General features: G+C 42.2%; 2 protein-coding genes across 2 annotated transcripts; one reads left to right on the top strand and one right to left on the bottom strand.

Annotated features, from left to right (window-relative positions):
* Positions 1-17,301: 17,301 nt before the first annotated feature.
* Positions 17,302-40,029, bottom strand: PFKFB2 (6-phosphofructo-2-kinase/fructose-2,6-biphosphatase 2). The gene is made up of 16 exons (XM_065402510.1): positions 39,933-40,029; positions 36,391-36,516; positions 35,406-35,502; positions 33,277-33,343; positions 33,070-33,144; positions 32,423-32,479; positions 31,235-31,359; positions 30,623-30,830; positions 26,856-27,002; positions 25,622-25,726; positions 24,904-25,033; positions 23,193-23,255; positions 22,487-22,560; positions 19,629-19,823; positions 18,413-18,435; positions 17,302-17,359 (listed from the first exon to the last, which is right to left on the bottom strand). The coding sequence occupies exons 1-16, from the start codon at positions 40,027-40,029 to the stop codon at positions 17,302-17,304; spliced, it is 1,647 nt and encodes a 548-aa protein (XP_065258582.1).
* A 1,541-nt stretch (positions 40,030-41,570) lies between these two features.
* On the top strand, positions 41,571-43,730 carry YOD1 (YOD1 deubiquitinase). Its single transcript, XM_065402512.1, has 2 exons — positions 41,571-41,778; positions 43,024-43,730. Exons 1-2 carry the CDS (start codon positions 41,571-41,573, stop codon positions 43,728-43,730), a joined length of 915 nt encoding a protein of 304 aa, XP_065258584.1.
* Positions 43,731-54,056: the final 10,326 nt, after the last annotated feature.

Here is a 54,056-nt window from a genome sequence, read left to right as displayed (position 1 = left end):
AACTGCGACACCACAGTCTGTCACCCCTGGATGGGGCTAATGAAGCACTCAAACTCGATGAGTGAGAGCATGAACGCTACCTAAGTCTCATTGGCCTCTTATTGGTGATTAATGGAAAGGCTTATGTTAATTTCTACTCCCCTATTAAACAATTAAATTAGCTAGCTACATATAACCATTGTACAACACGTAGCTGATATTTGCAGTAACAAAATAAGGTAAAACATACCTGAAAGAAGGATTCAGAGTTAAGAATGATTGCAAATTGTTTTATAAGAATGTGACTTCCTGTGTCTGTTTGGAAGTTTTATTGTATCTCTTCAGACCCTTTTTGTTCTTTGCATAAAGCGATTTGACTCCTCGGTTAACAACTGAGCTTTCCGCATGATAAAAGGTAACAAATTCACCTCCCAAAGCACAAACCTGTCCCCAAAATACATGCCGACTGCTTATCAGTTTGTCAGGCTTTGTTATTGCCAGGACATTGGCACTTTCCAGCCAGGCAGCCAAATTAATGCCAGAGGGACATAAATTGATCTGCACTTTCCAGAGAATTTATATAGTCCTCGAAGTCCATTAGAATACTCTAACAGAAAAAAAATTGCTCTATTCATAAATCTCTATGGAACAAACCCTATTAGACATGGACAGGTAAAGCTCCCTCTGGAGTCAGCACAACTGCTGTGCAATATATTATACACATAGATATGTACAGGTGTGTGAAAAATACGTAGTGTCAATTGGAGTTTTGTACAAGTCAGTAGCGAGTGCCTGAGTCCCATTTGCAAAAGTGGCTTAGGCATTTATGGGCTTGAACCTGCTCCCCTGGAAGTCAATGTCAAAACTCCTATTGATTTTAATGATTCAGGATCAGACCCTAAGTGCCTAAGTCACTTTTGAAAATGAGCTTTAGTCCCTCGGGAGCCTTTGAAAAAAATCTTACCTCATGACTACAAGATGTGTCCCATGTAGACAACTGCAAGAGACTCCTGTTGAAGTTATTAGCTTCCAACTAGTACTTCTTTTTTAAAATCACCTAGTCACTTTCTTTGTCTCCCTCTCCCCGGTTCCCTTAAACCTAATACTTCTTGCTGTTATTCTGCTTTGCTAGCTCCCCCTCTTCTGCTAAGTCTGGCTTTGTTTACTAATATCTGTGCATATTTGCTAGAATCGATTATATTGAGGTTTAATAAATGGTTCTGGATTTCCTGCTTCCCCCCAGCCCATTTTCCCTGGGCTTCCCTCAGAGCAATGTTGCCTTAAGTAACTGGCTGCAATCACAGTCAACTTACCGGTAGGTTTGTCAGCAGGAGGCAGAGCGCGCTCAGGTCTATTTGGTTACTGAAGGATGAAATGGGATCTCTGACTTTTCCAGTCTAGCCTGTCCTGCACCCAGGGATCACCATGGTAAACAAGAAGCTAGCACAATATGCTTACACATACAGAAGTGCGGAGATATGGTGAAATTGAGATGAGGTTTCAATCTGGGGCAATGGGGGGAAGGTTGGTGCACCAGCTTATCTATAAATGATTAACTCCTCCTCTAAAATGACAAGGAAGTAAATTATTCAACCTGCAATCAAATGTTAGATAATTCATTTCACCGCAAGCAGATGTCGAAATTGTTTACTTACTGTGCTATTCTGCCAACTCTTTACTGAAAATGACATGAATAAAGAGTTCTCTGGAATTTGGTTGAACAGTTCATTGTTCCAAGAGCAAACAAAGACTGGTGGACTCGCCAGCTGGTATATAATTACTGTACTACAAAGGGCTATCTGTTTTGCATTTATGAAAGGGAAATTTACGAAAGTGGAAAACCCACAACAGTTTGTGTACATCATGAGTAGACTCCTCCTGACCTGACGGTATTTTATGATGGAGGTTTTTCCAATAGTTTCTCCAAGTGTCTCTGAACTCATTCAAAAACGATACAGGCTGGAATTTTCAAAGGAGCTCAAGGGAAATGGGCCCCCAAATCTCACTGAATTTCAGTTGAGCACCTCCCTCCCCTTAGCCCTTCTGAAAATACCAGCCACGCTGCCTATAATGCCAAATGCTGTACTTTGTCTCCTGAATCAACTGTGTGATGCTGTTGCAAAAAAAGGCAAACAACCTTTTGGGGTGTATTAACAGGAGTTTGCTATGTAAGACAGAGGAGGGAATTGTTCCATTCTACTCAGGGCTGGTGAGTACTGCTGGAACCTCAGCTGGATTACTGAGTCCCGTTTTGGGGACCACGCTCTAAGAAAGAAGTGAACAAATTGGAAAGACTCCAGAGGAGAGCAACAAAAATGAGAGGTTTAGAAAACATGAACTATGAGGGGAAGTTGAAAGAATGGGACATGCTTAGAGTAGAGAAGGACATGGCCAAGGGGAGGGGACATGAGATCAGTCTTCAAATATGTAAAAGGTTGCTGTAAAGAGGACGATCAATTGTCCACTGAGGATAGGACAAGAAGAAATCGACTTAGTTTACAGCCACAGAAAAATTAGGTTAGATATTAGGAAAAGCAATTATTGGAACAGATTACTAAGTGAGGTTGGGGAATCCCTGTCATGGGAGGTTTTTAAGAATTTATTAGGCACACCCCTGTCAGGGATGATTCAGGTATACTTAATCCTGCCTCAGCACGGGGAGATGGACTAAGTGGCCTCTTAAAGTGCCTTCTAGCCCTCACATTTCTATGATTCTCTGATTCTGGATCAAATCCCGGAGTCCCGACTTGGTTCTTAGTAGATCTGTAAGGTAAATGCTCACTGACGTTCATGGGTGTTTTGACTGAGTAATGTCTCCAGCATCTGGCGCTTCTGTGCCTGTTTCTTCCTCCTCAGACTGGTTTCATTTTGGGCATGGTTGAGTTTTTAAATGGGCAGCTCATTTTCTTACCCCTTCAATCCTGGCATCTTAAGACAACATAAGAATTATCAAAACTGAATAACCAATAGCCCTGGATCCTGTCTCCAGCAAGGAAGCAGTTTATCAGCCAATGCTAGGTTAACCAGAAGACATTAACTCATCCACTGTGCAATGTTACACCACAGGGGCTGAGGATTCACCTTCTTGGTTGTGCTCTTTGCTTCTGCTGGTCCGGAGAACCTGTTAAAATATGCATGTGCAATGGTCTAGTTATTACTTAGTCCTGTCTTGAGTGCAGAGGACTGGACTAGATGACCTATTGAGAAGTGTAGAATTGGAAGGGACCTATCATTTTATGCTGGTGTCTGCTTGTTCCTTTCTCTGCTACTCAGGAAAAGGGTTAGAACACCCAACTACCGTCAGCATTTACACTGCAGGGCTTGGACTGACCGCTAGGTCACCTGGTTCCACACTGGAACCATGTCACTGATGATGAAGAGTTATTACCAGAGGATGGCTGTTGGGGTAGCCTAGCTGAATTGAGTTGTGGGTGTCTTTCTAGTTCCCAGTGGACCGGGATCACCACTATACAAACAAAATTCGAACTGGTACTAACTGACTCCCCTTTTCCCTCAGTTTGTCAGTCTCAGCCAAGATGTTAAGGACAGAACAGGCCATGGAGACAGAACAACCCTCCTGCCCCTAGACGTGGTCCTTGCAAAGAAGGGTTGAAGCACCTTGGGGCAGTGTTGACGAAGTTTGCTCTGCAGCTGCCCACACTGGTCCTGTCTTATCTAGCGCCTTTCACTGGCACCAAATTCACATGAAAACTTAAAAAGGAGACAAACCAAACCAACAAGTGGGGCAAGTCATTTATTTAGGTCTCTTTTGCATACATCGGTTGGTTGCCTTGCCTTCTCTCCAACTGGAATTTTATCTTTTCCAAGCGGAGTTTCTCCATTTCCATCATAGATTTGGTTTCAATCCAGTTCGTCCCACATGACAGGGACTCTGCCATCTTACGCACATCCTCGCAGACAGCAGCATACAGGCTTTGACTTTTCTAAGAGACACACAATAGAAGACACATCACTAAGCTAGAGAGAACTCAGACTTGATTGTGTTTTTAAATTTGATCAAAGTGCCAAAAAGCCCCTAGCAGGGTTTTAACCCATGACCTCTGACTCTAAAAGCATGAGCCTCTATTGCCAAAGCTGAAGGACCAGATCTATTAATCCAGAGTATACCAAATCCACGAGCCTCTACATGACATCTACCAATGGGGGTGGGGCGTGGACAAAGAACCACATTGTATTGGTGTAGTACATACTCTCCTTGGCCTGGGAAGCGTCTCCAGAGCATCAGAGGTTTGCAGCAGTTCAAATTCCCATATGGGCCATCACATTACAAGTTGCAGCCTATGTGGGGAATTGAACTACTGTAAACCACTGACCCTTACAGTACACAACCACAGCAATGTACATCATCAACGCAATTATGCTGGAGCAAAAGTCCTAATATTCACACAATGCACCAGTGAAAAATAGGGCTTGTACAAGTGCAATTTACCAGGGAGGGTCATACTGGTGCAAGTTTCATCTCATACCAGTGCAGCACATCTCCACAGGAAGTTTCCATTGGTGTAGCTACCTTGATATAGATACTTGACTGCAAACAACCCTATTTGCACTGCATCATACAGTTGATTCAGGGCCTTAGGTCAGGCCAATAATGTGGAATTTTCAACCCAAAGTTAAAAACTTTTCGTTTGTTGTTTTTTCCCCCCCACTTGGGGCGAGGGAGGTTCAGCAGCAGTAGAATTTGCTGCTTATCTCCTCCGCTCTCTTATGTGCTTACTAAGCAGTTGATAACTCCAGCAGCACAGACATTGTTGCCTCTTACCACAGCTGTAGAAATAGTCTGTGTTATTTTCTCCGTTACTAACGCTTCACTTTCTTCATCTTTTTTGTCTGGTGACCAAAGCTGCACATGAGTTCCGAAGTTCTGGAACTCACAGCTGGAAGGACCATGTACAGTGTTGACAGAAATTAAACAATGTTTTACAAACATGAATTAAGTCGCGCAACACCCCTGTGGCAAATATTAATCTGGCCCTTTTGCAGAATGGGGGAACTGAAGCGCAGAGAAATGAAGTCACTTGCCCAAGGGCATCCAGTGAGTCTACAGCGGAACTGGGAATAGAAGATTTCAAATCCTGTGACTTAAAATCTACCCTTTATCTTCCACAAAACTATTCTTCCTCCCAGCCAACCTACAGACACAGATACAAAGGAAGCCCAAGTGTATACAGCGTTACAGGTACAACTCAGGTGCTGTGGTGGATTGGGTATCTGGACCGTGCCTCATGTGCAGCTTTGGTCACCTCCTCTCAAGAGACACTGAAAAAAGAGGACCGTGCAAGGGCTATACAACTGAACAATGGCCTACAGCCAAGGTTTCCCAAAGTGACTCTGAATGCCCAACTTGTGAAACTTTAAAAGGGGCCTGGTTTGGTTTGGCTTTTATTAAGAGGGAAGGTGCGCAATATTTGTGGAAAATTAGACTCCTCCAAGACATCTCCAGTTGGACCTCTAAAAACACTGGTCACTTTTTAAACTCTTGCCTAATGATTCTGCTTGGGTAATAAGTGTCACGGGATCAGGCCTAGCCCTTCAAAAGGCTAAACATACCTGGATGTGACTCTCAAAACAACAAAGAGGGAGGGAGGGAGGGATGGTGAGTTACCTTTACAGATGGGTGCAGGTGCATGCCACTCCTGGGAAGACGTACAATAAAGATTTTTTTCTCCAAAAAGATGGTAACCATTGGCACAAGTGTATGACTTGTTTTCCCTCATCAGCTCCCCAACTAGACGCAATGCTGTTGTCAACCTTAGAACTAACTCCACAACTTTCAGCTTAAAAAGAAAAACAAAACCCAGCACAACTGGAAAACAATCAGGAAGTTCTCATTCCCCTGTGCGGAGACAGAAGAGACGGTTGGCAAAAAAAAAAAAAAAAATCACCCCCTGCAAGAAGGAACATGCCCCTTTACTATGCAATATTAGCATAGGATCTGTGCTGTATAGAAGTAATTCTGCAGCGCCGATCAGGTTTCTTTTGCAAGTGGGAATAACTCTAGGCTTTGCAGAAGCAGCCACGCCAAAGGACAGGGTGCCAAGGACTTATTGCTAAGGTTACATTGGCTGCTCACTATAGCATCCATATCTAACACTAGCCCCTGCAGCACTATATGTAACCCAGTTACACTGCAGAGTGATTGGAGATCTCGCTCGTCTACTTAATTAGATTTCTCAACTCGTATACTCAAGCAGATGGAGCACAGATCTCTGAGCGCAGGGGCAACTAGCCACTTGAGGGTTCTTGTGCATATCAAAACGATGAGCTTAGCTCTGGTTATAGTGAGTTGCACTTTTTTTTTTTTTTTTTTAAGCCTGCCACTGTGGGAGCGGTTCTTTTGTAGTCAGTTAAGTGCTCTTGCAAGGTGGTGGGCTGGGTTAGGGCACAGGCAACAGCACTGCAGGCTTACCAGACCCTCACTCCTTAGGTGCTGCATCCTAACCTAAAAAGACCTACTCCTATAGGCAAGATAGGATCTCACTGGCCTCTTTGCTTAGCTACTTCCTGTACCAAAGCCAGCCAGAACTAATTATGGTGGTTACTATGGTATGGTCACCTGTCCACTGAGAACTAGCCAGACGCAACCAGATCATTTGACTCTGACCATCTATCACATGGTAACTACTCTAGAACCAGAGCTGGATTTCAACCAGCCACCTAAGAGGAAAAAGCTCCCTATCCCATTACAAAATCCCTGAGCCACATTTACACAATCAATTTTTTTTATATCTCAAAATAAGTTCTAGGTCCTGTTTGATTTGGAGATTGGGAAGGTTCAGACTGGGGCTCTTGTTTTTTTCTCACCCCTTTGTTCGTCATATCCACTGGGCAGGAACATTTAGCAAACAAGGCAAAAAACAAAATTTGTAATAGGGTTTGAAATGCCAAAAAAAGTTAGTAAGTTTGAGCTCCCTGAAGGCTTCTTTACAAAGCCCCTCACTGTCAGTCCCATCTTCTGCATTTCTGGTTTACTCAGCAAGTAAATTTAATGGACTTACTGAACAGAATAGGAAGCCAGGTGGCCAGATTGAGCAACATTAGCCATATCTTCATCTTTTAATTCCCTTCTTGTCCCAAAGGTTGGATTCCCAGCGTATCACACAGCAGAGGAAAAAGATCCTGTAAGATCTAGAAACAGGAGACAAAACCAGGAGAAAGAACCAGTGAAAGAAGTAGAGTTTACTAAAAGCTTCCTGGAAATGGGGTATAAAACACAGGTTAAGGTATCCTTCGCCCATATCCCCCACTATCCACTGAGAAAATGTTCTTACAAATTGCGGTTTGTGATCAAGGAGATATTTAGGCACAGAAACAAAGCAAATTAGGAACAAAAGAGTCCAGCAGCAAAGGTTTCAAGAAATCAGGAGGGAAACAATTTTAAGTGGAACTAATTTATTTTTTACCTGAGCCCAGGTTAAAAAAAAAAAAAATAAGCAGAGAGTCTGTGTTAGTTTTCACTTTGTAGATGCCTTTTTGCATATTGGCTTATTTTGCTGAGCAAGTTTGGGCAAGCTGAGACTCTGCTTTGCACAATAGAGGCATTGACCTCAGTCAATATTTAATCACTAGTCCACTATAGGAACCAGGTTCATGTCAAGCACAAACCACAGGCCTTCCCCTCAATTTTCAGACAGCACAGAATATAAACAGCTGAAGAATTATTTTGTGCAGCATGTCACCTCTTGGGAGTCTGTCCGACAGACAATAGCCTCCATGCACCTACTGCAGGACCCAGTAGCAGGGAATAAGGTAGGTTCCAAAAACACCTAGACAAAAACATGTCCCTACTTTGGCAGGCACAGAGCATCATGCAGTTTCCTTAATCCACGGCTCTGCATCAGGCATTTATACAGTGACTGGTGCGGGGGGTCAGAGGGAAGGGTACGCATCTGAAGAGGTGGTGTTTTTTACCCACAAAAGCTTATGCCCAAATAAATCTGTTAGTCTTTAAGGTGCCACCGGACTCCTCATTGTCCCATTTCTTAGAGCTCAACAGCTTCCCAGCCAGGGAACTAGTGTTTCTCCCTGGCTCTTTACATGGTTGTCTGCAGTTTGGAGTACCTTTTCTTGGCTGTTATGATGGACTGTTTACTCCAGCCTGCAGCTTCAAAACCAGTGCAGGGCTGTCCCCTTGCATTTCTCCAGGAATTTCACAAGTAAGTCGCTGAAGCTGGGCGGCTACCAGACATCAGGGGACTTAACAGAGTTCCCTAAAGATCCCCTCCCGCTAAAGAGTTATTGTGTAACTGACACCATGAGGCAGGAGTTAAAGAACACCTAGGATTGTGCTCCCACTATGCAGGGAGGTAGCGATACTTCTTGGGGTTACGCCAAGTCACTCCTTCTACCAAATAAGTTCGCCTGTGCAATGCTGCTTAACTTTCATAACCCTTCCAAATCAAACACCGCATGACATCCACAAACACGCCCACACAGGTCTTCCCAGTCTATCCCACTGCTAGAACAGCTCACTTGAAAGTTTATTTATTTTTAGTTAATTTTTAAAATATAAAACACACCTTGATATAAATACTCAAGGTCAGATTTTACATTTGAAAGAAACAAATATTTTTCAAAACCATGATTAGAAAAACCCTCACTGACCTTCCCTCCAAGCCAACTATCTACCAGCCCACCAGCACCCTCACTCAAAAGTTGGGAGGAAATCTGAGCCTTGGCTTGTGTGTGAATATTAAATAGACTTGGGTTGTCAAACTAATGGGGAAAGTCAATTTCTGAGTCAAAGAACCCTCCACTGAGAGCTCCTGGCTCCCAGCTGCAGATATTCAAATCTTAGGACTCACAACCCTGGTCTACACTAACCCCCCAATTCGAACTAAGGTACGCAACTTCAGCTACGTGAATAACGTAGCTGAAGTTCGAAGTACCTTAGTTCGAACTTACCTCGGTCCAGACGCGGCAGGCAGGCTCCCCCGTCGACTCCGCGGTACTCCTCTCGCCGAGCAGGAGTACCGCAGTCGACGGCGAGCACGTCCGGGTTCGACTTATCTCGTCCAGACAAGACGCGATAAGTCGAACCCAGAAGTTCGATTGCTTGCCGCCGAACTAGCGGCTGGGTATAGATGTACCCACAGTGTTGTTAACTCTTATGATTTTATCCCAAGTCTTGTGATACCAGTTGTTTTTCTTAAAGTCCCCTCTCCTGGAATCATGTGATTATATGAGACTCTAGGCTTTCCTAAAAGACAGTTTATAATCTTTATAGTTGTAGAGAAAAGCTTGAAAATGTGAGCCCTAAATGCTCGAACACCAGAATGCAAGTAAAAAGATCCCACTGTTAATTATATTTTTAATTATGATTTTAAGCCAATTATAATTTTGGGGGAATTATTGCAGCGAGGGTATAAGGTGTGGATGCAATAACTACTTAATGTCATTCTCAAATCTTACCAATAGTTGATCCACTTTGCATAGACCAGTCTTGTCTCCTTTATACATTTTAACTGTTACTCTCCTAATGGTTTCCACAGACTCTATATATTCACAGACATTATTATGGTGTTACGAAGCCTGCATACAACATGAACCCCAAACTGTCAATGGAAGCTTTGCCCATTACAGCAAATACCGGAGGGAAAAATCACAGGGGAAACAAGATTTGTTTTTAGAGACCCTTTATTATAAATGAACATTTGTGAATGTCTGTGGGTAATTGCAACCAGCACACAGAAAATATTTCCAGGTAGGTTTGCAAATACTGTACTCTTCAACCTGAACATAAAATTAAAAAGCAATAAAGTACCAAAATTCCAAGTATTCTTGGAACAAACATCTCATAAGATATGGAAAAAGGAAATATATATGGAAAAAGTGCAATATATACGCTATGTTCATGATCCTCACTACTGATACAGACAAAATTCTGACTGCACAAGGACAGCAGAATTGGGCCTCACTGCACCCTTTCAAAGCCAAATAACTGCATATGACTTCATTCAAGACAGGAACCTCTGATGTACAGCTTGGTGCAACCCCTTCCTCCCTCCCATTTATGTATTTGTTGCAAGTATCCAAGATCACATCAAGCACACACAAATTTAAGTTACCCAGCCCGATTTAATTTTGTTTTATCTCCGTAAGCCTTTTTCAACATTCTAATTACCCCTGATACCTCATAGATGAGATGGAAAAGATTTCACACAGGTGAAAACAAACATTTTTCTTTTTTGAAAACTATCATTAAAAGAAAGACATGAAAAAAACCTGCAACTCACCAAATGTAAAAGAAGACAGCAACTGCATCTTAATGCAAGGTCCTGAGGGATAGACGGTGCTTATTTCATAGTGCAGGATGCAGTGCCTTGTTGTGTATTAACAGCTACTGGACATAAAAGCTAGTGAAAATTAGATGGAAAAAATCTAGCATTGGGACAATACCAGGGAAGTCAATGAACCACTTAGTCCCTGGCTAAGCTGACTCCTGACAGAATATCAAACTGGTGCAAATGTAGCTTGCACCTATTTTGCAGGCACTGGCATGAAAATGGTGTAACTGCTTTGCTGCTCGTTTTCTGACAGGCTTACACAGCAAAATGTAACTTTCACCACTAACAAATTTGTTCCTTAGGAACGTACCAAGGCTAGATTCAGCTTTGTTACATCGGTGTGGAGTAACTCAATTGGCTCAACTGACAATGGAGTTACCTCAGATTGAAAAAGGTGTAACCAGTGTGTAATGGTCCCCACTTGGGGTTTGGTTGGGAAGTGTGGCCTAGTGGTCACAGCCACAACCCCGGACTGCCAAGGGGGCTGTGGGGAGGGGAGCCTGGGCCCTCCCATTCCATCGGACTCCAACCCAGGGCTCTTCGGGCTACCAGTAACCTGGCAACCATGGCTACTTGCGGCTGTCCTCCCTGGGCCTCTTCCACTCGTCACCCCCTCTGGGGTCAGCTCAGTCCAAGGCCTTTGCCTGGTGGGGAAATCCAAATCAACAGAAACAAGAGGGAGTTGCCACTGTCCAGGGCCACCGGATACTTCCCTCTTTGCTTGTCTCTACGGTGGGTCCTCCCTTCCCTTAAGGAGGGCCCCTTTGGGCAGTTGTGTCAGAGCCTTTAGGTTTCCCTCTGTTCTGTTCTACTGGAGCTATGGGCTGCTCACCTTCAGCACTGCTCACCAAATGAGCTAATTCGCTGCCTTTTAATTCCTCCAGCAAATGGAGCATTTGCTGCCCGTGTGATGGGGCGGGGCTGGCTGAACCCAAAACGAGCCCTTGTTGTTCAATGTGGGGTTTGTACACCCCATCGCACAAGGCCAGAATAGTTGTGCTTAATCTTTAAGTAGGGCTAAGATAGTGCAACCCGTCCTCATGTTGGAGCACTCACTCACATGAGTAGCATTTAATTAAGAGGTGAAAGAGACAGCATGAAAAATTATATTGCTGGGTTCACCTCTCAGTTAATAATGACAAAACTCTGAACTCGGCCTGAATAACTCTGGCACCAGCCAAATACGTACATCAGTAATGGCTTGAGGCAAGAATGCATTTGTAAGTTTAGCTGTGCCAAGACGTATTCCTACATCTAAAAGCACATTTTATCATCTATTCTGTTATTCACCTATACCTAGGTGCAGAGTATAAGAATTTCATTGTAGAAGAAAGCTCAATACAACATTGCCGGTACTAATATATTTATAAAATTATATATCCCTTTTGCAAGCTGAATTTAAGGTCAAACATTGATTGACAAAGATATCGGACTTAACTTAAACACAGGGGGCCACATTCTGACACGTTCTACACGTTAGTTAGCACCTTACCCTGCAAGCAGGGGGACTACTGGCACAGTAAGGGTACCAGACCCAACTTCCTAAAACACGTTTCTATTGTGGAACCGATAAAAATAAATAAAATAAAAATAAATTAATGGAGTTATCCTATCTCCTAGAACTGGAAGGGACCTTGAAAGGTCATTGAGTCGAGTCGAGTCCAGCTCCCTGCCTTCACTAGCAGGACCAAGTACTGATTTTGCCCCAGATCCCTAGGTGGCCCCCTCAAGGATTGAACTCAAACCACTGAGCTATCCCTCCTCCCCTCATTAGTATTGATTAAAAAGTTACAATGTCAATATATTAGCAGCAACATTCATACATTCTGGCAGGTAAAAAAATACCAGTTATCTAATGATGCGACCAAAAGCTCACCCATAATAGAAAAATAATTAACTTCACAATGTTGTGCAAAGTGATTACAGCCTATTGTGTGTAGTCAAATTACAATACATTGCTAATTAACTTTACTTTGCAGTGTTATTTTAATCCTATGAAAGCAAGTAAGCAAATGGTAGATTTGGATGAAAGCTCATGCATTTAGACAGGAAGTGACCACGGATGCAAATGTGCGACAGCCCACAAGTCTCTTCCTCCAACATGCTTTCTCTTCCTCATTTTTGAGACTTGTCTCTAATTCACTAGATATCTTTCATAAATAAAAACAGGGGAGCCTGCTCTCACAGAAGTCAAGGGCAAAGCGGCACTGTAGGGTCAGGCCCATGTCAAATACTAAATGGGAGTGTTTGTTTTAATTCAGAAAGTGTAAGATTACGTTAGGCATCACACGCCCACACACAGTTACTTTAAAAGGGGCTTGATAAGTTCCCAAGGTGAGGCTTCTTCTGCCCCAGCTGTGAATCATTCTAGCATTCGCAGCCAGGAACACTTTTATCATTTTTAAAGAGAGCTGAAAACACGTTACTGGCCCAAAGTGCGTAGTTAATTGGCTCACTCTACTTCCATGTCCGCAGAGGCAGCTCCAGCCAACACGTTGACTCCAGGAGATTGGCAATGCATTCTAATTCCATGATGAGATTGGTCTTTTCAAGTGTCCATTAAGTTTTCAGCCAAGTTCATGATGAAACCAAGACCTCTACATCATTAACCCAGACTTCCTCTAGAAATGAGAAATCAAAAAGGCACAAATTATAACTGTGCAAAGCTGAAAGGAGATAAGCCATTGAAATCACTCTGGACAATGGAGCTGAGACTACCTTTAGCTAAGTATAAAGTATGATACTTTAATAGTATGAAATATAGAGCCATAATGTCCCAGCACTTTTTAAGACCATTCCTATTGATTTCAGAGGGGAGTTTTGCTGGCAGCACATGACCCATGACAACAACAGAGGTAACCCATTTTCTCTTCGAGGAACAAATATCTTCCACACCACAATCTTGTGCTCATTAATTGTCTCCTTCAGATACATCTCGGTTTCAAATCGTAACATCTCTGCACATTTCCCATAGTGTTCTTCCTCTAAAAACTTACTACATGTAATCGTCTTCTGGGCTATGACATCACAACTATAGAGTTGGTGCCTTCAAGTGTTACAGTTAAAGGACACAGTTTTACTTGGGAAATGATGGAAGCGAACTTTGGGCATATACAGCTCAAGTCTCCACCAACTCGCACTTAGCATCATTCTTTATCACTGTGCAAAGTGGGTATAAATCAGAATGTTGGCATTTCACACATGGAGTGTAGAACAGTTTATTGGAGCATGCGATGAGAAGAAAAACAATACTGAAGCAGTCTAGTGGTTCAAAGTTACTTAATTTTATTTATCTGATCCACAAGAAAGTTTACAACACAAATATTCAGAAACAACATTACAATATCTATTTTGCAGGCCCATATTTGCCAAAAAAAAAAAAAATCAACCACGTGAAACACTTTGCTGGTTTTACAACTATGCTCCTTCCATACAGGAAATGTACTAATGATGTTCTGATGCATTTTATAAAGAGAATGCATTCATGTGAGCAAAACTAGCAGGTAACTTTACAGACACGCAGTTATATAAACTAAAATACAAAGGCCAAGATTTTCAAAAGTGACTAATGTATTTAGGTGCCCAATATGAGTCACCTTAAAGGGGCCTGAATTGCAGAAATTGCTGAGCATTTGCCCTTCAGACATAAGGGGCACTTCTGAAGATTGTGGCCCAATCTTGTAAATCAGTCTGTGCCATTTTATTTATGGTTAATCATCAGTGTTTTGCAGTAAAGAGATGCAAACTAAGTCATTGATTCAATGACGAAAATCACCAAAACACATTTACTCTTTTGAAAACGAAACATTCAGAAAATCAGACACGACATTTTTCCATGTGTGATTTACAAACAAATCACATTTGATTAAAAATAAAACTTCCCCCACCCCAAAAAACCACAAACAGAAAAAACAAGCAACTTTTTATAATGAACCAATGCCAGCCTAAGATGCTAGTATTCTATAAAGAACGTGTCTATAGCAACACATTCACACCAAGTTTTAATGCAAAATAAAACCATTAGGAAAAAAAAAAGGATGTTGTAGACTAAATTTCACGAAGTGTTGGACTAAATTCCATCAGTTTGTTTGCACCCCCCCTCCACCAGCTTCTTCATATAGGGACTCGAGCTTAAAGTGCGATTACGGTTAGAAAATAACATTGCTAAAATGGCATTTGGGGGCGGGGGAGGACTGCAGGTTTATTTCCTCAGGGTACAATTAATTTCTGTGCAAAGTACCAGCACAAAGGCCAGGCATAAGCAGCACGCAGGCCTTGTTCCTCAGTCCAGGGGTGAATTTCACCCTTGTTGATCAGAAATCTTATTTGCTCAGTTTACAAGTGAAAATGACAATTTACCTTGTTGCCAGTGACACAAGCTCCCACCTGGAGACCTAGCTGAGACCCTTCTGTCTCACCTCATCCCCAGCACTACAGACTCTGCAACTGGACCTTAGCCTTACCATTCCATTGGGGCTTGCTCCTCCGGATGTGTCACGGCAAAACTCTCACCGACTTGAGTGGGAACAGGATCCGCCCCACAGCGAGGGTCGGAGAATAAAGTCCATCTTGCTCTCCCATGAGTACATGTTTGTGTCAGGAAAGTCCACAGATGAGACGAAGAGACACACAGGGAGCGAACTAAGAAGGTGCCATTTCTGCATAACAACTTTGCTGACAATACCCAAAACATTCACTCAGTATCTAGCAACATCCATTGACATTTTGTGCGTTATTGCAGCTTGGGTAAAACAGTCACAACATCACTTTATCATTTAAATAAAACTTTTCTGTATCTGTTATTTAAAATCTATGTTAAGATAGAGAGAATAAAAGACAAAACAAGGCACGTTACCCTGAAACCCACAGCATAGTCATTTATCCTAAGGAATGTATGCCTATAAAATGCTGGTTACGAACAGGGAGGCTACGTAATCACAGTAAAAGTGCTAAAGAGATTCACTTTCATTACAAAGTGCAATTAAATTCAAAATCCTTTTGTTAGAAGATGAGTTACAAACAGCTCCTGGATAGATCACTGTGTGGTAACTACAAGTTCTGATTGTGCCTGTAGATGCATGTTCATAACGTCTGTAGACATTCAAAGGAAGTTGTTCAATTCTGAACGGAAGTTGTGCTTGTCTTGATTCAACACAAAGTACAGCCCTCCCTGCTTGAAAGAGGTGTTTAAGTGACATCTGAAAACAGCAAGACCCAAGTCTGACTGTAGTGTTCCTTTTTTTGGTACTGTCTTTGAGAATGAAATATGAATGGAGTCTCTTTTATGAAACCCTAATTTTCCATTCTTACTATGTGTGTTAGATGTCTGGAAAATAATTGAACCAGCAACCATTTTCCTTTCCATCTGCAGAACACAGTTCTACATAAAGAGAGAATTGGCATACGATTCGTAAGTGCAAACTGTAAGTTAAGGCAACTTAGCAAATGACAATTTAAAAAAAGCAGTTTCAATACAGCTCGAAAATGAAGCTGTCAAATAGGACGAGGCATCTAACTTCAGTGTCACAGGGAAAAAATGCATTTCTCCCTCCCGTTTTTTTCTACCAACGAAACTGAAAGACAAGTGCATTGCCTATAAAATGGAGAAGGCCATAGAATATCTGTTCCTCAGAGCATAATGTTGTCAGTATCAAGAAGTATTTGCAACTCTGATGAATTGCAAACATAAATTTCTATAGGTTTAAATTCTGTCTTGGGTGTGTGGGAGGGAGGGAATGCATTAGGTCCATGTAATGACTGGAACACCCAAGAGGAATTGTCTGGAAGAGTGTAGTCTGTGCTTCCATCTGCATGGGGTAGTTCCTGGCCACTGGATCTATGAAATGGAAAAAAAAAAAAAACCTGACGTGTTTTAACAAAGTTAAAAAGAATAACTGACCACCACGGTCATCTTGACAGTTTGACATGCAACGCCAGATTGAGACGATCCCCATTAGAAAGCCTTGGAAACCAGAGTTTTTAAAAAGCTGTTTCAAGATCAGTTTCCTAATTTAAAATCAATAGTTAAAATGAGCTCCCCTCAAGTCCACGACAATGATATTTGGCACTTACATAGCACCTTTCATCGGATGATCTCAAAGCGCTTTATAAACATGGGTACTATCCCCAGATGGGAAACCAAGGTACAGGGAGATTAAGTGACTTGATCAATGCCATAAAATTAGTCAATATGGAACCCATGGAATGGAACCCATAACTTTTGACTCCCAGACCCCAATTCTAAAACATTCCTCTGGCTGCCAAGGTGGTCAACAAGGAGAGACAGTTTTTTGAAGGCCTTGTTCTAATGCAAACATTTTTCAGCTTCTTTTGAGAATATTCCTTTAAAGCAAAGTCACTTATTCAATGTAGCATCAGTAACATTGTTGAGTATAGAAGTGCGTTCCAGGCACAGTCAAAAATCACTGGAGAGAGAAAGAGATTTCATGCCAAATGGCTACAACTGGGCATAAAACAACTTCTACTCCATATCCACATGGTGGCAAGCAACCACAATGGGTAAAGCTCTCTAGGCAAAGAGTATTCAACAACTAGCAAATAAGCAATACCACAGGCATTTAAATGGAGTTGTAACAAATGCATAGGGGAAAATGATACCACTCCCCAGAGGAGAAAGCAAAAATGCTGTGATAACATTAAACACACACACACACGTACAAAACCCAAAGAGACACCTACTAAGAACCACAATGAAATTAAATAAAACCAAATCTCACATTGCACAATCCGTTTCACAAATAAGGTAAATAAAATGCAACGTCAAAGTTATAGAAGTCAATTTCACAGATAAGGTATAAACTGAAACATCAAGTACATCAAGAGATATTTGTATTAACATTTGCAGTGACATTCACTCAGGCATTTAAAGCAGGGACAAGAAAGGGCCTCATGGTCAGCAAGGTTGGATCTGAGCAACACAGGCACAAAGGGAAGTACGGGTAATTTCCTGGCCATTCTGTACAGTGTGACACTAAATTCCTCTTGCTCGACAGTCTCACTTGGTGGCTGAGACAGAAACCAAGGACTCACAGGTGATGATGTTTGCTGGCTCCCTGGAGAGAAGGGATAATAGACTATTTATGTCCTCTCTCACTGGATGTGAGAAAGAGAGATGCTACAGTAACCTTCAGCCCCATCCAATTCACCCCTCCAGTAGGATTATGGGATCTGATTAAAAATTATACTTAACACTAATATAGCACTCTTCACTGTCTAAGCACTTTACAAAGTTCACAATCCTGTGAGGGACCAAGTTTCTCCTGTAAGGTGGGAAATTAATTCAACCCCCACTTGAAGTCAATGGATGTTGAGGGTTTTCAGCACCATTTGGGACTAGGCTATAATTAAATAACCATCACAAAAACTCTGCAAGATAATACTTGCCTATCACATGGGGGGACTGAGACAGATAGGGTAAGAGACTTGCCCAAGGCCTCATAGAGTTGGTGTCCCAGCAGGAATTAAAACTCAAGAAGTTCCTGGCTCAGGCTACTAGACGTCTGGCAGAACTTTCCCTCCTCCAATTTATTAAAGTCTTCATGTAAACGGTTCTGAAGTCCTGCAGACTAGGGCTGCATCATGCCATCCACCTCTGTGTGTAACTCGCCATTTATTCATCTCGATAGGGAATTTCTAGCATGGATCAACAACAAAACTACAGCTAGTAGCATCTTGTGCTATAGACAGACACCTAGGGCCAAAATCTCCCCTGGTGTAATTCCACTGAATGATTTCTATGGAGTTACACCCAGAACGTATTTGGGGCCTGATACACCATTCATCTATCCCAGTAATCTTGCTGATCTGGGGTGAAACTCACCCCTCTGCAGATGGCCAGCATGAAGCCTATGCATCATTAAATTCCATTTCAACCCTCACACTTGCCTCTGCAGATGAATTTCACCTATGATAAATAGATTCTCCACCAACAATGGCCTTTCTTTGATTTGCTGGACTATTATGTGACAAATGATTTCCTTCTGCCCCAAGCATTCATTGTTTCCTCCCTCCCCCCAATGATTGCCATGCAATTATAATTAAGAGAATTGCTACTTACTAAACAAACCCAGAGAGAATGCCTACAAGCTATGTTCAGTGATACTCACAAGCAAGCACTTCCCATTTGAAGCTGCAAAGAAAAAAGAAACAGCACAGGATAACTCATACTGCATTTTAACAAAGACTAAAAAATCATAATATAAAAGCAGAGCAGCAAACAAGGAAAAACTGAAACAACCCCCAGAATCTCTTGTGAAGGAGGGACCATTGCAGGCTTGTATAAGAAACAACTACCTCATACAAGCCATGGAAACTGCATCCTAAAGCACCAATAAAGTCCAGCCAGTCAATCAGCTTCTTGGCTGAACGCTCATTTAAATGGCTCTGTCCAACCCAGTGTATTCCATATTGATAAGCTGCAACGTTAATGTCAGTACAGGGAGAAATGGTTTTTAGTACTAAGTTTAAAGGGATGTTTTCAGGTTTTAAAACATACTCTATGTAGCTCAGATTTTCAAAAGTGACTAGATATTTTGAGTGTCTCCATTTTCATCAAGTGTCCTCTGAAAATCAGGCTCCTTTGAAGTGTCTTAAAATTGGGTATCCCAAATCTGTCACTTTTGAAAATTTAGACCTGTGTTTTACTATTACCACGGTAGAATTATTAGAACTGAACTGGGGCCCAAATTGTCACGTTACCGCTATTCTTTTTTGCTTGTGGAAATCAGCGAAGCAACACCAGTGTGACAGCAGAGATACACTGGTCAATCAGGACCTCAGCTTTAAAAGTGTTACTTACAATTCAGTATTTATGCAGTGTGAAGTGCAAAAACTAAGCATCCAGCTTGGACCAACGAAAACCGATTAATCCATTTCAATTTACAAAGAGGCAGAACTATTCCTCCCCGCAACAAGATCATGCATGCAAAGCTGCCGATCAGTTTCACTGGGATCAGAGGATCACTTTGTTGCATATACCTTATGACATTCGGGCAAGCAGAGAGTCCCTTAAAAATCAACCTGTCTGTCTGGAAAGGGCAATCGTATTTTAAAAACACAAACCAGGAACTCATTGTTATTCAATGGCATTCACTCTGCAGGGAGCAGGGCATTTTATGCTTACACAATTGCAGCTGCACCCCAATTTGCTGACTCTAAGGAGTTTGTAATCTGAAGCTATTTTAAAGCAGGGATGGTGATAAGGCATTTAAACTTTAAGACATTTCATTTGTGCATTGCACAGGACCATTAGAAAACAGGAGTAATTGTTTGGCCATTAGTTCTGTGTTTGACCGGGGGAGAGGGGTAAGATAGCGGAGTTACCACTTGAACACTGACTTGTAGCTTCTGCTGATCAGCCCCATCTCGAGCCTCTGGGAATAGCAGAGACCCCAGTGGGTTGAGAGGCCTGCTCCCAACACTGTAATTTCGTGTGCGCTTTATTGTGTCCGAACTGGCCAGAGGCGTAAAGCTGTTTCTTCTCATCCTTACAGGGGTTTGGCTCTTTGGAAGGTTGTTCTGATTGAAAATGGAGGATATTACAAGGAATGAAAAGCAGAACCACAATCTGAAATCAAAGTTCATGCCAAGATATTCCTGATGCCAGAGACACTTTCCACTTACCATAACCAGAAACCTAATCCTGCTTCTGCTCTGCAGGCAGATCTCCCATTCAAACCAATTGAGGCCTAATGCAAAGCCCATGGAAGTCAATAGAAAAATTCCTCTGTGCAGAGGACCAGCACAAACTCTATGCGCCACTGAAGTCCTATTTTGAGAATTCACATGGTGCACAGGTGTTGTGCTAAATTTAAAACTTCTGGATGGCTACAGATTCAGGCCCCTCAACTATAAAATTTCACCTGTCACCTTCTTCAAAGTTATCCATTTCTAACCATTCCCTTTACCTTAGACCCACTGCACATAGAAGAGTTGAGATACTGCTTTAGTCTAGTAGCTGCTATTAAAATGCTCTCTTGTCACTGCACTGTAACAGCTTTATTTCCCTTATCTCTGTGGGTTCAAGATTTTTTTAAACAGGATGCAGAGAAAAAAAATTGTATTGATAGTAAAATTTCCCCAAGCACTTGGATTTATTTTCAGAGCTGCTGTATCTTGCCAGGAAAGCAAAGAACCAAATAGTAACAGCTCCTACTGTTTTCATGGAGGCAATGCTGAGTATCACACAGGAACAAAGTCGCAGTGTTAGTGCAATTTGAGTGCAAATTATAAAACACCAAAATTGAACTCGCCACTGAAATTTTGCTGAATCTCCTCAGAGTGTCCATTTCAATGCAGGTGTTGCCTTTGCATGATACCTTCAAAACTTTTTGCCCCGTCTACAACTTCCAAATTTGTCAATCTAGGATTCTTTTGTCATCCTGTAGCTCAATAAGAGGACAACTTAGATGCCACAAAAAGTTCAACAAGATTAGAAATAGGTATTAATGACAATCATCTTCACAGCACTTTGCGTACGCTTTGCAAAGCACAGAGAGGTAAAGGCCCAAGTTTTCAAAAGCGTGTCTAAATGTAATGGCATCACTTCCGATTTACACCAGTCTAAGTGAGCCAGATTTGGCAGGTGGCCTTTAACTCTGAGTGCTGCAGTTTTTGAGTGCTCGACGTGAACACGCAGAGCCTGATTGTCAAAAGATGGCGAACACCTGGACCCTAGCGGTTGCAAATGATCAGCACCTCTGAACTATCAGGCCCTGTGTCAGCGTGTAAAGGTGGACACTCAATAACTGAAGCAACCTTTGAAAATTTGGCCGTAAGGCCTCAATTCAGCAGACAATTTAAGCATGTGTTAAGTGCTTTGCTGAACAAGGGAAGGATGCTGAATGTGGGCCTCGTGGTGTGCTTACATAACCCGTGGAAGGGAGCTTCCCAGCCCAGGTCGACAGACGTGGGATAGCGGGGCTCGTGCTAGCACTCTAAAACTAGCTGTGTAGACAGCGCTTTGGAGTTATGTCTCAGGCTGGAGCTTGGGCTCTGAAGCCTACGGAGGGGGTGGGGACAGCAGCAGAGGCCATTACACATTCACTGCTGTTCGAACATCTGCATTTCAGTAGAGATGCAACCGCCCACACCAGGGCTGAATTTGGCTCTCACACTGCCACTATCTTCTCTTCCCTAACATACTGATGGCTAAGGTCGGTGTTCATATCCACTTTATAGTCATAAGGGGTCATTCCCCACTATCTGTGCCTAAGTTTCTGTGTCAGAATGTCCTTATTTGCACAGAATACGTAGATGTGTCTTTACTAAATTTAAGAGTATCAGTATGAAGAGACCAGGGTACAAAAAAACCTCTCTAGTTGCCTCAGATAACTACATATATCTGTATCAGAGGGGTAGCCGTGTTAGTCTGGATCTGTAAAAAGCAGAGGGTCCTGTGGCACCTTTAAGACTAACAGATGTATTGGAGCATAAGCTTTCGCATGCGTCTGACGAAGTGGGCATTCACCCAAGAAAGCTTATGCTCCAATACATCTGTTAGTCTTAAAGGTGCCACAGGACCCTCTGTTGCTTTTTACATATATCTGGATCATTAGCTGAATCAACAGCAATAGCACAAATGCACTCATGAAGGTTTAGCTTTCCAGGCAGACCACAGTTACAGCAGTGACCTTGACCTTTCCACAGCATTTTAGCTCTTGTGAACCAGAGTTAAAGCCAACCGAGAAGTTTATTTAAGGCTTTTGTCCAATGCTATTTATAACTTTAGAAATATGAGAGAGAGCTCACATTAAAGAATTATAGAACGAGCACCTTAAAAAGACAGATCATAGCAATAACAATGGGGGAAATGCATCATTACACATTGGGATGATCACCCTAAAGCTTAAAAAGGCTGCATTGATAAACTTTGCATTTAGTTTTCCTAATATGGTTATTTAAACAGTTTTAAAAATAAACTCTCTCCCATTCATGTTTGGAAACAACAAACTAAATATCTGGAAAATGTATACCTGCAATAGTTCTGCTCAAAGAAGGTAATTATCCTTATAGGGGCAATACTTCAAAAGCAGTTTTTGTGATGCCTGAAATGGATGGAAGATTTCTAGCAGGCACTCCACAGTGACTGTTCAGATTTGCAATATTATCTTTAATGCAGGCTCTAGTTGTGTAATTTGCCAACCTCGAATCAAGGGCAGGGATTTTCAGTAAAGACTTACAGTACTCCCAGCAGGCTTGTCTCGATGGGTATTCACTGCTTCAACATTCAAGGTGATCGTTTCCACTTTGCACCCTTCACCAAATGAAAAGAGAAACTTCAAAAGAGGAACTAGATTTTCTTTTAAAATCAATTATTCTCATTACTGGCAACTGGACTCAATTGTTTGCAGAGACAATAAATAATTCAGTTTCTTCTTTTGTAAAGAACTTGTACATAGACAGTACTTTAAATTTAATATTAATCATGGATTCTACATGAGTGTGTGATATGCAACATTTTAATTACTTTCTCCTGTAGATTTTGCTGCAGAAGTGCAGCCAGTAAACAAGGGCAACCTTCACACAAAGATACATGCTGTATGGATTACACTTATTGACATGAAAACTAGTTCAAGTTCAGTTCATTCCCAGGTAAGAGTTCAAATCTCGCGGGAAAAACTGGTTTCCCGGTTAATAAATATAATCCAGAGATAATGGGTCTCTTTTAGAAGAAACTGGTTGTTACTCATTTTATATATATATATATATTTTATAAAAATAAAACGTTCTCTCTCATTTGGCCTCCCCCTTATTTTCTTTTAACTTTTATAATAAATGTAGCACTTAAATGCTTAACAGGACATAATTTTCCATGTGTATTTTGATATCAAATTGCCCAGCAAATTCATAAACATTCAGCTAAGTGAGAAAAAGGGAAATATTTACCGTAAGCAACTGGAGTGAGCTTGAATATGGTGTGAAGGGGGCACTTCAGATATGGCAACTCGTCTGAAACCAGACAAGGAGAAGTTAAACACGGCATGTACTGGGCACAGTTTGGAACTATGAAGGAATTTTGTGGTTCCTCAGTTTGGCCTGGATCTTGCAAGGACTTACACACATGCTTAACTTTAAGCCCATGAGAAGTCCCATGGGGTTCAATAGGATGGCTCACTTGTTTAAAGTTAACGTGTGTGAGTAAGTCTTTGCAGGATCAGGGCCTTCGTTTTCTGAAAAGCAGATGTAGAAGGTAATCGCCTCATAATTTATTTGACATCCCTTTATCTCTCCTCTTGAGTCTACTGCTGCAGTCCTGAGGGACATCCTAGAATCAGCTTTGTGCACTTCCCTCCTGCTTTAACTCTTCCCCTCCCTGAGCCACCAAGTCACAGTCCAGTCATTCCATCTAAGGGCACATTACTGCTGCTATTCAGTCTGCCAGGAGAGTTCCTCCCACCACAAGTTCTGATCACACTGCCTTTGCAAGTGTCAGTCTCTGCCTGCCAGCTTTGAAACCAAGAGACCAGGAGCTGAACCTGAGGGCTGAAATCTCAGCTCCACTGAAATCAATGGGAGTTTTACCACTGACTTCAGTGGGGCCAGGATTCCTCCCAAGGTCCCTCCTGCATGGCATGGCCAGCAACACAGTCCCAACAGACAGGTCTTGAACTTAGATAGGGATTTTTTTCTTTTGTTCCTAACCTGCCACCCAGTGGAAATAGCTTTCAATAGCAGACACCGACATCCCCAAAAACGGAGGCTTATAGCAAAAGTCCTCAGAGACCCACCCACTTAGGGTATGTCTATACTGCAATGTCTACACTGTGCCAGCTGACGTGGGCTCACAGGGCTTGGGCTAAGGGGTTGTTTCAACTGCAGTGTGGATGTTTGGGCTCGGGCTGCAACATCTACACCACAGTTAAAGTGTCTCTTAGCCGTAACCCTGCGAGCCCAAGTCAGCTGGCATGGGCCAGTCGTGGGTGTCTAATTGCAGTGTAGACATAGCTTCTTGCAGCCACAGGACTCTAAGGGTATCTGCCTGGTGGATCTTAAAGATCGTGGCAAACACTCCAGAAGTTTAAGAGTTCATCTCCGTGTCCTCGGCTATAATTTCCCTTCTCTGTGCTATCTAGTCCCACTGCTGTCCAGAAATTGGCTGGGTGATGCTTTCGCTCTAAGTACTTACATGACCCTCATCACCACTGTATCTGAGCACCTCACAATCATTAATGGATTTTATTCTCCTCGCACCCATCAGGTAAAGTGGCATCACCCCCCATTTCCAGATGGGAAACTGAAACACGGGGTTGATTAAGTGACTTGCCCAATGTCATAGAAGTGTCTGTGGCAGAGACAGGAACTGAAACCCACATCTCTCAAGTCCCAACAACAGGGCCTATCCAGAATAACCTTCCTAAACTCACATGCCCGAAGTGGCTACATTTCAGTGGCACTGCAAGGAGAACTATTTGTGAAGCACTTACAGATACTCCGGGCTAAAAGAGGCTTGAGAAGTGTAAAGTACTATATTACTGAATATTTTTTTCAAAAAGTTCTGTTTTTGTAAAAATTAAATGAATAATGTAAATCTCCCTTCCAGAAGCTCTGTGATGTAACCGGCAAACCCCACCCTAACACAGTGAATTTACTTTCATACCTGCGCTCTTGTCAAGGAAGTAGGCCAACAGGCACCGCATAACAGCCTGGTGAGAAATAACCAGAACACTGCCCTGACGCTCCAGCTCCATAATCACAGCTTCCAAACGCTGGACCAAGTCTTGGTACGACTAGAAATCAAGGGAAAGGTTCAACAGCATAAGGATGTTTAGGGGTTTCACAAGCATGCGGAGATGCCAGAACCAAGAGCAGGGCTTAAAATTGCTTCACGTGAATCAAAACACAGGTTAAAAATCTTAAAATATGGAAGATATAGAAGAACCGATAGCGCGGGGGGTGGGGGGGACTAGATATATTTTTGGACTGGTAACTGGCCCCTAAATTTGTGGAGATAGTCAGGTCTCTAGCAACATTTTCAACAGATGTAAATAAAAATAAATAATAAACTAAAGTAAATAATCACATCTATGGCTCTCTCCCTGCAATGAGCTCCACCCAGAAGGACCCCTATGTCTGCCCACAGCCCCAAGGAAATAATACAACAACCCTCATACATTTTACAAATATGATCAAGTGGTATCACTTGCATGGCACCATGAATGAAATAGTCACTGATCAGTAATCCACTGTATTACAACTAAATTTGGGATGCCACCATTAGGTCTATTGCCATTTCCCACATAAATCTAATTTTGTTTTAATTATTCCCTTCTTTCCTATCTACACATACTCAGCTACATTATTTTAAACCTGCTCACCTCTCCTCCAGGATAACGATAAAGATATTTCTCTTGATCCCTCAGCGCAAACTCATCTGGGTACTGAGTTTCAATTTCTTCATATGTCATCTCTTCACACACTCCCTGGTGGAAGAGGAGTTTGTTACAAGGGAATTCATTAGGGGCAAAAGGATTGAACACAGAAGATTCTGTGCCTATGTGGCGACTGTTTTACATTTCATAACAGACAGGAGTAATTCTAACACAGCACTTTACACTTGAGAACCATGGAGCGGGCTTGCAAACATTAATTCCTTAAGCCTCGCACCCCTCCTGAAAGGTAAGCAAGCATTAACATCCTCATTATGCAGATGCAGGCAGGCTAGCTCAGTTGGATGAACATGAGACTCAACCTCTGCACTGTGGGATTGAGCCCCTCTTTGGAAACTAGTTTCTTGAGTGAGGTTTTTTGGCCTGTGTTATGTGGGATAACAGACCAGGTGATCACAATGGTCCCTTCTTGCTTTGGAATCTATGAATACAACGGAAATGACCTCAGCAAAGGAGCAAAAGTTCCTCCACAAATAACTGCAATGTGTTTTCTAGTTTGAATTTTAAACCCAAACCTTTATGTTCTATGGCTGTGGTTTTGGTTGGTTTGTTTTTAAATCTGCAAATACACCTCTACCCCGATATAATGCGACCCGATATAACACGAATTCGGATATAACGTGGTATAGCAGCGCTCCAGGGGGGCGGGGCTGCGCACTCCGGTGGATCAAAACAAGTTCGATATAACGTAGTTTCACCTATAACGCGGTAAGATTTTTTGGCTCCCAAGGACAGCGCTATATCGGGGTAGAGGTGTAATGGAAACAAGTATTTATTTCCAGGTTATTATCTTTACAGCTTATTTGCATGAAAGAATTACAGTGGGAACCACTGAAAGCCCAACATATGCCTGTTGTGCTGTAGTTGGTTGTTGCAGGTACCTAGGACCTTGAATGTTGAGTTTTTAATGGTATCTGCTGTAAAGAGCACTGGGATACTTAGACGGGTAAAATCCATAGGCATTTTCAATTTTACACCAAGCAGTTCTATAGCTCACAGAGGTGAGGGGTGCAATATAAATACATAGTGTTCTGAAGCGTAATTAATGCTCAGAAAGTGTTTAGATGGGAGGGGAAAGACATTATTTCATGTTCACTATTCTTATTTACAAACCCCCAGAAGTTCAGTGTATAGCTTTGGACCATTTCCCCACTGTACTCACAGCATCGAGCTCATTCAGAATCTTCCACTGCTCATAGGGGACCCCCAAGAACTCGGCTGTCTGGATGGTTCTCTTCAGCTGGCTCGTCCAAACCTTCAAATCCACAATCTCCTGCTCGGCAATGAATTTTTTAAGGGCTTGAGCGAACTAGAGAAATTGAAGCAGGTTGGGAGATGATAAAAGTAACCATTGTGAATTCACTCTTCATTGTGAAAGAACATGCTAAACTTCTCACCAGACTGGCATTAACTGATGCCATCCAAAGCCAATTTCTGCCACTCTAGGTTTAGAGTTAATATGTTCACAGTTGTGAGCTATATAGATCTCAAACATGCCTTGAATACATGTTGGCAATAAGTTACCATAGCTCCCTCTCAGGCCCCTTTTAATCTGAAAGCTAAACATGGCAACTAGAATTACAACTAATCACTGCATACGGGCTCCCAACTTTAGCTTCCTTTCAGGACTAAAGACAATGGGAATCAATCTGTACATCCAAATGTGTGGGACATCTTGTCTGGGAAGCATCAGTTAAGCTAGAGCTGAAGTACACATTCCTCAGGAAAGGAAAGCTCCAATGCTTGTTAAGGAGTCTTCCAGCTATTAGACTCTGAAACCAAAGACTCCCATAATTTGCTTGTGGATAAGACTTCCATCTCTCTTGGTCTAGCTAAAGAGAGCCCCTACCAGATGACAGACAAGAATTTCTTGTTTTCCTGTGCAGAGTACTCAACTGTTTCCTATCAAGAACCAGAGCTGTGTGTAGAAACGGAGTTACACCAGTTAAGAATGCTTGCTAGGCGACCTATAGAAATATGAAGAACATATATAGGTCAAGCTTCCTGATACCCCAAGAAATCCAAACCAACAATCTTTATCCCAAATTAGAAACTGCACATTTATCTGCTTTATGAATTAAAGGTACCATCTCTCTAAATGTGATTACCCTGTCTGTCTTTTCAAAATTATGTTTCTTGTTCCACTACAAGCCCTGAAAGATGTGAAATAAAAGGTATTGGATATAATCAAAGAATGTATGGACTAAGTCCACTACATTTAGAGGCGCTGTAAAGAGATTTTGTTTGCTTTCTTTCTAAATAATTGCTGAATTAAGCAGTATGAACTGTATGGCACTCAAAGGAAAAAACATTGAAAGATATATGCAGTGTTGTTGGTCCCAAGATATTAGAGAGACAAGGTGGGTGAGGGAATATCTTTTATTGGACTAATTTCTGTTGGTGAGAGAGACAAGCTTTTGAGCTACAGGCCAGGACCTGAAGAAGAGCTCTGTGTAAGCTCAAATCTTGTCTCTCTCACCAACTGAAGTTGGTCCAATAAGAGATATTACCTCACCCACCTTGTCTCACTGAAAGATATAAGCAGCTAACCAAGGCATAACTTTGAAACTGAGCAGAGATTCCAATTCACAGTATAGATAATACAGAAAAAAAAAACAGATAAAAAAATCTTTGAAATGAATGAAACATTGAAGTCTTCTACGGATTGAAGAAATTTGTTATACGCTAGCGTCATCTGCTGGATATCAATGGAAACAATGGAGAACGAGAGCTGAAAGCCATTCGGCAAGTGGCCAATAGAAACTGCAGCGTTTCTCAAATGCGGCTTGGCCACCAGGCTTTTCTTACGGCCACAGACTCCTGGGCAGTGACGGGGGGGGGAGGGGAGGGACCAGCAGGACGTGGGCCCTGCCCCCCTGAGGATCCACAAACGCCAGAGGAGCAGGCAGCCAGTGAGTTCCCCACCTTCCTGGGAGCAGTGAGGCTCGGATTTCAGGCCTCAGCCCTGGAGTGGTGGGTAGCAGACTCCAGTCGTGGGCCTTCGGGCTCTGGCCCTGGACCCCGGCCGCAGGTGCAAGCCCTTAGCTCACCCTCCCCAACCCCGCATCTAGGGTTGCCAACTTTCTAGTCGCACAAAACCCAACACCCTAGCCCCGCCCTTCCCTGAGGCCCCGCCTCTTCCCCAAGCCCCCACCCCCCACTCACTACATTCCCCCTCCCTCAGTGGCTCGCTCTCACCCACCCTCACTCATTTTCACTGAGATGGGGCAGGGGGTTGTGGGTGCGGGAGGGGGTGAGGCCAAGGGCTCTAACTGGGGGTGCAGGCTCCGGGGGGGGGGGCCAGAAATGAGCGATTCAGAGTGCGGGAGGGGGCTGCAGGTTGAGACAGGGGGTTGGGGTGTGGGAGGGGGTGAGGGCTCTGGGCTGGGGGACTTTCTTTCTTCACAACTCCTCTGGGGTTGACCCTTTTTCCAGGGCTAGCATCCCAGGGCTTATTGTCGTCCCCCCCCGGTTTCCTCCTCCCTACTTCTCTGCTTCCAACAAGTGACTGCAGGCTCTCCCCTACAAATTCAAACTTCCTTTCTTTAGATTCCCTACCCAGCTTCTCCCCCAGCTAGGCTTCATCAGCCATTAGGCCTTATCAGTCCCTGGCTCTCCTCCAGGTGTAGCCTATAAGGTTAATTGGCCTATTTTACCCATTCAGACATTGTGTGGGGTGGACAGCCTGTCACACCGCCAAGTAACCAAACAGTGGATTTTAACTAAGTAGTGCTATACATGTGTTTCTCCTTTGTAAATCCAAGCACACTGGCCTCAGAACTTCAAAAAAAGAAATGTAAGCAATTGCTTTTGATGTTTCAAACTAGTCCCTATCAAACCAAACACAAGAAATAGAATCATAGAATATCAGGGTTGGAGGGGACCTTAGGAGGTCATCTAGTCCAACCCCCTACTCAAAGCAGGACCAAGCCCCAACTAAATCCCCAAATCCCTAAATGGCCCCCCTCAAGGACTGAACTCACAACCCTGGGTTTAGCAGGCCAATGCTCAAACCACTGAGCTATCCCTCCCCCAATTAGCAAGGATGAAATTCATAAGAGAGAGTACCCTAACACAAGGGCATCCTTAGTCTTCGAGAGAATTATTTGAAGGGTGATAAATGCATTAGAGATGCTAAAGAACTTAAAACTGGTGACAATCAGTAAATGTAATAAGATTTAGGGTGATTTGTTTTGTTCCTCGGAATAGTTGCTGGATCCCAACACTGGGTCTGTGTTACTCACACAGAAGGCTGCATGTGTATTTTGCATTCAGCATACACCTAAAAGATTTGTTGTATCTACACTTGATCAATCAATTGTTGTTTATATACCAATGAGGTTCTAGGTGAATTAATAAACTGCTGATTGGTTAAGAATAACAAAATGTCCTGATCTCAGAAATACTGTCTAAGATAAAAGAAGACCTGAAAAGAACCTAGTATTAAAATTAGTAAACTAGCACTCCCTGGATTCAATAAAGAGGAGTTATCCTAATTAAACTGCATCCCAGCATTGGCAGTAACATTTCTCATATTGGCAAATCTAGTCTATTACATTTCAGCTTTACAATCTAAGTGGCACCTTGGCAAATCCATAAAAATTTACACCCATTCTTGTTTCCGCAGTAAAGAATGAATCCTTTGCAGAATGAACACCCCTCATTGGCAGGGAGCATTGCTACAAGGGAGCAGGGAGAGTGACTGCTGAAGGTGCATGTGGGGACTTCAACCCCAGGCCGAAGAGAAGTCACACACCCCTGACAGTCAGATTCAGGCCAATTTATCTGCTGGCATAAATGAGCAAAACTCTGTTGAAGTCCATGGAACTGAGCCCATTTACACCAGCAGACAATCTGACCTAAATCCAGGTTCCTATTATACTGACACACTTTAAAAAGATGTCAATCCTGACACTGCCAAGAACATACCTGCTTCCCATGCGGCGACAGGCCAGAATCCCCACCGATCTTGCCAACAAGGTTAAAGTCGCTTTCGCCATGCCGGCAAAGGTAGATGGTGCGTGGCTGGACATGAATGTTCATTAAGTAATAGACGATTTTACTCTGGATGTAATCCCGGACACGGTTTACCAGGAACCGCTGTCCCACATTGATCACTTTAATGAAGGAAAGGTCTCTACGGTCAACACAAAACAAGGACACTCATCAGCATCTTTAAAGCAAAATGTGTGTGTGTAGGTGTGTATTCTCGTAATACTGATACTGCTGCTACCAATTGGCACTGAGGTGCCTTATAAAACTCTTAGAGAGAAAGAACAGACTATTACAATGTAGTATAGTTTTCTATTTAAACATTCCCATTTTATACACTAGGGAGAAATCCTTGCAAATCATGTTGGACATAATTCTGCATGCCTCACACAAGCAAATCTCCCATATTGCAAAGTCAATGAGAGTTTCGCCAGCATAGGGACTGCAGCATGTTAGGTTAGGGAACAAAACTGGCAAAAGAAAGCAGCCCATGTGTCTGTTTCCACAGCATATCCAGTATGCAACATGCTGCTAAATCTCGCCTCTTACTGGTCATAATTATCTGGATCAAGGGGCTGATATGTGACTTTATAGCACTCTATCCTCTTCAGGAAATCATCCATCACATATTCTCGATTTCTCTCTGGGTAGTCAGGGCTGGAGACCTTCACTTCCTGAACAAGAGAGAGAGATTTTATAAAAGTTAAGCAAACTTTGTATAAATCAGAATAAGTGACATTATTCTTCAATTTTCAAACAAAACAAACAAACAAACACTGTTTACATTTCCCCTTCCCATCTGCCCTGTGAAGAACCTGCTCCTGAAAAGGAAACAAAGAACAATTCCAAATGTCACAGGGTAGCATTTGGCCTGGGGACAGAGACAGATGGCTTGACTTTTGCCTTTCCACACAAACCACTTACTGCAGATCTTCCCATGAAAATAAAATCAAGCTCCGAGATAAAATGCTTCATGGCTTTAGTTTGATTTCCAAGTTCCCACATAAATAACCCATCTGTCTTGGTTGCCATGCATCTGCAAATATTAACCACTTATTTCAGAATTGAAACATCAGAACAAGGCTATCAGAACTACATACAGTATTGCAAAGGGCACCCCACCCCAGGCAGTTTATTCAGGGATAGGACTGCACCAGAATAAGAACTGCAGAGTTACACTTAAGCAGTTCAGTTTCAATTTCTTTCTGCCTGGTGAGATAACAAAGTCCAGTTTTTCTGATCCTGGCAAAAGCTGCACTAAAGCAGGGTAAGGGAATATTGGGTGAGTTTAACCTAGGATGCCCTTTGTGATTGCAGAAAGGAAAATCAGAATGAAAGTTAGAACTCAGTCTTTGAGCCAGACTCTGATCTCTCTTAGGACAGCATAAATCCAGAGTGACTCATTTTACTTCAACTGGGTTATTCTGAATTTACACGGGTGTAACAGAGATTAACACCAGGCCCAAACAGACACCTTAGTGTAGAACACTCAGTACGACTTCACAGAATCACCTGCCCACAGGCAGGCACAACAGAATGAGGGAGAGTAAAAGCCTTTAAACCCAGAATCCCCTGAGTTCTGTGGATTAGATTAAACTTTACTGTAAGGCTCTCTAATAATAATGAATCTCAGCTGTTACTGTGAGCCACTATAATAGTCTGTGACCTTCCCTGACAAACATCAAGTCTTCTACAGAAGGATGTTACAGACTGAGCCTATGAACATTCAGCACCCACCAGGATATTGGCAGCAATGACTTCTGGATCATCACAGACAGACTCCACAAAAAACACCTAGAGAGGAGGCAATGAAGCATGTTTAGTAGAATTAAGAGCCTCTAGAGTAATGTAAATAGGTCATATTAATTTCCAGTATAGCCACAAATGAAGTCAGCAGAGTTACCCAAGGGATAGATTTAGCCAGATATGCTTTGTGAGAAACTAACCTTAACAGGAACCCACTGTGAGGGGCATCTGTCTATTTAGGAATGTGTGCCACACACATCCTCACGATCTCTGAGCTCCAGAGAGATAAGGGCTGATGAGGGCAGAATATTTTGTTTGGGATATCCCAACAGCCAATTCATTAAACAGGGTACTTCCCAAATCAGACATATGCATAGAAGGGTGCTGATTCTCCCCTACTTTGCACCTTAAATATTCATTGACACCAGAGCAGAGTGGATGAAAAACAACACCAGAACAGCATTTCAAACCAGCTTTGCAGAGGTGGAAATGATGACACAAGCCCTGAAACTACAGCAGCACTGTACAAAGATAAGGGCCCAAAACTGCCATCCGATGCACTGACGCTAATGGCAATGGGATACACCCAAGGGAGGCATTCACTCCTACAGTCCTTATCCCAGATCAATGAAAGTCACCTTATAAGCATTCTCTTTAGCAAAATTTAAGATCAAGTCCCTCCTCTCTCGAGTCGTGTTGGTTGCATCGAACACCTAACAGAAAAAAATAATCCCAACAACATTAGCTACAATTTTTAAAGCTGCCAGAAGGGTTTGGATGAAAATCTCAGGCTTTGATTTAATACTCTTTTGATTTAAACTCGGTATAATCAAGTGTTATCTTACAGCTATCTGCCCGCACTCCTCCGTGACATAAGCTTTCACATCTTCTAGAGCCACCAAGGCACACTGTCTGTAAGGAGAGAAATTGGCAGCATTGCAGACCATGCAAAGTGTTCAGATTCCAAGCCTCATGAACCACGGCTCCAAAGCTCAAAGTGGGATAAATTACAGAGCCAACCCTGTTTAAATCCCTTTTCCACCTCCACGCCTCTGTTCTGAGAACTCTATCTTTCCAGCTCAGGAATCTGTTGCCATCTTTCCTTAAAGGAACAAATGGGTCTCTGTGGAGTCATATTCTTTGGGGACAGGTGTGCTGCCTGCCAGGGAAGATAGATTCTAGGAGCAGAAGCTGAATCTAGGTCTCCCAACTGGTCACTAAATGGGACAATAAGGACTTTTTAATCCATCTGCTTTTTATTTGTATTACATGCTTCTCTTAACATCTGAGTTTTGTCCCTTGGGCCCCATTCTGACAAAATTCCCACTGACTTCAATGAGAGCAGGTTTAGACCCTTTATTAGATTTATTGTTTAAGCATCATTTGACATCTCTCCCCAGGACGACTCCTGTTGTTAAACAGCCACTACTGTACCCCTGGTGTGAAATCCTGCCCTCCACCCCATGAAAGTCAATGGGAGTTTTGCCATGGACTTCAGCGGAGCAAGGATTTCACCCTTGGCATTCATCTATAAGGATAAACTTTCCTTAAAAGAACATATCTATGCTCCAGTCAAGGGGGTGAGAGAGCACGGCAGCTTGTAGACATGCCCATACAAAGACCAAAGGGCACTTTCTTGGAAGGATAGTTATATCTCTGCCAACTTGTTAAAGAGGATCTGAAGTTTGTTACCTACTCATGAGCAGGAGGCCTCATGCCCACCCTGAAGACCCAGCTTCTAGGGCAGCTGTTTTAATGGCATGCACTGAATACCCAACAAAGCACACAGAGTGTGTCCCCTCTGCCCCGATGTGTGAATTTTATGGAATAAGGCTGCCTGTCACCTTGAATTCATACTACAGTGTTGGTGTCCTGCTGTGCGCAAATGTCTGTAAGAAAACTGATCTGGAGTCTGGAGCTGGGAATTGTTTATTCTGGTGGAGAAGTGCAAAATCAAAGCAGAACCCTGGAACGGCATGACTTTTAGACTGACCTAGAGGTAACCTGAGTTCAGAAGCAAATTCCAGAGCAACGCAGAATTCAGAAAAATGATCAGTCACTAAGCCTTGATCTTAACAGCTACAGAAAAAACATAATCCTGCTGCCATTATAATCAATGGGGGTTTTGCCACAAATACTCGTGGGAGGATGAAGCCCTAAATATTTTATCCTATTGGAAGGTATAGAGAAATACACAGAGATTATAGGGGTTATAAAATGGTATATTTTAGTATGCCTGAGACCATACAAAAGTCCAAATTACTAGAGAGTTTAACAACAATATCCCTCTCCTTTGTAAGAGCCACAAGCAAGCTCACATGCTTGGAAATTTCCCCCTGCACTGTCTGCAAAATTAAATTACCGGGTAGGGTTAATTTACTTTCTTCCGATATAATTCCAGGTATTCATTTAAAGATGTTCTTGGAGTTTCTAGTACCCCTAAACCTGTATAGTGACAGCTGTATCGTCAACTGGGCAAGGGTCAACTGCCTTTTTTCCCTCCTTCTCAAAGTGCCAGCAACCAGGAGAATGGAGGTGGGGAATATGAGGATTTAATGAAAAATATATCTATTTTTGAAGAGCACTAGTCTACACAAAATTAAATTCTATCACATGCTCCCAAAGCAGTTTTTAAAACTTGTAAAATAATCTGGAATTTCCTCAGGTAGAACAAATTATTAATCCACTCCACAAAACATTCACTGCAGGCCCAAATCTGCTATCTTTACTCACACAGTGTAATACCTTACTCTGTGAGTAGTTTCTATTGAAATCAGTGGGAGTACTGATGCAATAAAGTCCTTCTCAACCTAAGCAATGGTGGCAGAATTTAACTCCATATTTGTCTATTGACATTAAATGTCATTTCCTATAATCAGAGGTATGGTCTGAAACCAGCTGCACAGACTTTAGAATGACATGAACTTTTTCCTCTACTATTCAAGTTGGGTTTCATCCTCTGACACAGACTTACTTCCGAATCTTCATGGCTTCTTTGTTATCATGCCTGAAAAAATCATAGGACTTGTACGACTGCACTGCTTCACGACGATATACTCCTAGATTAAACACTTCACAAAAAACAAACAAAGACGTGTGATTTGCAGCATTTCACAAAAACATGTTACCTGGTTGTGAGCCAAGAGGGGAATCACATCCTTATCTTGATTACAGCAATTTATGACCTATCCCTCCAACTAAAACCTTTCAGCAATTTTACTTCAAATTAACTTTTGCAAACACCACGAGAATTCCTTATGACTGAAATCTGAAAAACTTAAACTGCACCATAGCATTTCAGAATATCTGATTTTCCATGTGTAACTTTTCCCAGATCTCCTCAAATTAATGCACATTTTTGATAACTATCCTCCTAGTTATCAGTATATTCATGTGCAATCCCTATTCCCATTAAGCAGGATTATATGCACTCACTGAAAAGAGAAGAGGCCCAAGTCAAGCAGAAGGGGCTTTATAATATCTCATGCACTTTCCTAAAGAAAAGTTTAGTTCTCAGAAAAGATACCAAATTTGGCAGCCCTGTCAGCCTCTGTCTGAAGCACTTAAGACCTACTTCAAGGACTTAAGTAACGCACAGATTTTGTGCTGGCCCTCTGCACAGGGATGATGTTCCCTCTATAAGCACAGAATAGATACAGCTTGAGTAACACTAGTTAAACTTCCCCGACATACTGACTCTTTCCAATCTGCCTGGAGAAACCACCTCTAAGGGTTCAAGTGGAATTCAGTTGCTATGGATAACTGAATCTTAGGGCTCTTTATTGGCACTGCCAATAAGGTTTTATGCCGTAGGCGCTTGTTCACCAGGGACAACACTGATCAAGTTATGACAACTTTCAGTGACTATAAACCTGGCCTGGATTAAAACAAATGTCTCATTGCCAGCTCCATGATCCATCCATCACTTTAAGCTACCACGTACAAAAATCCGTACAGACCTTTCGTAGGCACACCAATCCAGTTGAGGTAGCGTGTTAATTTCTTGGCCATATAAGTTTTGCCCCGGGCAGGAAGGCCAATCATTACAATCAAAGTAGGGGAGTTGGTCATATAGGAAGCCCATGCTGGAAAGAGGAGGCGGCGAAATCATTAAACTAATTAAAACAGCTTAGAACAAAAACCAAGTCAGAAGCCAAATTCATTTCTGGCATAACCCACTGCCTCTGCCCATCTACCAGCCACACAAAAGGTTACTTACTGTATGAAACACACAGTGGATTCATTATCATGCCCTTCCATCCAATTAAACGTTAATAGCAATCACTGGACCACAGCATGGCTCTCTCGGGTGTTAGCTAATGAAGTAGGTTAACGACTGATCAGCCACCGGGGAACAGGGAAAATAACGTGTGACTAATGTGTCAGCCAAAATACGTCAGCCAGAGTTAAAAATATTTAACTATTAAGGAGTAACTGTCAAGGACATAGGAAAAAATTCTTTAATAAAAGAGATCATATTTCTCTACTGACAGCAGACAGGAATCTAATTTCCTTCCTTAACATACTCAACAAATGATCTGAGAAACTAAATTAGTAATGTTTAGCCTGTTGCTGAGAAGCAGGATTTTTTTTTACCATTAATGTTTTTGCATAAAATTTCTTGTTTCTTTAAAAAAAAAAAAAAATCACGTAATTTCCCAAAAGCAACAGATTAATTAATTAATCCACTAATTAAGTAAAACTGAGTTTTATAGAACTATATGAAAGACACTGATTATAGACAGGGATATGGGAGCACGTGTTGCTATAATTAAACTGGTCAAAGCAAGTGAATATAAACTGAATGGAACACAGAATGGACAAAATAGGATTTAAAGTCTTTTCCGTATCTAAATGACCTGTTGAGATGGTTTTGCCACACAAGATAAAATGCAAATCTAACTGCAATATTGACGGGGCTTTGTCAGCTGTAAATCTAGTCAAGTTTCAAATACTTTGTTAAAGGAATATCTGTGCACTACACCTGCTCCCAAACCCCCATACCAATTTTTTTATAGTTTTATAGCCATATTGGTCTATTATTAGGACTGTTCTTCTCTCACTTGTTGCTGTGCACAAAAACCCAGCACAAACAACAGGGAAACTGACTTTGGGGAAGCCATCTGTACCAAGTGCTGTCAAATACACAAAGTAAACAAATGGGAAAAAATAAATATTTTTCCCCACAGTCTCTTCCAGTCATAGTCATTTTTAAGGATTATTTGCAACAATTGTAGGTAAAACATTGTCAAACACAAGCATAACCTTTAAACTGATTATGTCCCTTTAAATAGCTTTATAAAGAATCTGGAGGAAGAGGCAAACAAGATGTTAAATTTTAATTCCCAGAGTGACCTAGATCGGGAGGCTTTGAAAAATCAGTAAAGACACTGTGTTATGGGATCCAGAATGGTTAGATATATAAGCAGGAAAAAACAAAATGAGTGTAATCTGTATAAGTGCAACTAGTACACGTGGAGAAAAAGTAATCCCTAATAAAGATATTCAATGGGAATGAAAATCAATGGGGGAGAGATACTTGGAAAGCAGTAAAAATCAAAACAGACCTTCAGTGATTATGCAGCCCTAAATCATAGTATTGTGTGTGTGCATCCTTCCTACTGAGCAAATATCTTTGGGATTCTTTGCTGAAATCTGTTCCTGGCCTATGACAACAGAAGATTGGAAGAGCTAGATTAAAAGAGTTCAATGGAGATTGGTAGACACTAGTTTTGGCATTAACTCAACATATCAGGGATATGGGTAGGGGTAGGGTCCAGAGTGACCTAGACAAATTAGAGGATTGGGCCAAAAGAAATCTGATGAGGTTCAACAAGGACAAGTGCTGAGTCCTGCACTTAGGAAGGAAGAATCCCATGCACGGCTACAGGCTGGGGACCAACTGGCTAAGCAGCAGTTCTGCAGAAAAGGATCTAGGGATTACAGTGGACGAGAAGCTGGATATGAGTCTGCAGTGTGCCCTTGTTGCCAAGAAGGCCAACGGCATATTGGGCTGTATTAGTAGGAGCATTGCCAGCAGAACAAGGGAAGTGATTATTCCCCTCTATTCGGCACTGGTGAGGCCACACCTGGAGTATTGCATCCAATTTTGGCCGCCCCACTACAGAAGGGATGTGGACAAATTGGAGAGAGTCCAGCGGAGGGCAACAAAAATGATTAGGGGCTGGAGCACATGACTTGTGAGGAGAGGCTGAGGGAACTGGGGTTATTTAGTCTGCAGAAGAGAAGAGTGAGTGGGGATTTGACAGCAGCCTTCAACTATCTGAAGGGGGGTTCCAAAGAGGATGGAGCTAGGCTGTTCTCAGTGGTGGCAGATGACAGAACAAGAAGCAATGGTCTCAAGTTACAGTGAGGGAGGTCTAGGTTGGATATTAGGAAACACTATTTCACTAGGAGGGTGGTGAAGCACTGGAATGGGTTACCTAAGGAGGTGGTGGAATCTCCATCCTTAGAGGTTTTTAAGGCCCGGCTTGACAAAGCTCTGGCTGGGATGATTAGTTGGTGTTGGTCCTGCTTTGAGCAGGGGATTGGACTAGATGACCTCCTGAGGTCTCTTCCAACCCTAATATTCTATGATTCTATCACAGATGTAACATGCCCAGATCACTGCCTGATGAAGCACATTAGACAGAAATATGGAACAATGTTTCATGGTGGGCTATTTTAAACCACTGTTCAGTACAGTTGTGCTACTTGTTGCCTAGTACATGTGGGTGGCTTTCAGGAACAGAGATTACATTAAAACTCTAATCTACATTAAAATAGAGTTCCTTTTTAAACAGCTGAATTGCAAAACATTATTAACTTGAAAGATAAACATTTGCCCAGAAGAGCAAAACATGTAACAAATATAACTGGATAGAAGTGATACAAACAAGAATTGTAAACAGTTATAAACCCGTGAAGTACTACTTTAGGAGCCCACATGAAATTATTTCTGATGATCTCAGTTCCAAGTGGACATCATAAAAGCACATCACAATTGTTCCCCTTGTTGGCGGCCTCAGCTGAGAGGCCAAGAACTGACTGGGATGTACAAAATGAACAACCCTCCAGATCAGAGCTGAAGCACTTTGGGGAGGTGACATGGGGGAAGCCAGCACTGCCACTATTGTACTTGTACTGAGGGTTGCATGGGGGGCACAATTCAGCTATCGAGTCAGAAAAAGTAAAATCATTCAAGATGTTTATGTTAAAGACTTAAAAACAAAAATTGGGCATGTTAAAAAAAAGATCCTGATCCTGCACTCATGTGCAGCTCATTTCAGGATTCGGGATAGGCCTAAATTCATTCCTGGTGTAATGACACTGAAGTCTATAGAATTGCACTAAGGATGAAATTGTATTTGTCTTTACTACTGCACTGAGCTAGAAGGAATAAAGCATGACTGACTGACTACCTCTTTTTATAAACAGGTAAAAGAGAAATTAATTGCAAGACACAAGTTCTATTTTCCTCAAGACTGTCACAAATACTCACAGCACTTTTTTTCTGAGACTCGCATATTTGAAGTTTTGTTTTCCTGGTTGCTGTTGTTGTTGTTCTGCTCTGGGACTAATGCAGTATGTCCTGACATTGCTGCTAATCACACACTTGGTCAGTGTTGGACCTTCAGGCTCTTGGAAAAGAAAAGGAGAACCAAGAAACAAATCCTTGTGAAATCCAGTAGACAGAATAAAAGAAGATGCATAGCAACTTATCTGTGCTGTTCCTGGTGGGAGGGAAAGGAAGCCATATAACAGTCTCAAAGCTATAGTCCAAGGTCAACAGCAGGTCGTAACATACATAGGTGGTAACATATGTAGTTGGCACAAGATAACGCAAAGCACAGAAAAATGAAGCAGAGGGGGAAAAATATATCCCTCACCTAGGACATTAATGAACCATCTCAGCCAGGGAACAGAAGGATTAGGGGAGAGTGTACCTACTTTTGCAAGTCACTACAAATATAAAGGAACAGCCTTCCCCCAACCTCCCAAAGTCATTATGCAGCTGCTAGGCACTTTTTTAGGGGCCAGTCCCCGAGATGCCAAGGCTGGGAAATAATCCCAGCTGGTTTGACAGCATCCTCTGAGCAGGGGACTGGGCAGGTCTCTCAGCCAGGCACTCCCAAGCCCCGCTCCAGGATTTCTGCCATTCATCGGGTGCCGACCTGCAGAGTCCCCCAGACACACCCGCTCGCAGAGCGGGGGAACTGAGGGGCAGAACCTCCTCCCAGCCTTCTTCAGCACGAGCCCGGGACCGGGTTCCGCGCTGAGACGTACCACGAAGCGGTGGGAAGCCAGGCGGCTGCTGCAGCTGCCAAGCGCTGCGAGCCTCAGACACCGGCCAGGAGCCTCCCGCAGCAGCCAGGACTTGGATGAACCGGCCGGCTCGCGCGATCCCGCACTGCAGCAAGGCAGCCGGCGCGGAGCCCGCACCCCCCCGCGCGCTGCCCAGGTGACACCAGCTGCCGGCTGAGGCTGGCGGACCGGCAACGAGATGCAAATGGTATGCTAATATGGCGCCCACGTGACTAAGACGCAACGCTGCAGCTGTGCTGGGGAGGGATGCGCAGGGGGGAGACCTGTGGAACCAGAGGAGCGGGACCAAGGTAGGCAAATGAACGGGAACAATTAGACTAGGTCTAGACATGCAAACGGGGCGTAAACGCGCCCATAGGCACAGGGTGCAAATGAGATGCAAATACGTCCACAGATCAATGGCATGTAAATGAGCTCAGACACTCAATTAGTTTCCACTGAACTGTGAAGGAGTAAAAGAACAGGTACGTCTGATACGCAAATAAGATGCAATTATGCAAATGAGGTTATAATAGAGCCCCGCCCCCACCAGCTCCTATTCCACCTTGACCGCGGGGAGGCAGAACGCGGTGACGTGTCCCCCCTCGACTGTGAGATTCTCCGTGTGCGTGTGACGGCACCCAGGGCGTCTCGAGCGTTCCGCCCCAAGCCGCGGATTGGCTGCGCCGCGGGCACGCGGGAAGAGACGCGGGTTGTGGCGTGGGGCCCGCAGCCAATAGCGAGGCACGGCGGAAGCGTCGCGAGACTCGGCGGGGCAGCCGCCCCGGCCATTTTGCTGGGGGAGCAGATTTGGGAGCCCCGGCCCCGGAGGAGGATGCTGCGGCTGCGCTGCAAGGCCCGGAGCGGCTCCCACCCGCTGCCCGGCCTCACGGCGCATTCCCGCCTCCGGGAGTTGCAGGCCGCCCTGGCCGCCCTCACCGGAGTGCCGGCCCCGGCCCAGCGCCTCCTGCTCGGCTTCCCCCCGCGGAGCCTTGACCTGAGCGACGGGGAGCGGCGGCTGGGGGAGCTCGGCATCCACTCAGGTGAGGAGCGTGGGGACACCGCGCCCCTTCCCTCCCTGGCGGGCGGGGCCGGGGGGCTGCCTCTGCCCGGGCTCAGGCGACAGGCCTGAGCCTGGGGGGCTCCTGGCTGCCCCCATCATGGGCAGGGCAGCTCCCCTGGACAGCGCCTGCTGGGGGCTCAGGCTGCGGGTCAGCGTCTCCTCCCCTCACCCTAGGGCGCGGGGAGGAGGGTGGGGGAGTAGTTCCTAAAGGCTGAATCCAGCCGGGAGGAGGGGAAAATCCCAGTGCAGGGAGGTTGCTGTGTGCCCCACCGGGCAAGGCTGGTCTAAGAAGGAGGTACTTGCCCTGGAGTGCTCAAGATGCAGCGAGAGCAGACCCAAGATAAAATGGGTGGAGGAGAGAGGATCATGTATAGAAGTATGTATTTTTTGACACTTTTGAATGGATGTTGTAGAGACTGCTGGGTTAAAAAAGTATGTTCAGGTTGCTGGATTACTATGCATTTCCTTTCTAGAGCTTATTTCATTCTCTCTGCAAATATTAAAGCCTTATGAGCCTGCTTCAACACAGTGTAAGGAACATATAGCAAAAGCTGTAGTCTTCTCTGGCGTAAAAGGCACTAGGTGTATAAAGACACAAGATTAATATTCTGCAGCATACAGTGTTGTTCCACAGCTCAAGACACGAAGAGCAAAAGAATGCCATACCTAATTGAAACTGCATTTCAGCAGATTATAATTACCTTCCCTGAAACTTGGTTGGGACATCGGGGCTACCACCCTTTAATAAAAAATTGATTGCAAAATAGTGCTGTCAGTGACTGTCCAACCTGTTTATCAGCTTCTGTAAATGTAAACATCTTCTATTTCACTGCCTCTAAAGTGGGTTTTCAAGAGACTCTCAAATGAAAGGGATTGAGTATCACTCATGTTCCAGATTTGGACAGTAAACTTGAAAACATTAACCACTGTGCTAATTTGGAGACTTCAGTACAAACCCTGTGTCTTTATGCGAACCAGCAATATACAGTGAGAGCCCAAAGCTACAATCTGCTGCGGCTTCTTATGTAATTTATTTAATTGGTAATGCTTTCTATTGTGCTGATCTGATTCTGTCAGAACTGAGGCATGATATACTGGAGGCTTTAAATGATTTGCTTCTCTGTATTTGTAGTTTTTCCCTTTCTGTTTGTAATGCACTTTGGTGAAGCAACACTGCATTTCATCTACCTAATCCTCACAATTCTTGTTTCTTTATTTTTGACAGGTGATACTCTAATTGTTGAAGAGGACACAACCAAACCCAAGAATGAGTCACCTGTAGTTGCAAAAAGGAGTGTCCCCACTTTGGTCAGGGAAGCATTGCCTGTACTTGCAAGGAGGGTTGTTCCAGCAGATAACTCCTGTCTCTTCACAAGCATATTCTATGTGGTAGAGGGAGGCATTTATGATCCAGCATGTGCTCCGGAGATGCGCAGTCTTATAGCCCAGATAGTGGCAAGTGATCCAGAGTCCTATTGTGAGGCAGTACTAGGGAAAACCAATGAAGAGTATTGTGAGTGGATCAGAAGAGAAGATACATGGGGAGGAGCCATTGAAGTATCCATTCTGTCTAAGTTTTATCAGTGTGAAATCTGTGTAGTGGATACACAGACAGTCAGAATTGACCGTTTTGGGGAAGATGCTGGCTATGCTAGGCGGGTCCTTCTGATTTATGATGGGATTCATTATGATCCACTTGAACGTAAAATCCCTGACTCAGACGTCCCTCCCCTGACCATTTTCTCAACAAATGATGACGTTGTTCTTGCACAAGCATTGGAATTGGCAGATGAAGCCAGACGAAAGAGGCAGTTTACTGATGTAAATCGCTTTACACTAAGATGCATGGTGTGCCAGAAGGGGTTAACTGGACAAGTGGAAGCCAGAGAACATGCCAAGGAGACTGGGCATGCGAACTTTGGAGAAGTGTGACATCTACATGAGGATGGTTACATCTACTACCTCACTGCTCCAGAATAAGATTCTGGGTTTTCAGATAAGCTATATGTAAGCATAAAAAACTCCCTTCAAAGCTTGAAAAGCCCTCTTAACTTAATGAATGAGATGCACAGGTTTGTTATGGATAGTGTGCAGGTTTACAGATAGGTATGCGGTAGTGACACACTCTTCCCAACTAGTTTGAAATAGGTAATTTCTTGCATGCTGATTTTAAAGTAACTGGCAGCTGTTTGTTGTATGTTAGCAGCTAAAAGTCCTGACTCCTGAAGAACCTTATTTTCTGATGGAGAAGCTGCTGTGTGACCTGGCTGGACATACATACAATACTGTACCTAGAGTTACATAGACTTAGAGTAACAGTTGCAATCTAAACTCTGAATTATTGGGTTTAGTTATAATCTTTCAGTACTTGTAAACTGGTCTTAGTTTGGCATATTCATGTGCCTATCAGCATTTTGTACGAAGAGTTACATAGTAACTCTTATATATTCAAGCAATTTTTGCAACAGAGATGCCTATAGTGCATACTTCATATAGAAATGGTAACACCAAAGTTGCCCTGTATTAGGTCACAATGAACAAAAGCAACAAGGAGTCTGGTGGCACCTTAAAGACGAACAGATTTATTTGGGCATAAGCTTTCGTGAGTAAAAACCTCACTTCTTCGGTTTTTACTCACGAAAGCTTATGCCCAAATAAATCTGTTAGTCTTTAAGGTGCCACCAGACTCCTTGTTGTTTTTGTAGATACAGACTAACACGGCTACCCCCTGATAAATGAACAAAAGTAGAATGTACAGTCTTATAGTGGCTGTAGTGAGCCTTTTTAAAATTAATGAGTAGATAGTTAAGCACCCAATAAATTTAATATTTTTCCATAGATACTACTTGAAATGTAGTTTAGTTCCTTGAAAATTAACTGTCAACCCCTCTGTTTACACTGCATCAGGATGTTGGCATGTTTCTTGAAATACTTGGATCCTTGGTAACAATATGATCTCAATTCCAGCAAGAAGGAATTACAGTAGCTGAGATTCAAATTACAGATTGTATTGGTTAAACATTAAAATATAGTTTTGCTTAAATGTGGCTGTTCTTGTGGCCACTGAAAGTGTTAATAAGCTGTACCAGGCTCCAGATATTGTGTTAGCACTTTTTAATCTTTGGTTCTCACTCTTTTACAGTTCAAAGGCTCGTTCTTTTTTCAGAAGGTCAGAGCATTTATCCAAAAGGGAAAAACTTGAAGTTTCTTTGTTTGCATTCTGCCAGCTGCCCTTTAACTTGCTTGATTTCTCCCCAGTGATTAAATAGCAAGACCTCTATTCTAATAAGGAATGGAGCAGTTTTTCACAACAAAATAAGCTAGGTAAAATGCTCTACTTCTGAAATGACAAAAGCAGGGATGTCAAAACTGGTACAATAAAGAAATCTCACTTTATGGGGGAGTGTGAGGCTTAATGTAGAGTGCTTTGATATCATCTAAATTAAAGATGCTGTAGATGTGCTTATTACTGAAATTATTTCTTAGGCTTTGTCTTCACTACCCGCCGATCCGGCGGGTAGCAATCGGTTTTTCGGGGATTGACTTACCGCGTCTAGTGAAGACGCGGTAAAATCGATCCCTGATCGCTCTGCCGTCGACTCCGGAAATCCACCTCGGCAGGAGGCGGCAGCGGAGTCGGCGGCAGCGCGGCAGCGGTCGACTTTCCCGCGTCCTCACCACTAGGTAAGCCGACCTAAAATACGCAACTTCAGCTACGGTATTCACGTAGCTGAAGTTGCGTATCTTAGGTCGGAACCCCGCTGCAGTGTAGACCTAGCCTTAGAATGCCTCAACACGTGTGTTAAGGCATTTAAACTCTTTTAGCCATGTTTTGTTACTTTGTTCTGGGTCTGAAATGCCTTTTGAATGCTTGTGCAAATGGGGAACAAAGATACACCTTCATAATAAAGTAGCAATGTGTCAGCTTCAGGAATGGAAACTTCTAGTTATTCAAAGACAAACAATTTACTACGGCTATCCTAACTAAAGCCCTGATTCAGGAAAGCCCCCTTAAGCACCTACTTATCCAATTTCCTGAATTGGAGCCCTCATGCATATCTAAGGGTACGTCTATACCCAGCCGCTAGTTCGGCGGCTGGCAATCAAACTTCTGGGTTCGACTTATCGCGTCTTGTCTGGACGCGATAAGTCGAACCCGGAAGTGCTCGCCGTCGACTGCGGTACTCCTGCTAGGCGAGAGGAGTACCGTGGAGTCGACGGGGGAGCCTGCCTGCCGCGTCTGGACCGAGGTAAGTTCGAACTAAGGTACTTCAAACTTCAGCTACGTTATTCACATAGCTGAAGTTGCGTACCTTAGTTCGATTTGGGGGGTTAGTGTAGACCAAGCCTTAGTATAGGGATAGTTCTATGGACCCTCCGTGGAACTAGGAATGTGCTTGTAGTTACATGTGCATAGGATGTCTTGCTGGATTAAGGTCTATACAAAGTAGTATATGAATAGTATAATCACCAAGAGTATAATGGACCAGAATTCTTTTACTCAGTATTAAGTTACATTACACTCATGAGTTTGTTACAGAAATCAAGTTAGCTGCCAGTGTTAAGCCCACTTAGCTTTTAGACTTGTTTTAAACTGTTTTTAATGCTTGACTAGAAGCAGATGCTTAAAGCTAGGAACATGAAAGATACTGTATTATAAACACTTGAGATGGAACTTGGGTTACTGACTAGACCAAGGGACTATCAGACTCCTACATTATATTCCCAACTTTGTCAGTGAATCGGTGACACACCCTGGACAAATTGCTACACCTCAGTCTGTATATTCATCTATAAAATGGGTATAATATCTACCTCACAGAGGTATTGTGAGGCTAATGGATTGATGTTTGTAAAGTGCTTGGATGAAAGGTGCTACATAAGTGCAAAGCACTATTATTGTGTGCCATGTTAGCAAACTTATTCTTGGCTTTTGGGAACATAACTTCTGTACAGCAAAATCCTTTAGTTTTGTGCTCTGGAATCTGCAATATAAGACTTGATAAATCTTTGCATACGTTGTAACCAAGTCCAAACTTTATCTTCAATGGATCTCTGAAGTGGATAACATGGTCACAAGTGTTTATTTGCCCTGTTCTAATACTAAAAAAAGAGTCTGCTTTATTTAATTGAATCTTCTATATTGTGTTTAATGCAAGTGTCACTCATTGCTTGAATGTGTTTAGTTACCTAGAAAATCAGATGGATTTGGATCTGAAATCACAACTGAACTGCTGTAATACGTGTTCAGATTTTTTTAGTGTAACAATTAACTTTGAAAAATTAAGACATTGAATTTTAACAGAGCAGAGTAATTTACAGAATCTAAGAGTTGGAAAGTGGTCAGTTACCTTCCTCCCAGGCAGAAAATCTAAATTTTCTGGGGGGATAAATTGTAAAATATATTTGAAAAAGCAACTTCACATGTTTTCTCTTATGGTAAGACCTTATAAGTTTGTGCTAGCTTCATTGTCTGATTACTACTAGCATTTGTGCGCCCTTTTTTTACAGTACAGACATGGAAATATGAGTGATTTCCTTATCTCAGGGGAATTAACCTCTGACTTTTTCAACACCTCTGTTAATTGACTTGCACTGAAGCATTACTACTTGTAGCTCCAAGATACTAATTGTGAACACTTTCTAAAATTAGTTTTTCAAGACCGCATGGAACTTAAGCTCAGGTAACTGGCATTTGGGGATGAAGCTTGTCATCTGTCCATAATGACCCCAAAAATACCATCAGATATGGACTGATGTCCTTACAACTCCCTCAAAATATTATTAGCACTAATTTCCATGCTGAAAGTTTCAGCTGAGACTAGAGATTGAATGGGCCATGGAAACTGAACTTCCTATCCCTAGAGGTAGATTCCTTGGTAAAGGTTGAAGCACACTACTATCCTTTAGAAGCTGGCCTGTGCGGGACTAGTTCTGATTAATTATAGGACTTCAGCTTCCATGTTGCCAATCTGGCCCTTTTCACCAGCACTCAATTCCTTTTCCTGAAGAAGGGAGGAAAGAAGCATAACAAACTAATCATGTGGCCTTTCACAAACATTTTATATTGCATGAAGAAATGCACATCTTATGATTTTCACAGCACTTTAAAAGCTTGTCAAAGTTTACATGTTTAGCAGTGTTTTGCAGGGACCTAGCCTGATGTAAGTTTGGTGTTGCAGTAAAATAACAGAGTGAACAATTTCTAAAAATCTTGTTACTAAAAACATACCCATGTATTCCAGTGACATGACATCCTGTTTTATCATTAGCACAGGTTATTTTTAAGTATTTCTTAAAACATGTGCCCTATATTGCAAAACTCATTACTGCATCAATAAAAGTGTGATTTATGCATATTTTTGATGTGTTCATTTGTGGCTCGGGTCTTGGGGTTTAGTTACAGTGGTGGAAATACCTGATTAAGTGAATGGAGCATCAATTAGTCTTCACAAGCCACTAACAAACACCTGGCCCCTTGCAGTTAACTAGTTCCAAAGGCAAATAAGCGCTTGTAATATAGCTTTTCTGTGGAATTCATGGACAAGTAGAGTTTTGAGACAAAGTCAAACACTACAGTATTCTTGTAAGGTCTAGTAAAGTGTACATGACATTCCACAATGTAAAATTGTCTTTTCAGTGTACAAAAAAGAAATCACTTCTAAAGGGAAGTGCAATTAATATGGTCTCAACCAGGGGTTTGGAAGTGCAATTAGATCAACTTTTGAAACTTGGACTCTATAAATAGAAATTGTGTCTAATTCACTATGGAGCAATGTAGCTTAGTTGTTAACACACCGTTAACAGAGGTGGGGTTTTCTGGTTGTTTTTTTTTTTTTGGCACTTCAGTTCAAAAAGCACTTTGTGTAAAGTCACTGCATTCAGTCACAATCTTTAGTGTTCCAGTTAGACTACTAGCTTTGATACTTCAAAAGGAGTTTGTTTTGGACAATAAGAATCAAAAGACATGCACAAGAGAAGACTCTTCCAGAAGGCTGAAAAACTGATGCCTACAGTGCAAAAACCATGGGGTAAGGTCATACCTTCAGTAATGGCAATGCAAGTTTTATCTTTGACTTTAATGGAGGTGTGATTTCACCTAAGGTTGCTATATTGTGCCATGATAGTCTGAAACATTACTGACATAAGAGCATGAAGCACTACACAACACTGGAGCTTCAGTAATATACAAAGGACAAAGTTGTATAATTGTTTCCCACTCTTGATTGCAAGAGATTTAATGTACAGTAGTTAAATTAAAAAATAGAATACATCTTACCAGCCCAATTAGACAATGTAACCTTTAGCAAATAAATTCAGAATACTGTAGAAAGGATATTGAACTGAAAGGAGCATAGGATGTAGTTAAGGTAGAAGGGCACGGTTGTCAGAAGCTGAAGAGAGGAAACCTGTCCAAGATGGCAAGAGACAGAAGAGGAGGATTTTGGTGTCACAAAATATAGTGTTAGTAACTTAAGTCTATCTTCTATGCACACAAGTTCACATCAGAATCCTGTCATTACTTGTGACATATTGTTTGTCCAATCCTATTTTCCAGCATTCTCAGTATGTCATTGCTGTGAGGACTATACAGAAGACAACTTGTACGTCTTCTGAAGCCATTTGAATTTGCTATTTTGAACATTGCATTATTCTACTTTTAAATCTGTATGATTAAGTGATGCTATATTCACTTTGCTTATAGTGGGGGGTGGAAAGTGAACACTGTCAGGTAAACCATTTGTCTTCTGCATAAGATTGTCACTGGTTGCTTGGTGTACAAAAACCCATGTAATGGTTATACAGTAGTCCAGGGGTCGGCAACCTTTCAGAAGTGGTGTGCCGAGTCTTCATTTATTCACTCTGATTTAAGGTTTTGCGTGCCAGTAATACATTTTAACATTGTTAGAAGATCTCTTTCTATAAGTCTAATATATATAATTAAACTATTGTATGTAAAGTAAATAAGGTTTTTTAAATGTTTAAGAAGCTTCATTTAAAATTAAATTAAAATGCAGAGCCCCCCGGACCGGTGGCCAGGACCCGGGCAGTGAGAGTGCCACTGAAAATTGGCTCGCGTGCCGCAGGTTGCCTACCCCTGCAGTAGTCGATTCAATTTGAGGTCTATTTTCTAAACGATCAGCATACTTGGTCAATCTCATGCACTCAATGTATTTCTCATTTCTTAACACCAGAGGGGGGTGTTAATGCATCTTCCCATTCAATTTGTAAATTTTATGCATATGAATGATGAATAATCTTTGTGCTCAGTCTATCTGAAGTAATACATTTGCAAGATTGTTTAACCCAACTGAGTACTGTAGTTTGACAAGTAAAAATCTCTCTTCCCCCTCCCCACCCCTCCCCCAAATCAGGATCTGAATGACTAGATACTGGGCTTAATCGGATTAGTTTTCATGGCCATTTTGCAAGGCTAAACAAGTACTAGAAGGTATTAAATTTTGAACTGCAACTATATTAGGGCACCTATTCTCCCTTTGGTGCACAGGTGGTTTAACACTAATGAGCTTCCAAAACTACATACATTCTTTTATGGCCTTACCTTTTCTCCTACTGCAGACATTTTTAACCCATGTTAACTAACCACATATTACAAAGCTTGTGAAGACAAGCCAGTTGCAGTTTTAACTCATTTCAGCTGGCTTTGGTAAACCCTATAGGGGAATCTGTCAGTTGCCAGGGAGTCCCTATTTTCCTTGCAGCAGAAATCAATTAAGTGCTGTCTTTCATGTGTTGAAAGTGATATTTGCACTAAAACCCATTATCTAGTCAAGAGTCTGTTACTATATTTCTCTAGTTGACTGCCTACATTGTCCTGAAAACACAGTACATAGACAAAATGGGATGTCTGTGGGGGAGTGATATACTAGTGATGGTCAAAACATTTCCTCATGCATTACTATATTTTTGCAGCAAGGATTGTATTGCCCACCAAAATTAAGTCTCCATTTTGATTGAACATCCTAGGCAGTTAGCTGCAAAACATTGGGAACTAGCTGCTGTTTCTAGTATAATTGTCATTCAGTGACTTAAATGTTTGTTTTCAGAAACGTCCTTTTATTTTTGTACAATGTATTAAAAAGGGCAATGCAGCTTTTATTAACAGGACATAACTTGTTTAGAAAATTGTAGCTACGCCTAAAATGTAAGCAATCTTTCATACTTTCGGTTTTAAATGAGATTGGGCCTCCAATTTTCACTATTACCTTCCTGTTCTGGCTTGGACCGAGTGAAGTAAAACTACAGTGGAGAGGTGGGGAAATCACTGCTTTTCTACTCTGACTCCAACCACCATGAAGCTATTTGTAATGAACGACTGGCAACCAAGCAGTTAATAAACTTATATCTTCCCAGCCTGACAATGGCTGCAGTGTCCTTTGTACTATGGGAAAATAAGAGGGGGAGAGATTTTAACTGTATCTCTAATACTCACTACTTCTGACCTTGGGCAAATCACTTAAGTTCTCTGCCTTATTTTATTCCTTCTGTAAAATGGGGGAACTTAACTATCTCACAGCTGTGTTAAGGTTCAATATTGTAATGTATTTTGAAAATGTGAAGTGCTATATAAATGCTATCTGTTAATTAGCATTTTGCCTAATTAATTAGTTTGTTGGTACTGAACTGTACACAGCTGACAGGAGAAAAGTGCCTGACAGTCCTACAGAGCCAAGTGGAAATAGCACTATATGTAGGTGACTAGCCCAGCCTGGTAAGATACCTTATCGACAAGCGCATTTTAATCCCACCCCACCCCCCGCAACACACCCTCAGTGTCGATACTGAATTATTTGTATTTATCAATAGGGTGAGGTACATTGAACTTGTTAACATGTCCAAAGTCCTTTTGTGTTGGGAGTGGGGTGTTTGCCTATAGCATTGTGTGTGCTTCATACTGTATATATAAATCACGCACAGCTTTAGATTGCCCCTGCCTATATTGTTGGAGGAAGGACATGAAAATAACTCAGGTTCTCACTAATTCATTATCTCATGGATAGGGTCTTTAGTTTCTGTGCAGTCAAACGGGGTCTTTTTATAGGCCTACTCCTTAGGGGTGCTACGCTTTTGATACTTTAATGGGAGGTAAGAGTGCTAGGCCCCTTGCAGATCAGGACTTAAATTAATAGATGTTATGACATGTTTAATTCACACTGAGGGTATCAGGCTGTGAGGGGTTCTATTTTCAAGTAGTTAGAACTATTTTGAGTCCTGCTGCTAAATCAGTAGAGGTGCTGATACCATAACACATGGCTCGGAATATCTACAAAACAAAATTCTATTTGCACTTGCAATGGGTAAATACGCTTTTCTGATTACTTAACTTGCCTGCTTAGAGAGGAAAAATAGGCAAGAACCAGCCAGAAGCTTGTCATAGAGCAAATCACCTAAACGGAATGTCCTTTAACTTGTTGAACCCCATATTTTTGACTATATTTTGGGAGTGCATATCAAGTGTTAAAATAGGTCATGTTTTAATTCAAAGGTAATTAATATCAAACACATTTATAGGTTTAGTACAGTCAATGTTTGTGCCTCTTCCCCCAAAGGAACCTTTCTGTTAATTATTAAGCAAGGAGAATGTGCAGCTTGTGGAAAGCTGTTGTGTATTCTATTTTATTACCAAACCCCCAGTAATGGGAAGAAAAATATCAAGTAAAAGACAAAGAGGAAGTGTAAGCAGTTTGTTTTTCCAAATGCTATTTTGCTCACAAGGAAACTGCCAAACTACTGAAAGGTAAAATTATTTGAAAAAAAGTTTTCCAAAATTTAAGAGAATTTCCATAAACCACCTTCTAATTAAGGGGATTAGGAAGAAACTGTACCTAGGGACAGGTTATTCCATGACTGTCCACTACAGATTTTTTTGCATCTTCTTCTAAAGCATCTGGTGCTTGTCGCTCTTGGAAACAGCAAACTGCACTAAATGAGCCACTTATCCAGTCTGGCAATCCCTATTTTCCTAACTAGAAAGGGACTATAAACAAGAGGGACATAAATCTAATTCATTCATTAGTGAAATGCAAATAAATTTTTAAATATAATTTGCTATCTGATATTAGAACTAGAGTGAAGGGATTTTTTTTTTTAATAAATGACTTTAAAGCAAGTATGATATTGCAGATGCAACACTTGTATATGTCAGTGGAAGTTTCATGACCCAAGGACTACAGGATTCGACCACAATTAGTGTCCTTTGGCTGTAATGGTGTATATGGAATAGCGTGGCCTTCAAGTGCCTGTGTATGGAACAACACTGCTGCAGACAATATGAATCCTGAGTGTGCATAATATATATTTACAGCTGTGTTGCATACCACCAAGCACGTGTCCTCCTGAATGTATGTTTATGCACTAACATTAAATGTTACATAGTAGTAATTGTAAGAAAAATATCAACTCTGCTACAATCTTCTGCTCAAGATGAGGCAAGATACTGTTTACAGCAAAATAAAATAAGCAGCTCAGGACATTTTGAACAGAGACATATTGCCCTTAGTTTTAGGGGAAGAGAGAAATGGTAAAATGTATAAACATTTTCAAAAGCACTCAGTGTTGGCTTAATTCTGCTCCCAATGAAGGCAATGGGAGTTTTACCATTTACAGTATTTCAATAGGAGCAGTGTTAGGTCAATGCTGAGTATTTTTCAAAATCCCACCCCATACTTTTAAAATTATATTAATTTTCAAGACCATGTTTATGAACTGAGCAATTGGTAGGTAGATGGGTGAAATCTTAGGTTTCTTACATACAACCAACAATACAACTCTTTCCTCTGTGGATCATCTTTATAGAACATGGATGCATAAAATGCCAATTATATACCAGGGAAGGAACATAAATGTCAAATACACTCAATTATACAGGCTAGTGGTGTTTTAGGGGTAAAACTGAGGACCAGCAACTCTGACATCCAACTGGATTCTCTTCCCAGGGATAACCGCATGGATCTCTCACCTGGTTTTAATGCTGAAATGACATTAATTCCTGCAGGTAACTCTCTGCAATTGTCCCTGGGATCTCAGCCATGTGGCAGCAAGCTATATCCATTGTGTTCGTGTGGAGGGGTGTCCCTTCTCTTTGGATCCACGGCTTTCGGAGACTGCTCCCCTTCCTTGCTCTCTGACCCCCATACTCGCTCCCATTTGATTGGAGGATGACCTGGAAATGCTGAGAGGTGAATCTCTGTGCCCCTTTGACTTAGTTTTTTCTACATGGTTCTGAATGGCTAAATA

The sequence above is a fragment of the Emys orbicularis genome, chromosome 4 (genome assembly GCF_028017835.1).
Source record: "Emys orbicularis isolate rEmyOrb1 chromosome 4, rEmyOrb1.hap1, whole genome shotgun sequence".
NCBI classification, from domain to species: domain Eukaryota; kingdom Metazoa; phylum Chordata; order Testudines; family Emydidae; genus Emys; species Emys orbicularis.
Note: the sequence above shows the minus strand (reverse complement) of the source record. Positions and strands in the feature narration are given on the sequence as shown.

Excerpts from the sequence above, each read along its gene's own strand:
- PFKFB2 (XM_065402510.1), bottom strand. The coding sequence starts at position 40,029 with ATGTCAGGACATACTGCATTAGTCCCAGAGCAGAACAACAACAACAGC. Across the intron at positions 36,517-39,932 it reads AGTCTCAGAAAAAAAGTGCT|CATGGGCTTCCTATATGACC; the intron begins GTGAGTATTTGT and ends TCCTCTTTCCAG. Across the intron at positions 25,727-26,855 it reads TTCTGAATGAGCTCGATGCT|GGAGTGTGTGAAGAGATGAC; the intron begins GTGAGTACAGTG and ends CTCTTCCACCAG.
- YOD1 (XM_065402512.1), top strand. The coding sequence starts at position 41,571 with ATGCTGCGGCTGCGCTGCAAGGCCCGGAGCGGCTCCCACCCGCTGCCC. Across the intron at positions 41,779-43,023 it reads GGAGCTCGGCATCCACTCAG|GTGATACTCTAATTGTTGAA; the intron begins GTGAGGAGCGTG and ends TATTTTTGACAG.